The sequence below is a fragment of the Nicotiana attenuata genome, chromosome 7, assembly GCF_001879085.1.
Source record: "Nicotiana attenuata strain UT chromosome 7, NIATTr2, whole genome shotgun sequence".
Classification (NCBI taxonomy): Eukaryota; Viridiplantae; Streptophyta; class Magnoliopsida; order Solanales; family Solanaceae; genus Nicotiana; species Nicotiana attenuata.
Window position 1 is genome coordinate 15,552,279 of NC_031995.1, and position 72,089 is coordinate 15,624,367.

The 72,089-nt window shown below is 38.5% G+C and overlaps 3 protein-coding genes and 2 pseudogenes across 3 annotated transcripts; all 5 read right to left on the reverse strand.

The window, feature by feature from the left end:
• On the reverse strand, positions 9,609–11,627 carry LOC109230415 (annotated as a pseudogene).
• LOC109228742 lies at positions 14,337–16,485 on the reverse strand (annotated as a pseudogene).
• Positions 26,238–27,733, reverse strand: LOC109228743. Its single transcript, XM_019393934.1, has 2 exons — positions 27,549–27,733; positions 26,238–27,118 (listed from the first exon to the last, which is right to left on the reverse strand). Exon 2 carries the CDS (start codon positions 26,990–26,992, stop codon positions 26,402–26,404), a length of 591 nt encoding a protein of 196 aa, XP_019249479.1. The 5' UTR covers positions 26,993–27,118; positions 27,549–27,733; the 3' UTR covers positions 26,238–26,401.
• Positions 39,247–47,686, reverse strand: LOC109228744 (transcription initiation factor IIB-2). Its single transcript, XM_019393935.1, has 7 exons — positions 47,180–47,686; positions 45,066–45,090; positions 44,153–44,282; positions 43,933–44,063; positions 43,703–43,791; positions 40,135–40,211; positions 39,247–39,729 (listed from the first exon to the last, which is right to left on the reverse strand). The coding sequence occupies exons 1-7, from the start codon at positions 47,527–47,529 to the stop codon at positions 39,596–39,598; spliced, it is 936 nt and encodes a 311-aa protein (XP_019249480.1). The 5' UTR covers positions 47,530–47,686; the 3' UTR covers positions 39,247–39,595.
• LOC109229855 (uncharacterized mitochondrial protein AtMg00810-like) lies at positions 58,558–59,145 on the reverse strand. Its single transcript, XM_019395407.1, has one exon. It carries the CDS (start codon positions 59,143–59,145, stop codon positions 58,558–58,560), a length of 588 nt encoding a protein of 195 aa, XP_019250952.1.

The following is a 72,089-nucleotide window of genomic DNA, read 5'->3' on the forward strand; positions in this document are numbered from 1 at the left end:
AAGGTTGAAAGCAGTGACGAGCTGGAACATAGGGCGGTCCAAACACCAATTACCAATAGCAGTTCATAACAGTGTAAGGCAAATAAATAAAGAAATAGCTCAGAGATAAAGTACTCAGCCTTTTCATAGTTTTCCGAAAACAGTTCCACTTTTCAAGTATACCAATGAAAGCCCAAATCCTTTACCGAAGTCGTCAAAAATATGAGTAAGTTTGAAAACTGTAACTTTTTCCCAAAAATCCTTTCAACAGTAAATATGATGTTTCAATTTCTTTCCAGATAGCATGTGTGAAATACCTCTCTATAACCACATATCAATGTGTGTAAAAGTCATGAATGACGTGACACCGTACAGCATGAGGAAAATGCATCTCTAAGCATGTATGTCATGTGCATGTCAATGCGATGCGACTCAGCAAAAAAACAAACTACATACTCTTAGCGTATCAATTCACTCACTCCTCCCAGTCGCTCAGTCCTCACAGTTACTCAGTCCTCACAGTCACTCAGTCTTCACAGTCACTCGATCCTCCCAATTACTCGACACTCGACACTTGCACTCAATAGGTACCTGCGCTCACTGGGGTGTGCAGACTCTAGAGGGGCTCCTTCAGCCCAAGCTCTATAATCTACACGGATAACTCACGTGCTGCACAGACAACTCACGTACTGCGCGAATAACTCATGTGCTATAGTATCAAATTAGAATCCACACGGACAACTTACGTACCATAGTATCGATATCAGAATCTGCACGGACAACTCACGTGCTGCACGGAAAACTCACGTGCTATAGCATGAATATCCTTACAATCAGGCCATCGGCCTTACTCAGTCATCAATCTCTCCAGACTCTCGGGCTCTCAATGTCAAGAAACTAGCCCGACAACACTGATATGATATATCAATAAATAAAAACTGAGACTGAGATATGATATGAATACATGAATATGACTGACTACAAAATATCAATGAAATCAGTGAGATGACAACAAGAAATGACCACTAGGGGTCCTAACAATATCAGCATAAAGCCTAAACACGATATCTAGCATGATGTACAGCTCAATTACTTTATAAGATGGTGAGAACACAAATATCAACAAAGTAGGGCCACTATACAGTGCCATGAAGGCAATGAAGTCACCAATCACAGGGTGCACGCTCACACGCCCGTCACCTAGCAAGTGTGTCACCTCAACAACAATCGCATAGCACATAATTCGGGGTTTCATACCCACAGCACTAAGTTTAGAAGAGTTACTTATCTTAAACAAGCCAATTCCAGACGCCGAGAAAACCAAGCGATGCTCCAAGAATGACATCACGCGTGTAGCGACCTCCTAACGGCTCACAACTAGTCAATAACAACTCAAATACATCAAATGAAGCCCAGGGAAACAATCACAAATGATAAAGATCGAATCCTAGATCAAATCCCAAATCCGGCCAAAAATCACACTCGGACCTGCACCTCGGAACCTGACAGAACTCACAAAATACGAACATAACAAGGACATACTCGAGGCCTCAAAACACACATAACAACATCGAAACGACGAATCACACCTCGATTTAAGAATCAATGAACTTGACTTCAAAATTCCATAACCGATCTTATCAAATAACGTCCGATTGATCTCAATTTTGCACACAAGTCACATTTTACATTATGGACCTTCTCCAACTTCCGAAATCGGAATTCAACCCCGATATCAAAAATTTCACTCCCGGTCAAACTTTCCAAAATTCTAAATTTTCGCCATTTCGAGCCAAACTCTGACAGACCTCCAAATCACAACTCGGACGCACTCGTAAGTCCAAAATCACCCAACGGAGCTAACGGACCCATCAGAAATCAAATCCGAGGTCAAATACTAAAAAGTCAAAACTTGGTCAAATCTTTCAAATTTAGAGCTTCTAGCTGAGGATCATTCTTCCAAATCAATTCCGAATAACCTGAAAACAAAAACAGACGATTCACATAAGTCTTAATACATCATACGGAGCTACTTATGCCCTCAAACAACCGAGCGAAGTGCAAATGCTCAAAACGACCAGTCAGGTCGTTACATCCTCCCCCACTTAAACATATGTTCGTCCTCGAACGTGCCAAGAGTTGTTCCAAAAGCCATCAAATTGCTGATTAACCTTACATTGCACATACCCGGGGGTGATCTCACGTCACCTTATCCCATATACGTCTGGTAACACAACATGACTAAAATTCTTAATCCAACCTAGTCCATAAGTCTTAGAACCAAATTTCCATCATCCAGAATTTTCTATAAGATCAGAATCTCCCATCTACACACTGTATAAGTCTGAACAGTTGTATCAAACCATATCCGTAACCCAAGATGTAATCACATGATATACCTCAAAACTCAAATACTCATAGCGATAATTACTAATCACAGCAGCTGCTCAAAATAACCTAATGCCGGTAATAAACCTCTTATCAAACAAACCTTCGTTCTAACACCTTCATATACTGCCAATGATGAAAGAAACACGCAAAAACTCATTATCATTCATCAAATCGACCAGTCATGGAGCTCCCTCTCCTTCAACAAGAACTATAGCAGATTACTAAGCCAACTTTCGATATTATCCTTCCAACCATGCTATAATCAAATCCAATAGTATCCATTCCAGGTTCAACGACCTTATCTCATCCAACACGACCACTTTAGTGACATGACACATCAATACATTCTAAATCCATAGCATGTGCAATCCGTGTACTAATAAGCAACATTCCAAATGTACTCATGGAAATGACATCAAACAAGAGAACCGCCCCGCAAACTCAACGGGTATCACCACAACGCAATGCACTGTGGTGATGGTACCTAAACCAACCCGCTAGGTAATCCAATTAACAATTATCTATTTCCATTTAACTTAATAAAATAATTAAATAAAGGAATTATCTAAATCTTATACATTTTCCAAGGACTGATAGTACAAATCATGAGCTTCTAAGAGTAGAGATTTCAAAACTGATAGGAAATAAATACATCTTCTATTTGAAAAGTACATAAACAGAGTTATATATTCTTAGGCTACCATGAACAAAAGCCAGCTACAACTGGACGCATGTACATCTTCCAATCCAGCTTTCGTCGAACACAGCAACATAGACATCCGAAATCCGCACGCAATGTGGAGGAAGTATAGTATGAGTACAACCGACTCCATATTCTCAATAACTAACAAACCTAAACTTAGGTTGAAAGTAGTGACGAGCTGGAACATAGGTCGGGTCCAACACCAATAACCAATAGCAGTTCATAATAGTGTAAGGCAAATAAATAAAGAAATAGCTGAGAGATAAAGTGCTTAGTCTTTTCATAGTTTTCCGAAAACAATTCCACTTTTCAAGTATACCAATGAAAGCCCAAATCCTTTACCGAAATCGTCAAAAATATGAGTAAGTTTGAAAACTGTAACTTGTTCCCTAAAATCCTTTCAACAGTAAATATGATGTTTCATTTTCTTTCCAGATAGCATGTGTGAAATACCTCTCTATAACCACATATCAATGTGTATAAAAAGTCATGAATGACGTGAAACCGCACAGCATGAGCAAAATGCATCTCTAGGCATGTATGTCATGTGCATGTCAATGTGATGCAACTCAATAATAAAACCATACGCATACTCTCAGAGTATCAATTCACTCAGTCATCCCAGTCACTCAGTCCTCACAGACACTTAGTCCTCACAGCCGCTCAGTCCTCATAGTCACTCAATCCTCCCAATCACTCGGCACTCACACTCAGTAGGTACCTGCGCTCACTGGGGGTGTGCAGACTCCGGAGGGGCTCCTTTAGCCCAAGCGCTATAATCTGCACGGACAACTCACGTGCTATAGTATCAAATTAGAATCCGCGGACAACTCACATGCCATAATATCGATATCAGAATCTGCACGGACAACTCACCTGCTGCATGGACAACTCACATGCTATAGCATCAATATCCTCACAATCAGGCCATCGGCCTTACTCAGTCATCAATCTCTCCAGACTCTCGGGCGCTCAATGTCATGAAACTAGCCCGACAACAATGATATGATGTATCAATAAATAACAACTGAGATTGAGATATGATATGAATACATGAATATGACTGACTACGAAATATCAATAAAATCAGTGAGATGACAGCAAGAAACGACCACTATGAGTCCTAACAATATCAGCATAAAGCCTAAACACGATATCTAGCATGATATACAGCTCAATTACTTTATAACATGGTAAGAACACAAATATCAACAATGTAGGGCCACTATACGGTGCCATGAGGGCAACGAAGTCACCAATCATAGGGTGCACGTCCACACGCCCGTCACCTAGCATGTGCTTCACCTCAACATCAATCACTAGCACATAATTCAGGGTTTTATACCCTCACCATCAAGTTTAGAAGAGTTACATATCTTAAACAAGCCAATTCCAGACGCCGAGCAAACAAAGCAATGCTCCAAGAATGCCATCACGTGCATAGAGACCTCCGAACGGCTCAAAACTAGTCAATAACAACTCAAATACATCATATGAAGCCCAAGGAAACAATCACAAATGATAAAGATCGAATCCTAGATCAAATCCCAAATCCGGACAAAAATAACACCCGGGCCCGCACCTCGGAACCCGACATAACTCACAAAATCCGATAACCCATTCAATTACGAGTCCAACCATACTAGTTTCACTCAATTACGGTTCTAATTCGTGTTCAAAACTCAAAAATTCATATTTTGAAACTTTAGGCCAAAACCCCCCAATTTCCTCTTCCAATTCATCAACCAATTGCTAAAAATGAAGATGGATTCATGGAATATAATCTAAACTGAGTAGAGAACACTTACCCTAATTCATATGGTGAAAATTGCTTCAAAAATTGCCTCAATCCGAGCTGCATAGTTCCCAAAATGCAAAAATGACTGAAACCCTCGAAATAGAGTACTTTACACTTCTGCCCAGACATCCTCTTTCCCGAACGCGGGATACCCATCGCGTTCGCGATGAACAAAAATATCAGCCACCAAAATGCTCTACGCGTTCGCGGAACGAGATACACACTAGATATGGAACTACAAGAATGCGGCACGAGCCGCGCGAACGGGAAGAAGAAAGCTGCTCCAGCTCCAACCCCCAACTCTCTCTATGCGAACGCGAAGAGTACTAGTCCCAACTCTTCACGAACGCGGACCAATATTCGCGAACGCGATGAATAAATACCACTGCCATCTAAATACACTACGCGTTTGCGACACTTGCCTCGCGAACGCGATGAAGAACTGAGACACCAGATACCAGCAGAATACAGTAGTGCAAAATGAAGGGAAAATAGCCCGAAATCAATCCGAAACAAGCCCGTGCCCCTCGGGACCACGTCCAAACATACCAACAAGTCCCATAACATAACACGGACCTATTCGAGGCCTCAAAACACACATAACAACATTGAAATGAAGAATCACATCTCGATTTAAGAATCAATGAACTTGAAACTTCAAACTTCCACAACTGATGCCGAAACCTATCAAATCACGTATGATTGACCTCAAATTTTTCACACAAGTCACATTTGACATTACGGACCTGCTCCTACTTTCGGAATCGGAATCCGATCCCGATATCAAAAAATTTCACTCCCGATCAAACTTTCCAAAATTGCAACTTTTTGCCATTTCGAGTCAAACTCTACTACGGACCTCCAAATCACAATCCGGACGCGCTCCTAAGTGCAAAATCACCCAATGGAGCTAATGGAACCATCATAAATTCAATCCGAGGTCAAATACTAAAAAGTCAAAACTTGGTCAAACCTTTCAAATTTAGAGCTTCTAGCTGAGAATCATTCTTCCAAATCAATTCTGAATAACCTGAAATCAAAACCGGCGATTCACATAAGTCATAATACATAATACAGAGCTCTCATGCCCTCAAACAACCGAGCAAAGTGTAAATGCTCAAAACGACCGGTCGGGTCGTTACATCCTCCCTCACTTAAACATACGTTCGTCCTCGAACGTGCCAAGAGTTGTTCCAAAAGCCATCAAATCGCCGAAAAACCTTACCATGCACATTCCCGGGGGTGATCCCACGTCACTCTATCCCATATAAGTCTGATAACACAACATGACTGAAATTTCTCGATCCAACCTAGCCCACATGTCTTAGAACCCAATTTCCAACATTCGGAATTTTCTATAAGATCAGAATCTCGCATCTACATACTGTATAAGTCTGAACAAGCTGTATCAATATAAGATTATAATTTTTATTTTTTTTACTATGCTACTTGTAATTATTTCAAATTCAAATTAAACTTTTCTTCTATATTTAAATTCAAATTCAAAAAGAGTAACTAATTATTAATAACAAATAATGCATAATTTTATTTTTTAAAATTTAAATAAAAAAGGGATTAATTATTACCTAACTTAACTAACTTTGTCCTAAAACTGCCAAGTGACTTTTTATTATGTTGTCACTTGGCTTACTATGGTATCTTTACCTCTCATTTTATTACGTATAGATAATATTATATATAATATATAGATATCTCCTTTAATCTAACATATATAATATAGATTTCTCACTTCGTCCAAATTATATATTTTTTATTATTTTGTATAAAATATATCAATATTTTGAATTTTTTCTACATTATATGGGATAAGCAATTAGACTTTTCTTCCATTTTATTTTCAATATAAATATTTTTTTATATATTTTTTACTTCGTCCAAAATATATGTTCTTCATTTATTTTGTATAAAATGTATCAATATTTTTAGAATTTTTTTTTCTTACTTTATATGGAACAAGCAAACTTCTTCTATTTTATTTCCAATATAAGATTTTAATTTTTATATTTTTTACTATGCTGCTTGTAATTATTTCAGATTCAAATTAGACTTTTTTTTTTTTAAATTCAAATTCAAAAAGAGTAACTAATTATTAATAACAAATATAGCACAATTTTAAAAATTAAATTAAAAAAGACTAATTATTACATAACCTAACTGACTTTGTCCTAGAATTGCCAAGCGATTTTTTATTATATTTCCACTTGGCTTACTATGGTGTCTTTGTCTCTTCTTTTATTATATATAGATACGCGTGTGCGCGCGCGTGTATGTGTAATTAATATGTTTTAAATAGTTATTTCTATAGTTTGTTTGGTTTGATTTTTTCAAAACCAGACCAAGTTGATCGATTTTTATAATTCAACACCGAAATTAAATCAAACCAAAAAAACATTGATTATTTTTATCAGTTTAATTCGATTTTGTGTTTGGTTAGATTTTTTTATTTTTCATGAACACCCCCAATTGCAGCTCTGGCTGGCTTGAACTTCAATATATTTCATTTTACTTGCTAGCAAATTTGTCACTTCTAGCAAAATAACTGAGATTTCAACTTCGGGTGCATGTCGCAGAAAAGACGAAGAAATTGGACGAGATTGCAACACTACTTGATCTATTTGGTCACATTATTGAGATATAGATATCCGGCGTTATCCAAAAATTTCCTGCGATTCTTTATAGTACAAAATGAATCGGTCATACAGTGTCATATCTTACTGAACAAACATGAAGACTTGTAATACTATATACAAAATAATCAAATAATTTACTGTCTATCCAAAATAGTAATATCATCTTTTCCTTATTCGTTTATAAGAGGTGCAAAACATGGGAACGAACATTTAACTAATCAAATATTAACTGTAGTAAATTGTTTGTAGTTGTAATAAACCTGCAAAATTCGCACATGTTTTGGTAAAATAGTCTGCTAATTTATTAGCTTCTGTAAAGTAATTTTGGACTTGGGCAATTTTGGCCATGCAAGTATCTGTCTTGTTGATGTCATGTTAAAAGCCCTTAGATAAAAGTAATATTATATATCTGATTTAAGTTATATACAACGCCAATTTTACATAATTATCTGTCTAATTTTCACCTATTATAACACTGTAAGTGTAAATGAATTTTCACATAATTAATGCATTTAAGCATGCTATAAAGCATTTGCCTTTATTTCTAGGTTACTAATTCCCTTTTACAACAGTTAGTTATCTTTAATTACCTTTAAAGTGATTGCTTACTGTAAACAAATATTATCCTGCTTAGTCTGGTAATCTGAGCGCAATGATAATATAAAGGAATACTTCCTTAACTTTGAAAAATTGTTGTTCAGAAAGTATTGTCTGCTAAGAATTTTTCTTCCAGAAACTGAAACACTTAAATGACGTGCGGAATGGTGGCACATTTTTACTTTCACTTGTCAGTCACTTGCCAGTCCGTAACAACGAGGAGCGCGATCACTGAGAATGATAAGCACTCAAGGTGCTTGTCAAAAAGTCTGAAAGAAAAAGCATAAGAAATAGCACTTGTGCTCCTAATTGGAACATGAAGAATGCAGTAGATGGACACGGAAGTGAAAACGGAGCGATGATAAGAAAGAAAAAATTGCGAGATCAATCACAGGGCGAGGTACTCTGTTCTAGACCTAATTTTTAATCATGTTCAAAGTTACTTGTCAATGCATTAAAGAATAAACAATTGAGTTCAATCCTGTACACAACATGTTTTTGGTATATGAGGAAAATGTGGTAGATATTTGAGCATATTGAGGCCAATAGGATTGAAATAGGCGGCTACATTTGATTCCCAGGGGTATTGGCCTAGTCCCTTGCTATGTTTTTGTAGTTTGTTGTTCTGTTAGTGAATTCTTTAAATTTAAACAAAAACACAAGTAAATTATGTGTTCTGTGATTACTAATATTACACATATATTAGTCCGCACTCCACCCTCCACCAGAGAGAAACAGACAGAGTTGTATAAGCTACGATTTTGGTAGAATATAGACAAAAGAAGAAAGGAAAATTTTAATAAAAATAGGCTAGTAATCCTTAAATATGATTCAGTTACCAAATATTTCAGTGATGACTTCATCGTCATTTTGATCGATGAATCGGATGGTAAGTTGAGCATGCAACTTCCCGATATGTTTCGCAAATATGAAGCTTTGTGCATTTGGTAAATGGTGTGCTTTTAAGGAGGCTTCAAACATTTGGTTTGGGTTTTAAAGAGGCTAGAACCAAATAAGTAACTGGAGTAATATCTTGAACTTTCAGCCTTTTGGTGGAAGACAATCACTTTATCAAAGAGATAGCTTTCACTGCCTTCCTTTGGGACCTGAAATATGACAGAACTTTTTGAAAAAGATTTTGGTGTCTATCATGTTTGGCTGTAGTCTTGAATATGACAGATCTTTGAAAGATTGCTTCATGTGAGTTGTACTTAGTGATACATGCTGCAAATTTCTCTTAGATCATACCATATCATTACCTCTTGCTAGAACTTTTTGAAAAATTTCCGATGAATTTTGAAAATCTGAAGTCTAGCTTAGCTGATAATGAAAAATGATTTGAGATACATAAAAAAGGTAAATATATATATGGCCTATAATGGCATAGTGGTCGTGTCGACAGTTTCAAATAATGACTAATAGATAGGGAGAAAAACATAATGAAGTTAATTCAGAAGAAGAAAAAGGTCAATTTCACATGTATGGTCATGAAACTAAATCTTTATTTCTGGAAAGTTGCAACACTATATTCTGTAACAAAAAATTAATACCTCATCTGTCTCTATAATCGCATAAAATGGAAATCATTGGAAGATAAAAAGATTGGCACCAGAATGTCAGTAGAAAATTTTCCAAATAAGCTCTGCCACGTCATCAACTCATAAATTATTTTCCACATCATAGCACATGTGGAAGAGCGTACAAACACAAACCAATAGAACATAATTAACCCTTTTCCTCCCTTTTGAGAAATCAGCATCCATGCATATCGAGAAATGGTTTTAGTAGGATTCCGCATGGCATGTTGTGAGGTGGAAATTTATGTGCCATTGGTGACTTGACAAATATTGTTTATCTGGCATCTGAGTTGTTATTTCCGGCACTATTTTTTGAATTCTGATGATTCTTTCGTTTTGTGCAAAATATATGGATACTTTAGCTACTTTTTGTTACAAAAAATTTAGTGTTATGACCACCGAGCTATTAATGCTTAGTTCGATGACCATGTGAAATTCATCCAAGATGGAAAACTTATCGATTAATGTGAGCTATAACAGAATCCATCTCCACAGGGTTAACTCCCCCATCTAGCACTGATTGCTTGACGGCATCACTTTGTTCTGTTGCTCGCTTCCTCATCTCATCTCCCCCAACTGAATCCATCAAAGTTCTCACCGCATTTTCAACTACTTCTGATGTAACTAATTCATCTCAACAATGCCTCAGTTAGGCCAATTTTCAGAAACTTAGTTACTAGCTGAGAATTCCTTGGCTGGTCTGAATGCATTGGCCAGGCTGCTATAGGAACTCCCATGGAAATACTTCCCATGCACGAATTCCATCCGCAGTAACTCATAAAACCACCTGCGGAAGGATGTCCCTGAATTTCCAACTGAGGTACCCAATCTCTTACAATAATTCCTCTTCCTTTTATTCTTTCTTCATAACCTTCAGGCGGTTAAGCTCTTCTGTCTTCACCTGCAAAAATATCACCTTTTGTCAGCATCTCTAAGAACCCAAATGAAATTTTGCATGCTTTTCTCTAACCCAAGGGCGAGTTATTCGATTTCTTCATTCGGCAACGAATAGATGATCCAAAAGATACATATATCACTGAGTCTGGTTCTTGTTTGTCAAGCCAATCCAAGGTTTGGTGATGTTTATTTGAGTCTCTGCTCTGCTCTGCTCTGCTCAGTCAGTAAGAATGGATTGAATGGACCTATTGCCCATAGGTTTAAGCCATCAATTTATTTGGCTACTAAATCAAGGTATAAACCTTCTATTACTCTGGATGAATTGTAAAGTTCTCCAGAGCTAATTTTCCCCATAAGGGATTCTTGTTTCCTCCACAATTACAATAACTCTGGAGTACCGCAGTTTTCAGAGTGATGGAATGTCCTCGTATAGTTCTGTTCCTTCTAGCAAAGGCTTTCCTTTGGCCTCCCAGAAAGTGGAGAACATTTGAAAATCTGAGATAGTATTAAAACAATATCACTCAGCATTTGGGATTGCTGGCACATCCTCTACTACCCAAGTCATCATAGAACCATAAATAACAATCACTCACAATGGTTCGCGGAGATGGATTGTTGCATAAAATGAAGGGATTAATTGGTTACGAAATTTATTAGAAGCATTCGGATTTGGAGGGGAAGTTTCGAAAGATGGTATAGGGAATTCATGAAATTGTAGGTTTTTAGCTGTGAGAGGATCAAAACCATGGACACAAAACTTAGCCTGGCTAATATGACTGATCGTACTCGTTCCAACATAGTGTGCTGGGATATGAGGAAATAAGCCTAGAGAGCTGGAGAAACTGGTTGAGATGGCCATGTGCTGAAAGTGGTACCATAATCACAGCCACTTGTGCATCTTGAACACTTTTTTGGCCATGGATTTTTATGGGGTAGTTCTCAGCCATTGAGAAGGTTTTGAAATTTTGCTATTTGATGAATATATTCAGCTTCTGTACTCTGAAAGTGCGAAGTGCCTTTAATATAGGTGAAATATATGCACTTATGAGGATTTTAATTAGATCTAATGCATGAATCCGACGACAACAAGTGGTTATTGGCGCATGCACAACATGTACTGTAGCTAAAAAAGATTATTAAAAAGCTTAACATCTCTTATAAGACAAGTACTGCAAAGTATACTACTACTATTACTTAAAGCAGTCACAATCACTTTCCTTTGTTCTTTTCTCAGTAAAATCAAAAAGTGGTTGAGTTTTACATCCTCTTCGTCATCATTGTAAAAAAAACAAAAACTATATTTTTTACAGGTGTAAGTTACACATTGACTAGCATGTGCATCGAAGCAGTATTATTATTATTATTATTATTATTATTATTATTATTATTATTATTATTATTATTATTATTATTATTATTATCATATTTAGTACCATTATCTTTAGAAAATTCTATCCTAGGAAAAAAAAATTACCAAGTACTATTATTTTATGGGAGCAAATTCTAGTCCACAAGCAGACATAAAAAAACTGCATATTCAGAGTACTGTGCTTGTTCTTGCTCCATTATTTGATAAGACATTTGTGCCTCATGTAGCTGTTGTCACCAATTTGCTTTTTGATCTTTGAAACACTAACTTAGTTTTACCGAATTATTTCAAGATATATAATAAGTGATAATGCTCTAATTCACGACAAAAAAGAACATAAAGCATTGGAACGGTATATTGTATAACTCGTCCTTTTCCTCTAAATGTTTCCTCCGCAGTACTTACAATCGTTTTTCAACGACATGAATTTGATTGAAGATAACGATTGGTGAGAAGAGATCCACAAAATCTCTTTCCTAATCACAGATCACTGGGTATCATTATTGAAAAATCGCTGTACTAATTCTTCCATTTTCATGGCTCTCTCTGTCTCTTCCTTTCTCTTTTCGTTTTGTTTGACAATCCATCTAGAATTAGTAATTGAATTCGTTTTCNTATATATATATATATATATGTTAGTTAGTGGTGGCGATGGCTCACAGTGGTGCTTGTGAATGCCTCCTAGAGGCGGTGGTTGGTGGTGGTTCTGGGTAGTAGCTAGTGGTGATTGGTAGTGATATAGATTATGGTTGAGGATAGTAGTGGTGGGTGGTAATAATTAATAATGGTGGGTGATTGTGGTGGTTGTGGTTGTGATTGTGATTGAGGAAGGTGGTGGTAGTTTATAATGGTGGGCAGTGCGGCTATGGTTGTTGATGGTGATGGGGTGGTTAGTTGTGGTAGTTGAGGTGGATGAGTTTGTGGTTGTAGTTGAGAATGATGGTGGTAGGGGTAGTGGGGATAATGGGTGGTTGTTGTCGATAATGGTGACGGCTATGATTGAGTATGGTTGTGGTGGTGGTGGTGGGTGGTATGGTATACTACTACTATTACTTAAAGCAGTCACAATCACTTTCCTTTGTTCTTTTCTCAGTAAAATCAAAAAGTGGTTGAGTTTTAAACAAAAACTATAATTTTTACAGGTGTAAGTTACACATTGACTAGCCTGTGCTTTGAAGCAGTATTATTATTATTTTTATCGTACTTAGTACCTTTATCTTTAGAAGATTCTATCCTGGGAAAAAATACTAAGTATTATCTTATGGGAGCAAATTCTAGTCCACGAGCAGATATAAAAAAAAACTGCATATTCAGAGTATTGTGTGTGTTCTTGCTCCATGTTTTGATAAGACATCTGTGCCTCATTTAGCTGTTGTCACCAATTATTTGCTTTTTGATCTTCGAAACACTAACTTAGTTTTACTGAATTATCTCAAGATATATAACAAGTGATAATGCTCTAATTTACCACAAAAAAGAACATAAAGCATTGGAACGGTATATTGTATAACTCGTCCTTTTCCTCTAAATGTTTCCTCTGCAGTACTTAAAATCATTTTTCAACAACATGAATTCGATTGAAGATAACGATTGGTGGGAGGAGATCCACAAAATATCTTTACTAATCACAAACCACCGGGAATCATTATGGAAAAATCCCTGTACTAATTCTTCCATTTTTTGGCTCTCTGTCTCTTCCTTTCTCTCTTGTTTTGGTTGTTTTTTATTAACTCAACTAATATAATTCTGAGTTATAAACCACTTAAGTGGTGAAGTCATGTTGTAACTTGATTTTTTACTCACCCGTAAGTATATATCTTCTGAGACGCATGTTTATCCCTTAAACCGTTGCTAGTGTGTGTGTGTGTGTATACACATACAATGGTGTAAATAAATATTTTTCTGGCTAAGTTTTTGTTGCTTTTTGGGAATATTGCTAGCTTATTTGATTATTTAGCCTTTAAACAGGAATTTGCTGGGGTTTTTTTCCAGTTTAACCATCAAGAACCTATCCGGTACCTATTGGCCCGACTGATCTGGATTCGCGCCTCGTAGGTATATTGAAGGGGGCACGGTGCCACGTAGGTCTATTTCTCCATTTTCAGGGATCAAAAGCGAGACCTCTGATTAATAATGGAGAGATAACATACATTCCGCCACATTCCTTCTTTTAAAACAATAAACCTCACCATGAAATCTCCAGCATGTATATTTCCCAATTCCACTGATTGACCCATCTCCAGCTCTAGTTGTTTCTCTATGTTGCCGGCCAGTTTGCTTCTTTATAGCTCCAGTCGCAACAGAGCAAATTTCTAATTCAAATCCAGAGTCTCATGAAAGTTTATTTATGGTTTAAAAGAAAAACTACCCAGAGTACTTGAGCTCTTCCTTATTTGTCTATTTGCAAAAATTGCTAAGTACACTTAAAAAAATTGTCTATACCTACCAACATGAGAAGTCTAGCAAAATATCAAATACAAGGTTACAGAATCAAAGATAAGCTCCAAAATTCCTCGAAGAACATACTATACCATCCAGGTACTAGCAAAAAGTTCTTGAAAGAGTTCACAGACAGCTTCCAATATTTTTGTATCTCTGGTCAAACAAACTAGTTGCTAGTGAAGGAGGACCTCCACTTCTATATTAGCAAATACAAAGAACACATAAAGGAAAAGTTCTTCTCCTTCAACATACATATCATATCATGGTGTGCATAGAGGGTGGACACTAAATCCACTCAGATGGTGATAGCGCACCGATGCATGGTTGTACCACTTATGCTAACTAGATGGCATGGTTCAACCAATTCAATACAAAAGAGAAAAAGTTATCGAGTAATGTGAGCTATAAAAGAATCCATCTCCACGCGGTTAACTCCACCATCTATCACTGATTGCTTGACAGCCTCACTTAGTTCTGATGCTCTCTTCCTCATCTCATCTCCCTCAGGTGAATCCATCAAATTTCTCACAGCATTTTCAACTATTTCTGATGTAACCAATTCATCTCGACGTGTCCAGTGCCTCACAGTTAGGCCAATTTTCAGAAACTTAGTTACTAGCTGAGAATTCCTTGGCTGGTCTGAATGCATTGGCCAGGCTGCTATAGGAACTCCCATGGAAATGCTTTCCATGCACGAATTCCACCCGCAATGACTCATAAAACCACCCGTGGACGGATGTGCCAAAATTTCCAACTGTGGTGCCCAATCTCTTACAAGAATTCCTCTTCCTTTTATTCTCTCTTCATAACCTTCAGGCATCTGAGCTCTCCTTTCTTCACCTGCAAAAACATCTCCTTTGTCGGCATCTCTGATAACCCAAATGAACTTTTGCAGGCTTTTCTCTAACCCAATGGCGAGTTGTTCGATTTCTTCATTCGACAATGAAGTAGATGTTCCAAAAGACACATATATCACTGAGTCTGGTTCTTGTTTGTCAAGCCAATCCAAGGTTTGGTGGCGTTTATCTGAGTCTTTCTTCTGCTCAGTTAGTAACAATGGATTGAATGGACCAATAGCCCATAGGTTTAAGCCATCCTTTTCTTTGGCTACTAAATCAAGGTATAAACCTTCTATTACTCTGGATGAATTGTAAAGTTCTCCAGAGCTGATTTTCCCCATAAGGGATTCTTGTTTCCTCCACAATTCCCATAACTCTGGAGTAGCGCCGCCGTTTTCGACAGATGGAATGTCTTCGTATACTTCAGTTCCAGCTAGCAAAGGCTTTCCTTTGATTTCCCAGAACAATGAAAACGTATGAAAAGCTGAGATACTATTAAACTAGTAGCACTCAGCATTTGGAATTGCTGGCACATCCTCTACTACCCAAGTCATCATAGAATCATAAATAAAAATCACTCTCCGATGATTTGCACCTAAGAGTTGGCGTGCAAGAGAGCACACTGGCTCCCGGAGATGTATTGCTGCATAAAATGAAGGGATTAATTGATTAGGAAACTTATGAGAAGCATTAGGATTTGGTGGGGGATTTTCAAAAGGTGGTGTAGGGAATTCATGAAAATATAGGTTTTTAGCTGTGAGAGGGTCAAAACCATGGGGACACGAAACTTAGCCTGGCGAATATGAGTGGTTGCTCCAACATAGTGTACTGGGATATTATACGAGGAGATAAGTCTAGAGAGGTGGAGAAGCTGGTTGAGATGACCTTGTGCTGAAAGTGGCACCATAATCACAGCCACTTGTGCATCTTGAACACCATTTTGGTCATGGCTTTTTGTGTCGTAGCTCTCAGCCATTGGGAAGGTACAGAGTTTTGAAGTTTTATGAGTATCTGCAGCTACTGAAGAGTGTCTTGAATAATATGTTGGTGAAAACGTAGATACTCTTATAAGGATCATGTCTAATACATGAATCCAATGACTAGTACTTGCTGGTGGACTGCTAAATTATGTCCACATAGTTTCACTTCTATTTGACAAGTTGATGCAAGGTCTACTACTTAATAAATGCAGTCACAATCAGTTTCCTTTGTTTTTTTTACCTTAATAAAACCACCAATAAGTGGTTAATCTCAATTCTCTACGCTATGAATTTGTGTAGAAAAAAAGTGTTGTATGTTCAGAATTCAAATGTCATATATATTAAGCCAGCTTCTTAATTTTCTGTTTGAGAACCCTTTTGCTAAAGGAGACTGAATTGATTACAAACTTTTTTCACATGTTGGGCAGGCTCTTCACAATTGGTATCATTAAGAACATAAATATGTTATTTACAACTACTCCTATGTTGTAGAGTCAAATTTTTCCTATTAATCATTGTAAAAAACAAATATATTATTTACAAGACTGAGCATTAAAGCAGTATCATTAGTATTATTTTGTGGTCCTCAGGACCACTATCTTCTATCATAGGACAAAATACTATTCCATTATGTATGGGAGCAAAATCTAGTCAAGGAGCAGACATAGTAGACTGCATTTTCATAGTTTTGTGCATTTTGAACGGTTGCAGTAGCTTGCTCCATTATTTGATAAGATAACGTGCCTCGTCTACTTGTTCTCACCAATTATTTGTTTTTTATTAATCTTTGAGACACCAACTTAATAATATAAAATTATCTCAGGTTAAAGCAAGATTAATGCTCTAATGTACCCATAAATAGAAAAGCATAAAACATTGGAGTGGGATATTGCTTAATGCTTAGCTCGTCCTTTTCCTCTGCAGTACATATTACTCCCTTTGTTTCAATTTAGATGAGTTGGTTTGACTCAGCACGGAGTTTAAGAGAAAAGAGGGAGACTTTTGAAACTTGTGGTCTTAAAAATTTAAGGGGTAAAAGCTTTGTGGGGTTATGGCATTCGTATGCTTATAAAAGCATCTCATTAAGGGTAAAATGGGTAAAATGAAAAGTTTAAAGTTGAATTATTTCTAATTATAGAAATGTATCGTCCTTTTTTAAACGAACTAATAAAAAAAAGTGTGTCATCTAAATTGAAACGGAGGGAGGAAGTATCTGTTTTCAACGACATGATTCGTTCTGAATATAAAGTTTGGACTTTGGTGGGAGGAGATCCACAAAATTTCTTTACTAATCGCAAACCAATGGGGTTCATTATTGAGAAATCTATTTACTAATTCTTCCATATTTTTTTTGGCTCTCTCTGTCTCTTCTCTCTTTTGTTTTGGTTGTTTTTCATTCACTCACCTAATATTATTCTTTGAATTATAAACTGCTTAAGAATGGTTGAATATTATGCTAGTAATTAGCATGGCCCTGTAAGGAGCCACGCACAAATGAAAAATAAAAAGTAAATATTCTTTGAGACTCATGTGTTTGTCCCCTAAACTATTAGTGGTGTATGTGTATATACATATGGAATGGCATAGATTAATATTTTTCTGGCCAAGTCTTTGCTGCTATGTGGAAATATTGCTAGCTTCTGTCATTATTTAGCCTTAAATCAGGAATTTGATCCCCTTTTTATTTTTATTTTTATTTTTTTGCTTTAACCATTCGGAGTCCATTACTCAAATGGTCACTCAACTATCCCAAATTATCTCTTAAAGTCACTTTTTCTTTCGTTTGTAACAACAAAGTCACTGAACTATGCTTATTGCACTCAGAAGGTCACCCAACTAGATTTTCCAAATTTTAGATTGCCAAATACCTATTTTACCCTCTAAATTATAAACATTTATCTTCTTTTTATTTTCTTAAACTTTTTAATTTATATTATGGATTTGCCTATAGAATAAATAAATATTATTTATAAATTAAAAAAATAAAAAGTATTTAAGCATATATAATGCTGGAAGAAAAAAATACTGAGCATACTAAAAAATTAATTAGAATAATTTGTTCATAATAGTATTTAAATAAAAAAGGTATTTTTATAATATACATTATATATTCTTAAAAATTATGCTCAATTATATTATTATGTTTCTACCAAATTTCCGACCACAAAGTTATGTCACTGGAAAGCAGGTGGACTATCTGTATAGGGTAAAATATGTTAAGTCGTGCATGGGATATATATAATATAATTGAGCATAATTTTCAAGAATATATAATGTATATTATAAAAATACCTTTATTTAAATAATTATTCTTATATTATGTGCATTGTCACACTTCCTTTTTACACACCTACCCCGAAGGATATATGTATAAGGGAGTTTTTCCATTTAAAGTGACATTATTCGAAATGGGATTATTTATTTACTTTTAGAGTCGCCACTTGGGAAAGGGTTGGCTTTTGGTGTCCCAAGTCACCGGTTTAACTTAAATCCCAAATCGAGGAAAATTTCGACTTCCCAATTGGAGTCTGCGAATCAGAAATTCTGAATAAGGAATTCTGTTGACCAGAGGGAAGGTGTTAGGCACCCCCGGATCCCGTGGTTCTACCACGGTCGCTTAAATTATTATAATTGGCTAAAAATCTAATTTTTGCATGTCCCAACCTATAGTGCAATTTTAAGATTATTTGTCGCTTTTAATTGATTTTTAGGAAAGTGAACGCCGTTTAAGAACGTGTTTTTGGATCACGTCACATGAAATGCACCCGGATCCTCGACATATTCTTATTCAACGTTTTGGGATTTGGATTTGGGTTGCATGAAATGCACACCTGAATTTAAGAAGGTAAAATTATTAAAACGCGCCTAAAGCGACTAACGAGTTATTATCTTTGCGGGAGGCCATGAAAATTCGCTAATGGCACGTCCCGAGTTCTAAATATTTTTATATAAGCATTTAATGAGAGCCCCGCAATTTATGCATTTTGTTCGGCGAGGCTCATCTCATTTATTTTAAGGATAGCCTAAAGCAAACTATGATTTTCTATTGAATTTGTCTCTAAAAGGGCCTAGTTAATTTACATTTATAAATTCGGGCCTCGAATTCAAGTCCGAATTCAAACAAAAGGGAGGACCCTCTTAATTTGAACCCTCCACCTAACCCGAAAACCCAAATTTATATTTGCAAATTAATCCCCATGTTCCTGGTACGATTTTAATGACCTTTAGCATTTGTTTTGGGCCTTGAAACTTTGGCCCAGGCCTGTACATGAATCCGAATAAAACAGATCATATTTAACCACTTCAACAAATTGACCCTGTACACAAAATGAACCAATTTTGCAATCAACTTGGAGGTAATGGAGTTCGCACAAGTCAATGATATTATCTCCATAATCGCTTTCATTTTTCCAATGTATTAAGCTAATAATGGAAAGACCAAGGATTAAACATTTGCTTCAAATCAGCAAAAACCAATTTCTCACAGTAAACTTATGGAATCAAAGCAGCATATTGTTTCAGTTGTGTAAATGACTAAAGGAAATGGTGGTTAATTATACACATTACTAACCAAATATGGATAACGAGATTTTGGCTAATCTGGAACTCAAATGACTACCAACGGGAGACATTAGACTAATTCAAACCAAAAATCTAACTGGATAGCAAAACATTAGGCTCAATAAAAATTCTAATCGCAATTCTAGTTGAAAACATGGCTCCTATTTATACCTACATCAGTTGCAACACTTACATTAACAAATTCTCAAGTTCCGATCTAAACCAAGCACCAAACTATATTGAATATGATTCTAATCTATGTTGAAAATTTATACAAACAGAATGTACATGTTTAACAGTCCAATACAAGTAATCACAACGTATTGATGAGATAAAGGCTAACATGAAACTATAGCTTCATAATTCTAATAATCCTTAGCCTAGCACATATAGAGAAATAATAACACTGCTGGATCAAGCTAAATACAGTACGAAGCTACATTAAAGGAGCAAATTGCCAATTGTTTCACTTCATTTCCAATGCTTGAAGGTTACAAGAGATGTACCTGGATTTCGAATAAAGTGAAAAGGAAAATTGGGTCAGCTATGCAACAGCAGTGTACAGCAGCACAATCAGCAGTAAATAGCTCACACAGGGCTACTTTTAACTCAAATCAAGCCACAACACCCAAGGATGGAAGGTAGAAGAGTACAGCAACAAAGATGACACAAAAAACAAAACCACTGGTTTTCACTTGAATTTAGTTGAAGTTGAGCCAGAAATACTCAGATTACTTCGGCAATCTAACAGTAAGCTAGACCATATAACTCAACAAACTAAAATTGAAATTAACCTAAGGTTTTAATGGGACAGTATTTTTTGGGGATTTTCTGAGAGTTTTGTTGTTTTTTTGGTTTTTTCTGCAGAATTTTAAGATCTAAGGGAAGTTTTTTAGAACTGTAAAACTTCAGATTTGGCCCTCTTCGAATTTTGAAATTCAAGCTTGAAATTCAAACTTGAAGGAAGGATTTTGAGGGGGAATTAGGGCTGGATAGTTTTCTGGAATTTTCAGGCTTCTAAAACTTGTAAAAGAAGGCATTAGAGGTGCCTTTTATAGGCAAGGAGTGGGGCAGAATGTTCTGGAAGCATTTTTCCTATTTTCCCCCTTTTTATTTCAGAAATTGGCTATTAGACCCTGATTTTATGACTTGTTACCCAAGTTACTGCATTAAAATGCAGAAAACTTACACTTAGGCCCCCTTCTAGAAGGCCCTAGGGTATTCCTTTAGCTATGAAAAACCTAAACTACCCTTGCTTGAGTTCTAAAATTACTATGTCTTAACAAAACAGCCCTTTCCCATGCCCAAATTACCCCTGACTACTCCCTGAAATTACTGACCAACCCAAACCCCTTTTGCTTTAGTTAAAATTCAACCAAGGTTAATTGAAGGCTAAGTTATTCAGCTATATCCAAACTAATTTTAAAATTCTAAGACTGAATCCAATTAATGCTAATTGAGACTGAAAATTGATCCTAAATCCCACTACTATCCAATTATCAACTAACAAAGACTAAATACACTTAAGCACTAAAAATGAATCATCATAGAATCAGAACTAACACTTGAATTAACTGATCAGAATCCATGAAACAAGATTAACTCAGAACTGAACTAAAAATCAGGAAACTAACAATCAACAGATACTAATCAATGACCTATTTACGAATTAAGACTGACCTACTACGAGTTAAACTAGCCTAATATGAGCAAACCTAAATCGTGACTAAATTAACCGAAACATGGATGAATGGATCAACAAAGGTTCAAACTAATTTTGGAGATTAACGAAATTAAACTACCCTAAAGAAAAACAATGGCAAGCATACTGAAATTACAACATGAACCTAAGAGAATAAAATCATGAAGCTATGAACATGGGAATAAAATGAAATACCTCAAGCTTCAAATCCGACGGCCTTTGTTGACAAAATCAGACTATAACCATCCTTAATTAGGTGTTTCCCATGAGAAAACACCTAATTAAGGGCTATTATAGCCCGGAAACCGTTTTATCCCCAATTTGTAAAGTTAGGGTTCTGAGGTCAAATTTCGATTTAAGATTTGACACGAACGAGGATGATTCGGAGATTGAGGGTCATGAGTTTGGGATGAGGGGTATAAGGAGAGTGTATGGTGTTAATTTGGTTGGGGTTGGGTGAATTGAGGTTTTGGCCAGATTTTGGATCTGAAATTCAAGAAAACGGACTGAGATTTGGAAGAAATGGGCCACGGATATGTAAAGAGGAGATGAAGTAGTATCTGTGGTGTAAATTTGGGGTTGATTGGGGCTTCGCCGCATGCGGAGGCGATTTCCGGCCGGTGGCGGACGGCGGAGGCACGGCGGAGAAGGGTGGTGTTATGCCGGCGTTACAGGGAGGGGAAATGGTACAAGGAAGGTGAAGAGTGTCTTAGGGTTTGGCATATTTTCGGACACTTTTATTTTAATTCAAGATTCAATCCGGGCCGTTAGATTTGAGGGTATGGACGGTCATGATCCATTGACGCCAAAACGACGTCGTTTTGGGCGTCTCTGGACCGGATCAGGGATTGGGTTGGGCCATTTTGGCCGGATCTGGTTGGGTTCATTGGGCTCGAATTGGCCCAAGACTTGTGGCCTGGTCCTTTTCATTTCCATTTCATTTGGTTTATTTTCTTCTCTTTTCTTCTTTATTATTTGAATTTGGATTTTATTAAATGCAAAATTTAAAAAACCTAATTTAATTCTAAAATGAGACTAATTAAATTTTCTAGAATTAACTAGATCATAATTTTAAAAGGAGAATTAAACGAAAGTGAAATTAAAGGAACAAAAGATATAAAAGGATTATTTTTTTGTTATTTTCTCTTTTATTTTCAATGATGTTTAATTAATATAAAAAAAATCTAGAATTAGGTCCTAAATGTAAGTATGCTATTTTTTGTAATTTTCATTTTTTATAACCCCTAAAAATGCACACAAAATGCAAATAAACACGAAATCATGCAATTAGATTCTAAAAATCAAATAATAAAGAAAAATCATAATTCTAAGGAATTTTGTATGAGTAATTTAAGCGTGGCAAAAATCACGTGCTCACATGCATGACATATATATTTTACAACCTTTATTATCTTTCATTCTGAATTGTGGAAAGAAATTTTTAAATTTTTGTTGTTAAAACTAAAATTATTATTACGAACAAATTATTCCAATTAATTTTTTTACTATGCTCATTATTTTGTTATTCTAGCATTATAGATGCTTAAATACTTTTTATTTTTTTAATTATAAGTAATATTTATTTATTCTATAGGCAAATCCATAATATAAATTAAAAAGTATAAGAAAATAAAAAGAAGACAAATGTTTATAATTTAGAGGGTAAAATAGGTATTTGGCAATCCAAAATTTTGAAAATCTAGTTGAGTGACCTTCTGAGTGCAATATGCATAGTTCAGTGATTTTGTTACTACAAACGAAAGAAAAGTGACTTTAAGAGATAATTTGAGATGGTTGAATGACCATTTGAGTAATTGACTCATTCGGTACCTGCTAGCCTAACTAATGCCGCAAAGGATCTATTAAAAGAAAAATATTCCGTACCAAAAAGTTTTTCATTCCTAGAAATTAAAAGCGTGATCTTTAATCAAGGGAAGAATCTCATCCATTCCCCCACATTTCTTTAACGGTGAATTTGATCATAGACTATAATGATTACTCAATAGTCCATTTGTACAATAATACTTTAACGATTACTAGTCTTTTGCTTTCATATGATAGTATATGTCTTCCCCTTAAAAACGAATAATGTCATTCACGGGTAGGCCACCGCCTATTAATTATTGCAGACACCATCTTTTATATGTTTTGTCACATATTGAGTCAACAACTGACTTAGCAATTTTTTGCCAGTTGTTTACGTTGGAATCTTCAATGATATACTGCCACTTATGCTGATGAAAGTATATAATATTGTTTGCGAAAAGAACCATTAAGATGAAGAAAAGGGACAAGTGACAGAGCACGAGGGCTGTACCAAAAGAAAAATAATGCACGGGTTGGCCTCCTGTATGTAACTCAAAAAGTTGTTTTATTAGCTATATATAGTGATTAAAATAAGATAATGATGATTTGTGGAAACAAATATATGATTTGTTTGTGTGCATCTTATGGTTGTTGTTGTTATAGTATGAGCAATAATATTGAAAGAAAATACATCTTTTTTTACATATTTCAAATATTCACTTGAAAAACATTGTAAAAGAGATTCAAGAAATATATGACCAAATTTCAAAAGTGGTTAAATTGTGCGTACATGCATACACGTTCCGTATTTCATGTCATGAATTTGCTCCAAATGCATAGATGACAATATGTTAGAGATAACAAGTTTCATATTTCATGTCACGAATTTGCACGTGAAGTGGCAATATTTGAAAGAGGTTATAACATAAATTGATTTACTGCCTTCTTGTGATTGATGAAAAATTACAGAGTTACATCACGACTAGATATTTTCTATTTCATTCTTTGAAGTGAATCTAATAACTTCCTAATAAATGCTGTAGTTACACATCCATTCCCCTTAATTAAATGTGACGATATTTACTAAAATTCAAAAAGAGATCAGTGGTGGAATAAAAAAGAGACCATTTCGTTGCTCAAGTCAATAGATAAGTTCTACTAGGCTCTAGTTACCAAAAAAAATCTAGTTTAACATCTGTAGACAATATCAAGAAAATATTCGAGATCGAAAAATTAAATATTACAACAATCGTAGTATTTTATTCCTAATATTTGAGTGTTACAATCTCTATGATTCCTCTGATTCTACTTTTTCAATATAAATCCAAGGGCCTTTGAGCTTGATCTTGAACCTATGTTCGTTGTCACGAATGATGATCTTGAATTCAACTAGCACGAACTTTGATTTGAACTCGTACTCCTTGAATCTTGATTTGTTCTTTGTTTTTGAGCTTGAACTTGATTTCTTGAACTTGAACTTGCTTGCCTGAAGCTTGAAACTTGTAGAGAAATTTGCGGCGTTTGACCCACGAGCTCTCTCTTGCTTCTTGTTATAACTTCTGGTGTATTTTTTGAGTTATGAAGATCCCTATTTATAGTTGTGGGAGGGAAGAGTTATGATAAAAACAAACTCTTTCCGACCAATCAGATTGAAGTGTGACAAGGCCGCATTTGATTGACCAGAACATGTCGCTTGCATATATGGCGCGATTTTTTTGGCTTTTTAATTTAGCTTGGCATGCCTTGTCATTTAGACACGTCGCACGATCCTATTGGCTCTTCTGTTTGATTTGGTGTGCCACGTTATTTGATACGTGGCACCAAATTGGGCCTCTAGGAAGATGACATATTGGGCTTAATGTAGTGGGATCATCACTTTGGCCCGATTAAATGGGCTAGCCCAATGGATTAAGACTTATTTATTTAATCCATGTATATTGAATTATATAATTAATTCCATTATATTAGTCCAATAAGTTTATTTGAACTAATATATCTTGAATTTAAAATATAGTCCAAATTATTTTACGGATTTAATTCCAATAAAATTTATATGCCTGCAAATGCCCCCTACTTCAAGGCTTGTCAAGGTCCTTAAACTTTTTGAGGACTAGACTTGAAGTATTAACTTGATAATAATATGTAAATTTTATTTGCCAAAACAGATAGTGGATCAATGTATAATTGATTACATGTCCGTTGATAGCCTGTTAGTAGTTTGGTCCACACTTAAATATCAAAGTGACTCCAACCATTATAATTACCAAGAGAGATGATAATGGGGAGAAAATTAAAAATAACCAGATTTACAACTGGTCGTTCAAAAATAGCCCAATTTCAAAAGTAATTGAAATTTAGCCACTTTTTATGTAAAGATAAATCTAAGCGAAAACACTGTTCAAAACCCGGAAAATACTTCAGTATATTATGCTGGAGTTCCAGCATAAGTATACTTGAACTCCAGCATATTATACTGGAATTCCAAGATAGTATGCTGGAACTCCAGCATAATATGATGGAGTTCCAGCATAAGTACTCTAGAACTCCAGCATAATATACTGGAGTTCCAGCAAGTATATTGGTCCAGTATAATATACTGGAGTTTGGAGCACCAGTGCTCCAGTCTCCAGAATATTATACTGGAGCCGTCAAAGTATACCGGTCCAGCATAATATGCTGGAGTTCATACACAAGTGCACCGAACTCCAGTATATTATGCTGGACCGGTCTCTATTGCAGCAAAACGGTGGCTATTTTTCATTGACTTGATAAACGCTGGCTATTTTTGATTGACCAGTACGAAAATTGGTTATACCGTGCTATTTTTACATGATAATGACTACTATTATCAGTATAGTGGAGATGCCATTTTCTTTCCAATGTTTTTGACCATCCGTTAAGAGCTGACAGAATCCATATGAATTTGGCAATTCTTTTTTTTTTTTTAAAACGAGTCACAAATTTATTGCCACTTGTAAAGAGAGTACATTTGAGAAGGAAGGTATATCCATTCCTTCATTACAGGATGTGAGAAATATATCTGAAGTTTGCGACAAATTCAGGTAACATTACTTCTCTAAATCAAAACAACAAAGAGAGATATGTTACTTCAAGGAGGCTCATATATTAGCCCGCTTGGTTTTCTCCTCTTGACTCGAAAGGTAGGCATGTGCCATCTATCAGCATTGAGAAGACCTTTAACTTGACGCGGTAGAGAGTTAAAGTTAGTGTATATACACGCCTCTTCATTTATATGGCATAGAGCAGCCAGTTTATCCGCAACTTTGTTTGCTTCTCTGAAGCAATGGTGGGTGACAATATCATGGCTATCCTCCAGCATTTTGAGTTCATTAATCTTGTCGGAAATTCTCCACAGTGTAGCCCAAGTTCCGGAGATGCAACTATGAATGAGGATGGAGTATGTCTCGCCAATGATAAGGGGTGTTCCCTTCTGTATGAACCAATTGATGCCAAAAAGCATGGCACATGCTTCTGCCCAATTGCTAGTGCCCTGCCCCAGTGGAATTGCACAGGCTATAATGAATTTTCCATTGTTGTCTCTAACCACTCCTCCAGCTCCACATTTTCCTCTAATACATGAGCTATCACTATTGAGCTTAACAAAGAGGGCGGATGATCTGATCCATTTAACGATGCTGAAAAAGGTTTCATTGAGTGATATGTTGCAAAGGTTACACATATCAATCCAATGTTCCCCAACTTTGATGTTCTTGAAGTTAGATTTAACCTTCTGTATAAGTTGAAGGAAATGAATTTGATAGATCTTGCAAAATAAGGCATCTCCATCCCATACTTTGAGCTACACCTGGATCTCCATAATTCCCACAAAATGAAGCAAGGAAGGATTTTTAGCATATAATTAGTAGCTGAGTTCCTAGTCTTCTTGTTCCAGCAATTAAGAAGAAGACTTCTCATGGTCACATTGTTATACTTAATCCCAATAGGACCAATAAAATATTTCCATATTTTCTGGGCATACTGGCCATCGCAAAAGAGATGTTCAGTTGTTTCACTTCTGTTGCTTAGGGTAGGGCCTATGCAACATGAGCAATTAGAAGGAAGATTGATACCAAACATGGAGATTTTATCATCAGTAGAGAGTCTGTCGTGCACAGCTCTCCATGTTAAGAAAGACACTTTGAAAGGAATGTCCCTATGCCAAATTCTTGAGTAAAATTGATTAACCTGTCTTTTACGTCTGAGTAGGTTCCAAGTTGTAGAGATAGAGAATTTACCTGAATTGGAGCATATCCAGTGAGGGGTGTCATCAGTTCCATCATCTAAAATTATGGTAATTGGGATACGAAGCTTTATCTGATCAGGAGGTTGAACTTGGAAATAAGACCAGTTCCACTGACCATCATTATATATCTCCTTGATCATGATGTTTTGTTGAATTAAGTCATCCTCAATCATCTTGTAGGGGGGGGGGGGGCAATGGGTGACTAGTTATCAAACCAAAAATTGATATTCCCTTTACCAACATTCCACAAAATATTCTGATCCACTTTGCGTTTAAAGTTACACATTGATTTCCAACTATCCCACATCGGTGGGGCTTTTACATTTATACCCGGTTTTAGGGTCACAATTGAACCTATACCCACTTTGCAAAAAGTTTGCAAGTGTACCAATTTTACAATCAACTTCAGATTTATCGGGTCTGAAGTTAAAAAAAAAATTAGTCTGGCGTGAAAAAATTACACTTCAAATGCACTTAAGGCCAAATAGGTATGAAGTGCAACCAATGGTCTCATGCACTTAAGGCTAATAAGTTTGAAGTGAAACATTGCACTTCAGATGCACTTAAGGCCAATAAGTTTGAAGTGAAAAATTGCACTTCATATGCACTTAAGGCCAAAAAGTATGAAGTGCAACAAACGTTTTCATTCGCTTAAGGCCAATAAGTCTGAAGTAAAAAATTGCACTTCAGATGCACTTAAGGCCAAAAAGTCTGAAGTGCAACAAACGTTTTCATTCACTTAAGGCCAATAAGTCTGAAGTGAAAATTTGCACTTCAGATGCACTTAAGACCAAAAAGTCTGAAGTGCAACAAACGTTTTCATTCACTTAAGGCCAATAAGCCTGAAGTGAAAATTTACACTTCAGATGCACTTAAGACCAAAAGGGTCTGAAGCATTCAACAAACGTTTTGCTACACTTAAGGCCAATAAGTCTGAAGTGAAATTTGCACTTCAGATTCACTTAAGGCCAAAAGGTATGAAGTGCAACAAACGTTTTGCTACACTTAAGGCCAATAAATCTGAAGTGAAAAATTGCACTTCAGATGCACTTAAGGCCAAAAGATCTGAATTGCAACCAATGTTTTTATGCACTTAAGGCCAAATAGGCATGAAGTGCAAATAGCCCAGGAACAGAAAATTGTTCTTCGAATTATAATAATCAAATATATGATTTAATACCTAAATCTAGTCCAAATGAGCTCAAATTTGAAACATAACCTCCAAATATGATCAGGAACAAACCTCAATGATCAATTTGTCAAAACAACAATAAATCTAATGAACCTATTTTGCAAATAAGAAGAAGAAGAAGAAACCTTAAGCAATAGTAAACAATAAAGCGTCATAACAGCTCGCCATTGTAAAACATCATAAACTGCATTAAAATATGTTCAGATTCACCATACAAGGTGACCCGACTATCGAAGAGATTACTCTCAATGTGGCCCGACTATCAGAGAGATTATGACCCGACTATCGGAGATATTACTCTCAAGGTGGCCCGACTATCAGAGAGATTACTCTCAAGGTGACCCGACTATCGGAGAGATTACTCTCAAGGTGACCCGACTATCAGAGAGATTACTCTCAATATGGACCGAGTATCCGAGAAATTACTCTCAAGGTGGCCCGACTATTGGAGAGATTACTCTCAGGGTGTGAAGGGATGGATACTCATCACCGCCCAAAAAAACCGTAGGCCATTTCAGGACGCAAAGGGTTCATACGGCATATCGAAGTACAAGTTCATGGCAACAAATAGATGGAGAAATCCATAAACATCATATGGGAGGACAAATCCATGGCAGCATATAGAAGGAAAAATTCATAAAGAGACCAACTTAAGGTGCAAAGAGACTTACATGTCCACCTTAAGATTAGAAAGTTATAGTTCCTTTTAAGGATAAACCCACCAAGAGGCAAATTTAAGGTGCAAAGGGACTTAAATATCCACCTTAAGATTGGAAAATTAGAAAGTTTCAACTCGAAGACTTGGTGAACTTGACGACATCGACTTGAACACTTGGCAAACATTGAAGATTTGGCGGACTTTGGAGACTTTAACTTGAAGAGTGGTGGACTTTTAAACTTCAACTTGAAAATTTAGAAGGCTTGAAGACTTCAACTTGATGATTTGGAGGACTTAAATAATTCAACTTGAAGACCGGCGAATTTGATGACTTCGACTTGAAGACCGACGGACTTGAAGAATTCAACTTGGAGACTCGGATGGCTTAAATATTTCAACTTGAAGAGAGGCGAACTTGAAGACTTCAACTTGAAGACTTCACCTTGGAGACTTGGAGGGATTAAATATTCCAACTTGAAGAGCGGCGAACTTGACGACTTCAACTTGAAGTCCGATGGACTCGAAGACTTCAACTTGGAGACTTGGATGGCTTAAATATTTCAACATGAAGACCGGCGAACTTGAGGACATCAACTTGAAGACCGATGGACTCGAAGACTTCAACTTGGAGACTTAGAGGACTTAAATATTTCTACTTGAAGAGTGGCGAACTTGAAGACCGGAGGACTTAAAGATTTAGTGAATATGAAGACATAGTAACTCTCCGGGCTTCAATGCAAATACTTAGTAGCCTCCTAAAAGATTAAAATCATTCCATTGAAGATACCAATTTACCACAGAGGCTTGCCCCCTTTAAGTCATATGAGATCCAAAATTCAACAGAAGAATGATATTTCAGCCCGACTTTCAAGTGCTGCTTGAATGAATTACTTCCAGCATACTTCATTTGGACAACGATTGGGGCAATATGTATCTTTTGAACTTATGCGACTGAACTCAGAATGAAACTCTAAGCTGCCTACGTACCTCGATGAAAAGGATCAAGTCATACTGTAGTTCAGAATGGGTGATTTTTTTATTTTTTATTTTTTTTTATGTCCTAACGTTTGCCTAGGCCGCCTCTTTCGAGTTTTTCAACCTAGTGAACTTTTTTTAATATCCTAACTTTTGCCTGGGCTTCCTCTTTCGAGGTTTTCAACCTAGCGAACACTTTTTTTAGTGGGTCGTACACAACTTAGACTCATGCAGGCCAGGGCCCAGGAGTGTAGGAACATGCAGTTTAGGCTCGTGTGTCAAGGAGTGTTGCAACTTCAAGGATAATACTTCTTTAAAACTTGCCATTGATAGGGTCGATTCTCATGCCATCTGCATCAACCAACTTGTAAGCCCCACTTGCCCATCCCATTTTGAAGTGAACTTCCCTACAGATTTATGGGAAGTAATAATAGGTCTTCGTATGGCAAAGACTTGATCTCCTACTTGAAAGGATCTTGGTCAAACTCTTTTATTGAAGGCGCGAGACAATCGAGCCTGATAACATTCAAGACTATGTTGAGCTTACAACCTCTTCTCATCAAGAGCCTCCAACTCTTCTAATCGAAGTCGAGCATTTTATTCATCAGTGATCCCTTCTTGAATAGCTAATCATAATGAAGGTATTTGACGCTCAAGTGGCAAAATGCTTCGACTCCATAGACAAGTGAATTAGGGGTCGCTTGTATTGGTGTGTGGTGAGTTGTCATGTATGCCCACAAAGCCTCTTCCATATGGTCATGCCAATCTCGTTTGGATTTAGAGACGACTTTCTTTAACAAGTTTCATAGAGTCTTGTTGAATGCCTCAGCTAGACCATTGGCGGGAGCATTGTACATAGAAGAGTTACGTTGCTTGAAACCAAAGAGATCACAAATCTTGTTTATCAACCTATTGTCGAATGGATTGCCATTATCCTTCATTATGTAACGAGGAATGCCAAAGGGATAGATTATGTTTACTCGGATGAAACTTGCAACATTTTACTACATTACTTCCTTAAGAGCAACAACTTCGGCCCATTCTGAGAAGTAGTCAGTTGCAGCCAAGATGTATAGGTGCCCACCAGAGGACTTTGATAGTGGTCCAACAACATCCAATCCCTAAGCATTAAACGACCAGGATGCAACAGTCGGGTGCAACACTTCGGGAGGCTGATGAATAAAATTTGCATGGAATTGGCAAGCCTTGCATCTTCGAGCATAGTCCAAGCAATCTTTTACCACCGTTGGCCAATAATATCCCATCCTTTTTATATAGAAGTGGAGCTTTGGTCTAGACTGGTGTGACCCACATACTCAGAATGTGCCTCTTGCAAAGCTTGGAGTGTTTCTTCCCCTAAGCATCGCAAGAGTACTCCCTCGAATGGCCTTCTGTATATAGTATCTTTGTAGTAAAGGAAGCGAGGTACACGACGACGAATTTCAGTCCTTCTCCTTGGATTTTCTGGAAGTATCCCATATCTTAAGTAGTCGATAATGGTTTGTCGTAATTCTTCTTTCTCAGCTTCAAAAACAACGACAAGATGCTTGAGTTCATTTTCTTCACCTTCAACCTCATTTGGCGGCGGTACTACCCATTTTTGGCAGACAGTAACTTGTGCTTGATCAGGTAGGGTTAATGATGAAGCTAGGGCAGCTAAAGCATCATCCTTCTTGTTTTCTTTCCTTGGCATATGTTGAATAGTCACGTCACCGACCCACCATATTAATTTTTTAGCATAATCATGGTATGGGCGTAGTTCAGGTTTCTTGACCTCGTAACTGCCTAAAAGTTGGTTGATCACCAACTGAGAGTCACCAAAGGCTTGCAATTTCAACCGCTTCATTTCGACAGCCATTTCAAGCCCAAGTATTAGTGCTTGATACTCAGCAACGTTGTTAGAGCAGAGTTGCGTCAACATTAAAGAGTAGGGCAGAACTTCACCTTGAGAAGTGACAAATACTACACCAGCACCAGCTCCTCCGCAATGTGCAGTACCATCAAAGTACATCTTTCATGGAGGTTGAACTTTAATGACCATTGCGTTCTCATCAGGTGGTTCGTCAGTTAGCTCCCAATCATCAGGTATAGGGTAATCTGCCAAGAAGTCCGCTAAAATTTGTCTTTTTATAGCCTTTTGAGGGATTTACACAATTTCAAATTGTTGAAACTGGAGGTACCACCTTGCTAGACGATCACTAAGGACGGGTTTTGACATCACGAACTTGATGGGATTTGCTCTAGAAACCAAACGAACGACATGAGCTTGAAAGTAGTGCTTCAACTTTTGGATTGAGAAGACTAACGCCAAACATAACTTTTCGATTGGCGAATAATTCAGCTTATTTGGTGTCATCATCCTGCTCAAGTAGTAAAGGGAGTTTTCTTTCCCTTCATTATTTTCTTGGGCCAACAGCGCTCCAACAGACCTTTCTTATGCTGAAATATATAGTATCGGCGGGTTTCCAAGTATAGGGGCTGCCAAAACTGGAGGTTCATCAATTAAGTTTTGATACTTTCAAAGGCATTGCTACAAGCTTGGTCCCACTTGAAAGGAATGCCTTTCTTCATTAGGCGACTGAATGGTTGGCACCTCCTAGCTAGGTTTAAGATAAATCTTCTAAGGTATGCTAGCTTTCCTTACAGACTTTTTAATTCATGAATATTCCGAGGATCAGGCATTTTCAAAATGGCATCCACTTTGGCTTGATCAATTTTGATTCCTCGATGTCGGACAATGAAACCAAGGAAATTTCCAGAAGTAACTCCAATGGCACATTTCAATGAATTCATCCTAAGTTGGTACCTCCAAGGCAACTCAAACACCATTCTCAAGTCTTTCAAGTGGCCGCTCTTCTCTCTTGATTTTACCACCAAGTCGTTAACATAGCATTCGACATTCTTGTGGAAAAGTTCATCAAAAATATTCTGCATAGCCCTTTGGTAAGTAGCACCAGTGTTCTTCAAACCAAAAGGCATTACCTTGTAGCAATAAATACCCTTGGGGGTACGGAATGCAGTAAGCTCTTCATCTTTTGGCGCTATGCGAATTCGGTTATAGCCCGATGAACCATCCATAGATGACATTGCCTCGTACCCAGTAGTAGCATCGATCATCAGCTCTGGAATAGGAAGCAGGAATTCATCTTTTGGACACGCATTATTGAGATCCATGAAGTCAACGCACACTCGAATCTGGCCATTTTTCTTCCTTACAAGGACAATACTTAAAACCCATGTTGGGTATTTAACTTTACGAATAAAGCCAACTTCGATGAGTTTGTTAACTTCGATTTCAATCAAGGGAACCAAGTCCGGCCTAAAGAGCCTTTGATCTTGTTTAATTGGATGAGCACCATCATTGACTGTAAGGTGATGGACGGCTACTTTCGGGTCCAATTCAGGCATCTCTTTGTAACTCCAAGAAAATACATCCCTGAACTCCTTGAGTAACTCAATATAAGTGTTTTCTTCGTCGACTGCTAGTAAAGCACTTAGATAAGTGGGCCTCAGTTCTTCGTCGGTGCCAAGGTTTTTTTTCTCAAAGCGCCAATTGTTGCCTTTACCCCTTCTTTAAGTTCAGGCGGAGCATCCTTTGCATCTTCATCTTCTTGAGGGTCCCCATCGTTGAAGGATATGTGATAACATGGTGAAACATCCTCCAATTTCTCGCCATCCTCCATTAGAGATAAAACACTGTGCTCGCCTTGTGCAGTAACATGATACGAAGAACCCACACTTTCTTCTCCTTCATCACGTTCTTTAGTGTAGACCACAGTGTATGGCTTCACCTTTAGTACCTCATCCCACGAAACCATGACTTTTGTTTGTCACCTCATTCTAGAAGGAACCATGACTTGTATTTCGGTAATTTCTCTGGAACTTGTTCCCCTTCTTTAATGGACCCAATCTCTAAAATACGGAAGTCCTCGCAGTTGGTTTTCCACAGTGATATAATTGTTGCTCGGCCTTCTTATGGAGATGCGCACTGGTGACGGTTGCTTGTATCCCAAACCTTCACGTGGTTGCCTCGTAGCAGCTTCTGATGGGAGCTTCCCTAACTTTGACGGCTCATTGGGATTATATCTAGCCTTTACAAATAACTTGTAAGCAATGGGATCAAAACATCCATCTGTACGCTTTGTAGGGAGCACCACATTCTGAAAATGATTTTGGGCCACAAACCTTGCAAGAGGCGTTGAGGACAACATTACTGCCTCAATTCGTTTGGCCGGAAGAGTTAACCCCTTTAGCATGTTAGTTTGGATATTAGATGATTCATATTCATCTTTCTTCTTTATAGGGACATATTGGAACGCAGGAGTTACTTTCTTGTCGTAAGACATAATATCCCCTCTATAAAATTTATTCACGTTAGGTTGTACCTCTTTAGTAATAGCTTTGGCTTTACCAGTAGTCACCACAGCTCTTTTAGTTGTGGGCTCGTCATTCTTGCTTTTCATGACATCATCAATTTTTAGCTCCTTCATAATGAAGTTCTTCAAGTAGAACTTTGCATCGGCGAAGTCTGACTCAGCCTCGGTGAATGACTCGTCATCACCAACTATCTTCTTCTCGACTTTATCCTCGTAGTATTTCAAACATTGATGGTAGGTAGATGGAACCACTTTATTCTCTTGTATCCAAGGCCTTCCAAGAAAGACGTTGTATGAAGTCTTTGCATCGATCACATGCATCCATGCACTTGATTGCATATCTACAATGGTGATCCCCAACTTGATCGCACCTATGGCTCTTTCCCCCTTTGGTTGAATCCTTGGATCATCACACGACTTTCCGAGAGTTCGTTCGTGGGAATACCAAGTTCTTTCGTAGTGCGAATCGGAAAGATGTTCACTGAGGATCCTCCATCAACCAAAATTCGATTTATCCTTTCATCAAGCATATATCCAACCAGGTACAATGGGCGGTTATGAAGAGTGACACCTAGTATAAAATCGTCATCTGTGAACGTAACTTTTTTCTCGCACGCGTTAAGTTCTTTAGGATAGACTCGATGAGCTTTTCTGAAGATGGTGCCAACGGTTATCACTCTTTTCTTCCCCTTTATCAGCATTGCAACAAGAGGCCTCAATACCATCACGGAAAATCTTCATGCGGAACCAACATGGCAAGAAATCCTCCGAGGTCACTGGATGTCGTGGCTTTTGAGGATAGTGCACCTCCACTTTTGCTTTCTTGAAACGCCTAACTGGATTCTATTTCATTGGTCTATTTACCATCATTTTCCTTGTTGGTTGTTCTATCGATTCTTTTCATGGGCTCCTTTTATGGCGCCAACGACGAGTCACCAACGTCTAACCTTCATCATCATCAGGTTGATCGACTTCAACTTTGTTGTTCTCCAATAATTTGTCATATTACTTTCTTTAAAACCACATGCCAAAGGTGATAGAGACTTGGTTTGCGCTTGCTTTTTCATCTTCTTTTCACGATCCAAGTCTATAACTTTGTCCTTGAAGACAAAGCACTTCTTTAGAGGGTGGCTCACAAGTCGATGGTATTTGCAATAATTTGGGTCATTCGTTTTACCAGCTTCATCTGGCCGCTTCATCTCCGGAAGCTCAATGAGATTTAACTTGAGGAGTTCTTCAAAAATTGCTGGCACATCAGAATCTAGAAATGGGTACTCCTTCTCTTGCATTTCTTTTAGAGTCAACTTCCCACTTTTTTTATCTTGAAAAGAAGTGGATTTCGTACTCTGCTTCTTGCTCCCCTTCGTTGTGAACTTCACAGGTGATGTGTTGACATTCATAGCTTCTTTGTTTTCAGAATTGGGTACAAACTTGCTCCATTTCCTGACTTCTTAGTTGTTGTTCCCTTTGCGAGGCTCATAGATAGGCATCCTTTTATTTCCAAGGGAGGCCATGTTTAACTCCATGTCGTGGGCACGAGTCGAATGTTCTTCAAATGTGCTAGGCTTGATACCTTGCAAGATGTAGCGGTGTCCCAATGCATGCCTTGGATGCACATCTCTATGCCAGAAGCTTCACTAAGCCTCTCTTTGCAGTTGAGGCTTGTATTCCTTCAACGATTGATAAAGTCGATAACTGGTTCACCCTTTCGTTGACGAATATTTGTAAGTTCTATCATACTCATAGTATGTCTCGTGCTATAAAAGCGATTGAGGAACTCTTGCTCTAGTTGATTCCAGCTATCAATAGATCCAGCCTCGAGGTCTGTGTACCAGTCAAAAGCATTTCCTTTTAGCGAGCGGACAAACTGCTTGACGAGGTAATCTCCATAAGTCCCAGCATTGTTGCACGTCTCAACGAAGTGCGCCACATGTTGCTTTGGATTACCTTTACCGTCACACTGTTGAAACTTTGGAGGTTGATAGCCAGCAGACATCTTCAACATATCGACCCTTGCAGTGTACGGCTTTGTATATGTAAGGGAGGACTTGCAACAACTTCATACTTGTTCTTAGTGATTACTTCAATGAACTCCTTCAGTTGAGCGATTGGAATCATCCTTTCAGATGAGACAAGGATAGCCTTAGCGGATGTTACTTGTCTTGGGGGAGAATCACTCTCTGGAACTTCTGGGAGCTTGCCAGGTGCGTGGGTGGATTCTTCTTCTATCAAGATTCCCATCATATCTGTTAGCTTGTCGATTCTAGCATCTTGATTTTGCATGCACTCGGTCAAGTCAACGATTGCTTCCGTCAAGTTTGCCAACTACTCCTCCATAGATGAAGTGTTTGTCACCATGGGTTGCATGATTGTCGTGGACGATGGAGAGTAGCATGGATTGTCACACAGATTGATCCTCGATTGGCTCACGCTATGTGCTGTAAGTGGGGAGGATCCATCACTTAAAGCATCATCATCTTCCTTTATATTAGAGTGCTTGGATCCGGAGAGGTCAAGCAGAGCAAGAGTTTTCTTGATCCTTTTAGCAACATCGCTTCCTCCTTCGGGTGCGTTTATGGAAGATCTTGCTCATTTTGAGGATGAAGATCTGAAACCAGGGGTTGATGCGGACGGCACTTGGGGTGCTTGTTGTCCTACAAAGCTTGCTTTGCTCCTCGTAACTGATCCAAAGCTTCCAAAGGTAACATCGAGGATGCTTTCCACATTAGCATAGAACCTAGAATTAGTAGCCTTGGTGGAAGTTGAACTGGAGTTGATTTTTTTTTAAGCCATTTCAATGTTCTTGAACTTTGGTGATTGAAAAGTTGAGATGAGAGGTAGAGATTGTCCCACCGGGCATGCCATAATTTGTAGACAATAAATTTGCATCAAGAATATATTCGAGATCGAAAAATATTGCAACAATCGTAGTATTTTATTTCAAATATTTGAGTGTTACAATCTCTATGGTTCCTCTAAACTACTTTTCAAATATAAATTCAAGGGCCTTTGAGCTTGATCTTGAACCTATATTCGTTGTCACGGACGATGATCTTGAATTCACTAGAACGAACTTTGATTTGAACTCGTACTCCTTGAATCTTGATTTGTTCTTCGTTCTTGAGCTTGAACTTGATACTTGTAGAGAAATTTGCGGCGTTTTATCTATGAGCTCTCTCTTGCTTCTTGTTATAACTTCTGGTATCTTTTCTGAGTTATATACCCCTATTTATAGTTGTGGGAGAGAAGAGTTATGATAAGAACAAACTCTTTCCGACCAATCATATTGAAGTGTAACAAGACCGCATTTGATTGGTCAGAACATGCCACTTGCATACGTGGCGCGATTTCATTGGCTTTTTAATTTAGCTTGATATGCATTGTCATTTAGACACGTGGCACGATCCTATTGGCTCTTTTGTTTGACTTGGTGTGCCACGTCATTTAACACGTGGCACCAAACTGGGCCTCTAGGAAGATGACATCTTGGGCTTAATGTAGTGGGCTCATTACTTTAGCCCGATTAAATGGGCAAGCCCAATGGATTAAGACTTATTTATTTAATCCATATATATTAAATTATATAATTAATTCAATTATATTAGTCCAATAAGTTTATTTGAACTAATATATCTTGAATTTAAAATAAAGTCTAAATTATTTTACGGATTTAATTCCAGTAAAATTTATATGCCTACAACTAGGGGTGTTCATAAAAACCCGAAAAACAGAACCAAATCGAAAACCAAATCAAACCGGCCAAAAAAACCGATACTTTTTGGTTTGGTTTGGTTTTGGTTTTGAATTTTAAAAACCGATCAAATTTGGTTTGGTTTTAGTTTTAATCAGGAAAAAGAAAACCGAAAAAAAATCGAACCAAACCGACTATAGGAGTAGCTATTTCAAATTTATTATTACACCTATATATATGTATATTTTTATACAAAGTTTCAAAAATTTAATGGTAAATGTTAATAGTTTGCTCTTTTAGTATAGTTCTTTACCTTTACATTCTAGTTTGATTGGTAGTCTTCTTTTGTTAAGCGTAAGAATCCATTTCGTGTTAAAAATAATATATTTTTAATTGAGTCCTTAAATTATTCATCACTATTTGATTCAATTATCATCAATATATCTTGGTAAATAATAGATTTCTCAAAGGGCATTTGATTTGATAGTGTTACGTTGAAAATATGATCTCTGGAATATGTGTTTGGTAGTGTATGTCTTATATTTAAGGAAAAACCGAAAAATAACCGGAAAAAACGAAAACCCGACAAAACCCGACATAAACGGAATCGAGATAAAACCGACTTAATTGGTTTGGTTTGGTTCTAATATTTGAAAAACCGACTTACTTGGTTTGGTTTCTTTTTAAGGAAAAACAGGTCCAAAACCGAACCATGAACACCCCCACCTACAACATCAATTGAATATTTGCCATTCAAATGGCTCTAATAAATTAGAAGTAGAAAGAGACAGATTATGATTTTACAAATTTTCAACTTGTACCTGATAAAAGAAAAAATTCCAACAAATATAAAATCCTCTTAGTTGCTTTAAAAAAGATGATGCACATCAAATCTCAGTGTCAGAGATAGACGTCTATGGAGAAAGAGTCACTTTAAGAAAAGCATTTACAACTTGCAGTTTAAAGTTGAACATCTAGCCTAACACTTCTCTGTTGAATGAAAGATAAATAAATTCATGTGTATTAGCCCCCATCTTGGGATAAAAGAAACTTCCATCCAGTTACTTTCCTCAATGTATCATCCCACAAACAACATTTGGTATGGTTCACAAAGTTTGTCACTTCTTGCCATGATTCGCTTAATCAATCAAGGGCTGCTGATGTTTTTAAGGTCTTGACCCTGGGCATACCAATTTGGTATAATCTTTGCGAGATGCGGGTATAAATCCTTGAACGAATTACGGATCGTGCCTTCAGCAACTCCAGTTGCAAGTGAGACATCTACATCCATGCAGTTTTATGAATGAGATATCGGATATTCAATATGCATATACTTCATCCAGAAATTGAATAGTAACGCGAGTGGCGTTTAACCATCATTTTAAGTTAATTTATTTAACTACCCCCCCACCCCCCTCCACCCCCCGACCGGCCGAGACAAAGACGATCAATTTAGATCATCATAGAGCATCAGATAATCTAAAGTCTCTGGGCTAATGTAACAACATAAAGATGTATAGGATTTGAGGATGACATTCACTAGATATAAGAAGGAAAACTCGTTCCACTTAGGTTTTCCTGAATATATCTTAGCTATTTTTATGCAATTCCGATCAAATAGGGAATTGGTTTCTTAGTATACATGTCAGGACAAAAAGGAGGAGAATAATGGTGATTTCTTGTTACCTTTAACTGGCTTCTTTTCATCCGAAAGCTGAGTGACTATGTAGATAACTGCTGCAGCAATAGAAATGGGACTTCTCCTGCATTAATGAATTCAATAGAGTAAACAAATTTGATCTATCCTGTTGGGTATCAAATGTTTGTTCAAGCATTTTAGAAATTGGAACAAGTACCAAGACCAGCTCTTAGAGAGATGCCGAGCAGCATTAAGTGATAATTGCATCTCAAGAAGGGTGACAGACGTATAAAAGTCCTCACTCTTGTGTAAGAAAATCAAAAATCAATAAATTGTAAGAAGCTACATAGCAACAACAATTATGCCTTAGTCCTTGTGATTGAGGTCAGCTATATGAATCCTTACTAACCATAGGATCTCAAAAAACAGTATTCAGGTGGAAGAATCACTCTCTAAGCCTGTGACTTCTTAATACAAGTGACACCAGCACTTCTTTACCTAACTAATACTTTAAGATCCAACGCCATGCTTCAGGAAACAGTCAATCTCAACTTGTCTCAACTACAAGCCTGGGAATTCATACTTTAGCAACAAGGCATTCGCTTCAGGAAAGAAAGCAGGTGTTTCTCTCTCAAACCTGTAGATGTCTACTCAGGGAACTACACGACAGAATTTGACCCAAAAACTCGAAGATAAAGAATTAACATCTGCATGGTTTAGTAAAACCACAGAAACTACTATGAAGCACCTCCAGTTTTCCCTTCTCAATTAAAGATCAGTATTTGCAGTTATACTCTAGATGCCATGGATCACAAATATTTGTGGGTGACATTGGTCACTTGTGAAATCGAATTTATTCTAAGTCCACAATCTGAATATTCCAATACAAGAATGATATAACAATCAAAATAAGCGAACCTAGGCTTGCTTCTACACAATGGTTAAAAAAGGTCCAATATTGAAATTAAAAAAAACAGGGATTATGTCTCATTTAGGACTTTACAGTATATCTTTCACTAAGCTTTCCTCTAAAGAGAAGCTCTTTTGACTTGCAACTTTTACAAAGATTATACGTCTCCTTTTGCATCATCAAATGAAAATCTTTAATGAAAGGGAAAAAAGCAGGAAGAAAAAGGGACATCTAGCAAGGCCCCAAAATTAAAAATATCATTGCATGCTGTAAATTGTATTTCAGAAGGATATCAGTAACATATATATAATGGAAACAAACCAACTATATCTATGAATCTAGCAAGCCCTTAAATATAAAGATTCCCCCAATTAATACAAATAAAAAAATGTGGCAAGAGCCTCTAAATTCTAGAGCACAGTCATATTGATAATATGCAGTCATGTATTTCTAACCTTTCTTTTTTCATTCACAGAATTCAGTATTAACGCGAGAATTTCATATAAACACCTACTCCTCCCCCTCCTTCCCCCTCCCCCAAAGGAAAAATAATGCATGACTTAGTTTAACAAAATCAAATCACTTATAAAGTAGACCTTAGGTTGCTGGTATTTCTTTTCCGATAATCAGTCTCATAATTTTAACATTTTTAGCCAACTAAACATTGTCATAATAGTGAACTTGGACAATGACTCAGTCAAGAATATACCAATAACGTTTCCCTCTTTTATATTGTAAAGGGGATATCAAACAGTTAACAGAGTATTTGAACAAATATATAGGGTAAGACATATGCCTTCAGATTACTAATATAACTTCTTGTAGGCAAGAGATCAAAGGGTAAAAAGTGAAAAGACCCTTTAACAGATGCCTCAAGTTATATCTTTATTCCCAGCTTCTATTTTGTCTTTGACGTACTCAATCATAGCATTTGTTTTTAGATGGTCCTTCTATTCATCATAGACCAAGTTGGGTTCAATATATGGCAGCAGGTAAGCAACGTGTGACAGATTGAAGAGCGATTTTGAAAGTAAAAAAAGCTATCTAAAAGTAAAGAAAAGAAAACCAAAGGAGAAGGTAGAGAAAACAAAAAAAAAGGAGGAAAGCGAGTCATAGAGTCAGAAAGGGACCCATCTAAGTTCTTCAGCAACAGGCTTCCACCAGTCCCCCTGCTGGAAAGTTCAGCACAATCCTCCTTCAGCATTCCCGTTAACCCTCACCCATCAGCCCACAAATTCAAATGCTAGTCACCCTTCACCTCCAACTTCGTAACTGCCACCTTTGCCATCCCTAACTGCCTATCCATTGCACCCCACCCCGACACATACTTTTTCCCCCTTCACCCTGCAATGTACCCTGTCCCTTGCAGCTCCCTTCTTCCCACCTTCCCAGTACTTCACTAGTCTCTTCTCAATATCAGACCAGCATCCTGTTGGCATCTCCTTTCCTTAGTCTTCTTCCGCCCTTCTCTTAACCCTCTATAACCACCCCTTTTCCCATACTTCAGGTCCGTCACTGCTGCCCCACGGTAACCTCCCTAGAATCAACTTGAATGCTAATGAAGTGTGGATGTGACTGTATGGAAGCAAGGTAGGATGTGGTCTATACCTTCATGAATGTCTTTCCTCCCATTTTAAATTTTAATTCCGGGTGAATCTCAAAAACATCTCATAAGGCAATAGAAACAGAACTCTGTTGTAGAATGAGAGAAGGACCACTTAAACACATAGGAAGTTGGGAATAATTTATAAAGGGAAGCCCGGTGCACTAAGCTCCCGCTATGCGCGGGGTCCGGGGAAGGGCCGGACCACAAGGATCTATCGTGCGCAGCCTTACCCTGCATTTCTGCAAGAGGCTGTTTCGACGGCTCGAACCCGTGACCTCCTGGTCACATGGCAGCAACTTTACCAGTTACGCCAAGGCTCCCCTTCTAAAGGACAGCTCAGTGCACTAAGCTCCCGCTATGCGCGGGGTCCGGGGAAGGGCCGGACCACAAGGGTCTATTGGGAATAATTTATATTCAGCATTTTACTTGGAGATCAGAGATAGATTAGTCACATCAGAGATTGATTAGTCACAAGAGCAATTTCCCTTCTATTCGTTTTTTGGTACTCCTGTACATGCAGTCATTTAAAATGGATAATTTGAGCTTAATTACCAATATTAGAAGGTTCATTTCCAAACAATCAAAAAGTAGAACAATCTAACAAAAAATCTGGGATTTTTACCCCAGAAATTTAATATTCCCACGACTAAAGTCATCCTATAGCCTAACCATACAAGGTAGCAGATAAAATGAAGACTAGGTTCATCTTCTGAACATGACGTGAAAACATAATTCACACACACTTTCATTTCTGCTGCTAAGGGTCATGATTCTGCTATATAGTTTAGTTATATATAATCTTTTGATACCAAAAACAAACACTATTATCATGATGTAAATACCAATTAACAGTACCATGTCTATGGTTTTGTCTTCTCCTGGAATATACTAGCATGTAAGGCACAAAAAATTTAGAACTGATTAACGATCTTACATAGTCATAGAATTGAAGACTTCCCTCATTCACCCGCTTATTTCAAAATATATGCTCCACTATTTGGAACAAATGAGATTAATTATAGTAAAAACAGCATTTAATTGAACACTTAATAAATTTGAATAAGCATCTGCAGATCAGCGTAGATACAAGCAGAGCTACCTTATGTCAAACTCTTCAGATTTTTTGACTGCTTCTTGGGCAGCTTTAACTGTTTGATTTGTCATCCCAAGATTTGAACAAAAGCGCCGCTAAAGATTAAAAGTATGTGTCAGTAACCAAGTTAAGAGAAACAGAAAAGGTTCTGATTTTAAAGGAAATCCAATTCAGAAAATACTGGTTAAAAGGAGAATGATGTCTTTTTTCCTTTCTTCTAAAAAATTAAACCTCACCATGAAATCCCCAGCATGTATAGTTCCCATTTCCACGGATTGACCCATCTCGAGCTCTAGTTGTTTCACTATGTATTCCTTTGCTCGGCCAATTTCCTTCTTTGTAGCTCCATTCGCAACAGAGCAAATTTCTATTTCCAATCCAGAGTTTCAAGAAAGCTCATTCACATTGAAAGTTAAATCAGGAAGCACCAAAATGACAAAAGATCTTAGCCTGTACCCTTCACAGTTCGAGGCTTGTCTTCTTGTCGACAAGCAATATACAGGCAAGCAGCTAATATAGCATCCTGGTTCCTTCCTCTACTAGATTTTTGATCTTCTACCTTCTTGTAAATCTCATTAGCTCGGTCCTTTGAACAGAATGTAAATCATTATAACAAAATACTGAACAATAATGATCTATGGTTTTTGGTGTCAACTTACTTTAAATGAAGTATAACAACAATTTCAAATTCATCTTACAAAAGGAAAATAACATAGAGTAGAGCAGTTCCTTATTTTTTGTACATGTTTAATAAAAAAAATTCCTATTAATGTTGAGAAAACAATACTGTGAAGTACATTAAAAAATCTGCCAATTCCTATCAAAATGAGAAGTCTTGCAGAATATCAAATATAAGGTCACAGAACCAAAGACAACTTCCAACCCCTGGAAGAACATACTATACTATTTAGGTCACAAGCAAAAAAGTTTTCGAAAGAATACACAAACATCTCCGGTATTTATATATATGGTCAAATCAATCAGTTGCTACTTGCTAGTAAAACGATAACCTCCAGTTAATGTATTGGCAAATACAAAGAGCTCATCAAGGAAAGGTTCATCTCTTCATGCAATGATGCAAATGGAGGAGGGGAGTGGGGGGTGGACAGTAAACCCATTAACATTGTCGAGTATTGGACAGCTTATCCAACTCTGTGATAAAAAGAGCAAATGAATCAGGCAGCCTTTATTTAATGACCATAGCAAAAGAGATAGCATGACTCTTCATACATAATGAATGAAATTGGAAAGAAAAGAAAATTGGCCGCTTCTTAACACATTTACATATATCTGCACATACTTGATACTTCCTGACATCTCAATGTCATTCGATGAAAATGAGTATCAGGACTTCAGGAGTAGAACATACCTTTATGGTTGCAACCAGGCCCAACCTGAAAAAGATATAATTGCATCAGCCATCTCTAGGAATTCCACGTTAAAAGTTCAGTTAAAGTAAATAGCCTGACCAAACACATACTGAGAACGAATATTACAGGTTTCACATTACAAGTTCATTTTGTTCAAATAGGATAACATAACAGAAAGAGACGGGGTAACAAACACATACATAGAAAGAATACCACAGTGAAGGGCGTTGTGTGAACAATAAGTTGAAATTTCTGACCTACTCAATAACTTGAGAGCAAAAAGTGAATGTTGCAATTCATTTATCGCCTAAAGTAGTTGCCTTGAAGAATAGTAAACTAGAAAAACAGAATCACAACCATATCATGCTCTCTATGGCCTGGGAATTATTCTTGGTGCAACGAGACAACTTTTCAGGTGAAAAGACACATGACGCTTCCAGCCACTTAAGGCAATGCAACAATACATAAAGGCATGGATAGGAATTTCCCAAATAGTATAAGGGTAGGAGACACTGCATGTCTCAGCCACGAGAGCTCTTGGCAATTTCAAACCAAGCAAAGGCCTTCAATCTTTTAATCACAAAATTGTTGTAGCTAGACAAGTATTTTCTTTTCGTAGTCTGCATGATACACATGCATCTTCCATTATTGGATGCCATCTAAACTAATTTCTCCTTCGCATATAAAACTTTTAATTTTTGTGTAAAAGAGATGAAATCTAAAACATAGCCTTTTTCTGATTTAATAGACCATAACACTATTTTTTAAGGCAATGCAATGACTTTGGACTAAACATTCCTGATTCCTACACAACACGGAAGCATCAAAAACAGAAAACATGAGCATTTTAAACCAAGGAACATACTACCAGACAAGCATAAAGACCCAAGTTAGTACAAAATGGCAAGGTCTAAAGCTAACCCTTCACATTCCACTTTCAACTAAAGTCCAATATCTGCTTCTTCTATCAACAATATTTTGGAATCAAAAATGATGTGCCCTTTATATACAGCATTCATTTAGTCTCATCTGACTGTCAATATCTTGTCTATTGTTTCGCTTTGTAAAATGCACAACAATGGTCCAGCCTTCTAACTAATGCAAATTTTTGCAATCCTTCATGTTTTTGATAACTCACCATGGTAATCCTAGCTAACAACCGTTGCCAACCTTAAGGATTTTTCAAGCAATCAAGAGTAAAAACTGCACACACCGCTATGAGCATTCACCTCGTCAAGAAAATCAATAAATACAAAATTTGCGCATATGCTCCTGCTGCTTAGACCAATAAAGAAGCAACAAGTACTTCAGCCTAAAATATTCACACTGTACTACAACATAGGCCGCTTGTAGCAAAAGACAATAGGTTGAGCAACTAGAAAAGATGCAAACCTTTCGCACACCAACTATGGGTCATTTTTTAACAGTAATGAATCCAGAAATACAATTTTTACCACGATGGTCAACAATTCAATTCAGTTGGCTCCAAGTTGAGCGCTAGAGTACCCAGGCGCATACTCAAACCAGGACAAAGAATGGAGAGGGTAAAAGAGTACAACTCAGTAATTAATTCTACTCCAACACAGGTAATCAAATAAACCAAATGTGTAAATCTCCACTCACCTAGCTCACCTGCACCAATCACACAAGGGGATTTAAAAACACAACAGGTGTCACGCCAAGGATTTTAACCTGTTATCTAAACTAGTTCTCTTATGCAAGGGAATTCAACAGTTGATATATAAACAAAACAAATGGTTTTTGCGTTATATGCACTGTATAATTTTCCAGCGAAGGGGATTCAATTAATACATCTACGGGTAAGTTTTTCCTTCACCCCATATCCCACAATCCAACAAAAAATTAGTGAAAAACCCATATCAAAAATATCCAACCTTTTGTATCAAAAAGCAAATAACAAAACTAAAACTAAAAGCCAGAAAAATAAAGGAAAAGATTATAATGCACCTATCAGACATAACACCAATGGCTAGAGCAAAAATCAGAGTAACCCCATATAAAAAAATCCAACCTTTACACCAAAAAAAAAAAAAAAATATATATATATATATTAAAACCCAGAAAAATAAAGTGAATCCAGATTGTAAAATACCTATCAGACATAACACCAATGGCTTTAAAAGCCAAGATAAGGGATCGATCGGAATTAGAGCCACGATTCTGCCAACGGCCCAAAGAGGAAGTCAAGAAATCACTGGTAGTTCCATTGGGTTTAGAGATCACAGTGGATAAACCACCATCAGAAAGCAACGGGTTACTGGGCCCACCAACTCGATTCGGGTCATTATCCCCTGACTCATTAGCAAAAGTTCTCCACTCAGATGTTTCATCGATTGAATGAGATTCCAAAACTAGCCCACATTCTGAACACACCATATCACCTGCTGAATGATCAAACACAACTTCTGTACTCTTCTTACAGTCTGAACAGTACGCATCCATTGATATACACTACTAGTAAAAATAATTGGTGAATTTTTTTTAATAGTTCTGTTTTTGGGTGTAAAGAAGAAATGACACAGTTGTTTTTGTTGTGATATATATAGTTGGAGGCGAGGAAGTGGCGGGGGAAAGGGTGAGAGTAGGAAAGTCATGCGGGACTTGTGGGGTTGGTTCAGTTTTGAATTTGTGACAAAATAAGGGAAAAAGTAAGAAATTGTGACATTTTTTTATTGTGTCCTTTGTTTGCTTCTCTTTGGAAACAAGTGTGACCAGCTTCTCTTTCTTTTTCTTCTTTGTCCAAGAATATAATGGGATTTTTTCACTTTTAAAGGGTGTTTGGCTAAGCTTATAAGCACTTTTCGGCTTACCTACGCGTTTGGTAAAGTTAAAAGTGCTTATAAGTCAAAAATAAACCAAAAGACATAAGCTGGTCATCACAGCTTATGAATTTCTAGCTTATAAGCATTTTAAGTTTGACCAAGATTTTTACTATTTTATCCTTAAAATATTCTTTTTTAGAACAAAACTTCTACATCGATATTTACTACCTCAAGTATTCAACGTTAACCTACCCCCCCCCCAACCTATTCAGGTCTGCAATTCTCATTGACTATTTAAGATAAGCAAATTCTCTATTCCTTTCCATACTTATATCTATGTGATTGTGTATTAATCTTTGAATTGTATGTAATAAATAAGGACATATCAAATTTTTGGTGTATCGCTTTCTAAGTGTTGTGGTGATGAAAACAATATTTGTTTCTCTTCAAATAATTTGTCATATTTAGGTTTATTTTTTACTGAGAAACTTTTGTCATATGATTATATGCTTATCATAAAATAAATTATATTTATCATAAAAATTATCTTATCTAAGCACAATAGTATTTAAAATAAAATGACAAATAGAATATTTTGTATTTGAATCGATCTGGAATCTAAAATTTTGAAGAAATTACGCCATTATAAGTGTAAACAGTTCTAAGGTTATTTAAGTCATTTTAAAAAAAGAGCTTATCAGCATTTTTTTATCAAATACTGCAGCAACTTATTATCAATTTCAGTACTTGTACCCATACACGTAACTGCTTATTTATTAAATCAGTTTCAGCACTTAAAAGTATTTTTCAGCACCTAATGCTTATCAGCTATTTTAAATCAGCTAATCCAAACGGGCTCTCCATCCGATGTTTCGGTTTTAAGTAATAAAAATTAAAAAAAAAAAATTAGTGATAGGAAAGTTTCCTCTACGTAGAGCACCAATTCGAATTAATGAGACATTTGTTCTCGGATGGTTTAACAAAAATATTTTACAATCTCAACTAATTTGTAGTTAAGGTTTATTAATTTTAAGTACTCTACTAATAAAATTAGACGCATATATATNATCTAGTTATTACTAATATATATAAGAGCGAGAGAAGCAGCTGAAGGTCGTCATGTGTGCTTGGTGCTAAAGGGTATTTAAGTATTTTCACATACCTTCTATTTTCCCAAACGCTTACACGTGCGCTGAACTTTGCTGGGTAAGCTGCATATGAGATGAGAATGCATCTACAGATACATGTCGATGTTTTCCACGAAATTTCATCGAATTTTACTCCCAGCATCTCTCTTCCTCTGTATCTTCTATGGAATTTTCTCCGTGAGCTTTTGCTGGATTTCTCAGTAACAACACGAGAATTTCTCCGCCGTTCTTCTTTACTCACTGGTATTTGATTAAAATTGGTAGGTGTTTAAATTAGGGATTTCTGTTCCATCTCACAGACTGAAACACTTCTGAAATCTTCGATTTTCTGTCTCTGTCAGTGTAATTTCCTTACCAAAGAACTCAGCTTTTCCGATCTTTAATAACAACTTATTTTGCATATCCATAAGTGCAATTTCTTTATTTTTTTGCTGATCGTGCTATTGCTTAATGCATACAAGTTTGATGGCAGTTGACAAAATTTTGTTCAATATAAATGATCTTAAGATATATATTGAAACTTTTATAATATTAATATTTCACGAAGAAATTATATTACGATTCAAAGCTGTAGATTGCCTGATGAGCAACTTTGTCGTTGCGCTAACCTTGTGGATGAAAATATTGATAATATTTTGTTTTAAGTCTTTATGGTACTATAATGTGTTGGACTTTAAGCCATTGAGCTTTAAAGTAGAAGAAGTGTGAATTGGAAATGGAGGGAAATAAAATGGAGGAAAAAATAAAAATTTGAAGAAGTGAACTTTTGTCTTGCACTTTGTCCCTCATTGGTGAGGGACAATCACATTTGTGTGCTTATATATAGAATCACTTCTTAAAGCTCTTAAAAGGAGTTGAAGAGAATGAACCCTCGCGTCGTCGTCGCTCGGCTCGGCTTCGGCTTCGGATTTGTCAAATGATCGATAAGATTATTTTTGGACAAAATTTATTTAATTATTTAATAATTAATTAAATGCCAAATCACTGCTGAAAATACGCCAGAACCCTGCTGAAGATTCTTCTGAAAAGGCACCTTTTCCAGACACCTCTTCTGATAATTGCCTATAAATTCTGAGGCAAGGCTCCATTTTCTACACACGAAAAACGCTCCAGAACTTCTTTCTTTCTGAATATACTGCATTCTAATTCGCAGTCTCTCTCTCTCAAATTCGTAAGTGTGATCTTGCTCTGTTCTTTGAGTTCGTTGGGATCTTGCAGTTTGTATTGCCACTGTTGCAGGAAGGTTTATTCCGTTTTATCCTGGGAGGATTTAATCCATTACCTTGGCAACTTGTGAGGGGGTTAAAATTCCTTAAGGACACACAAGAAACTTGTGGACTCGGAATATTTCTGATTCTCTACTATTTTCCAGATTTCTTTAATTCTTCTAACAGTTTTTTTTTCTGATTTTGTGTTTTAACACAGTAACGCTCACAAGCTTAAGGAATTTTACTACTAACGTTTCTGTGTTGAAATATATATTAAACTGTTATTCTTATTTTGTATACTGTTTTGGAGACTAAAGCCTTCGTGCTTTCTACTCCAATAATTGTTCTGTCCGGTTTAAAGTATATAAAAACTTTACCGGAATAATAAAACGTACGGGCTGTCCGGTTTAAAGTATATAAAAACTTTACCGGAATAATAAACGTACGGGTTTGAAGTATATAAAAACTTCACCATTGTTACGTGTTGTATGTTTGGTTTGGTATTCAGTTTGAAGATATCAAAACTTCACTGATTTAACAAAGTTCTGTTGTGTTTCCAACTCTACAGAAAAGATGACGAACGAAAACCAAACTAATGGAAATGTTGTGGGAACGGGAGCTACTGTTACGAGTGTTGCTGCCTCGTCAAGCCGTTCTACTCCTGCTCATGCTATGGCACCAGCAGAAAAACCCGGAAAGTTTTCCGGTATTGACTTCAAACGTTGGCAAATGAAGATGCTCTTCTATCTTACTACGTTGAGTTTGCAACGTTTCATCAAGGAGGATCCTCCGGTCTTGGCAGAAAGTACTTCGGATGATGAACGACTTGTTGTAACTGAAGCATGGAAACATTCTGATTTCTTGTGCAAAAACTACATTTTGAGTTGTTTGGAAGATGGCTTGTACAATGTCTATAGCGTCATGGAAACTTCAAAAGCATTATGGAATGCGCTTGAGAAGAAGTGCAAGACTGAGCATGTCGGACTTAAGAAGTTCGTGGCTGCTAGATTTTTGGATTTCAAGATGATTGACACTAGGTCAGTCATAACTCAAGTCCAAGAATTACAAGTCATTGTGCATGACCTCCTTGCTGAAGGTATGACCCGAATCAATAAGTTTATTAATAAGATTTATCTTATTATTAATTTTGAATCTATTGCTGAAGGTATGGTCATAAATGAGACCTTTCAAGTCGCCGCTTTCATTGAGAAATTACCTCCGTTGTGGAAAGATTTTAAGAACTATCTAAAACACAAGCGGAAGGAGATGACACTTGAAGACTTGATTGTGCGTTTGAGGATAGAAGAAGACAACAAAAATGCTGAAAAGAAGTCACGTGGGAACTCGACAATAATGGGGGCTAACATTGTTGAGGAGGCGCCACAAACCAAGAAGAGAAAGAAGGCTTCTGGACCAAAGAACTACCCAAGCAAGAAGAAGTTCAAGGGTAATTGCCACAACTGTGGAAAATCTGGGCATAAGGCCGTGGATTGTCGTGCACCAAAGAATGATAAGAAGAAGAAGAATCAAGCTAACATGGTTGAAAAAGCTGAAGAAATGGAGGACTTGTGTGCCATGTTGTCTGAATGCAACTTGGTAGGAAATCCTAAAGAATGGTGGATAGATTCTGGAGCCACCCGCCATGTTTGTGCTAACAAGGAGTTATTTTCTTCTTATGCCCCCGCAGGACCCGACGAGACAATTTTCATGGGAAATTCGTCTACAGCCAAAATTGAAGGAGTTTGTAAGATTGCGTTGAAGATGACGTCGGGAAAAATAGTGACTCTAAACCAAGTTCTCCATGTTCCAGAAATTCGCAAGAATGTTGTGTCGACTTCACTTCTTGTCAAGAATGGATTCAAATGTATTTTTGTTTCCAATAGTGTTGTACTAAGTAAGAATGATTTGTATGTAGGAAAAGGTTACCTGAATGAGGGCCTTTTTAAGCTAAATGTAATAGCAGTTCCTATCAATAAAGTGAATGCTTCTTCTTACTTACTTGAGTCAAACACTTTATGACATTCGCGTTTAGGACACGTCAACTTCAAAACATTGCGAAAGATGATAAATTTAGAAGTATTGCCAAAATTTGATTGCATTAATTCCAAATGTCAAATATGTGTGGAATCAAAGTATGCTAAGCATCCTTATAAGTCCGTTGAAAGGAATTCAAGTCCTTTAGACTTAATTCACACAGATATTTGTGACATGAAGTCAACACCCTCTCGCGGTAGGAAAAAGTATTTTATTACTTTTATTGACGATAGCACGAGATATTGCTATGTTTATTTACTTAATAGTAAAGATGAGGCAATTGATGCTTTCAAGCAGTACAAGAGTGAAGTTGAAACACAACTAAACAAAAAGATCAAAATGATAAGAAGTGATAGGGGTGGCGAATATGAATCTCCTTTTGAAGAAATATGTTTGAAAAATGGCATTATTCACCAAACAACTGCTCCTTACTCTCCACAATCTAACGGAATTGCGGAGAGAAAGAATCGAACATTGAAGGAGATGATGAATGCTTTGCTGATAAGTTCTGGCTTACCACAAAACTTGTGGGGGGAAGTTATACTTACAGCTAACCGAATAATCGACCGTGTACCTCATAGTAAAACACAGTCCATTCCTTATGAAAAGTGGAAAGGAAGGAAGACTAGCTTGAAATACTTCAAAGTGTGGGGGTGTCTAGCTAAGGTATAAGTTCCTAAACCTAAAAAGGTTAAGATAGGTCCAAAAACGGTTGATTGTGTATTTATTGGATATGTAACCAATAGCAAGGCATATCGTTTTCTGGTTCATAAGTCAGAAAATCCGGAGATTCACGTTAATACGATAATAGAATCAGATAATGCTGAATTCTTTGAAACTATTTATCCGTATAAAAAGGAAAGTGAAGTGACATACCAAAAGTCAAAACGACCTCGGGAGAAAATAACAGATGGTATGCCTAATGAGGAAAATTCGAGATGAAGTAAACGTCAACGGACATCTACTTCATTCGGTCCAGATTTTCTGACTTTTCTGTTAGAAAATGAACCTCGTACCTTCAAGGAAGCAATGTCTTCATCAGAAGCACAATATTGGAAAGAAGCGGTCAATAGTGAAATAGAATCCATATTGAGCAACCATACATGGGAATTGGTTGACCTTCCTCCAGGTAATAAAACATTGGGTTCTAAATGGATTTTCAAGAAGAAAATGAAAGACGATGGTACTATTGACAAATACAAGGCAAGACTTGTTGTCAAAGGATTTAGACAGCGAGAAGGTCTTGACTATTTTGACACATACTCGCCGGTAACAAGAATTACATCCATTCGGATGCTAATAGCGTTAGCCGCCTTTTATGATCTTCAAATCCATCAAATGGATGTAAAAACAGCCTTCTTAAATGGTGATTTAGAGGAAGAAATCTACATGGACCAACCTGAAGGGTTTGTGGTTCCGAGAAAAGAAAAGAAGGTGTGTCGTCTTGTTAAGTCTCTTTATGGACTAAAACAAGAACCCAAGCAATGGCATGCGAAATTTGACCAAACAATGTTGTCAAATGGCTTTAAGATTAATGAATGTGATAAATGTGTTTACATTAAGAACGTTCCAAATCATATAGTCATTGTTTGCTTATATGTTGATGATATGCTAATAATGAGCAAACGACATTCAAGCTACTAAGCGCATGCTTGCTAGTAAGTTTGATATGAAAGACTTAGGAGTTGCCGATGTAATTCTAGGAATTAAAATCAAGAGGACTCCTCAGGGTCTAGCTTTGTCTCAATCACATTACGTGAAAATGGTACTTGAAAAATTCAAACATTTGGAATTTAGAAGTGCAAGAACTCCAATTGACTTAAATCATCATCTTATAAAGAATAAATGTGAAACTACGTCTCAATTGGAGTATGCTCGTGTGTTGGGAAGNTGTAACTCCCCATAGCATGTTTCCCCCTCCATGATGGTAATTGCTTTGTATTCGATTTCCGCTGTATATTTATGACTGCACAGGTTTATGTGGTGTCCAGTCTAGCCTCGTCACTACTTCGCCGGGGTTAGGCTAGACACTTACCAGCACATGGGGTCGGTTGTGCTGATGCTACACTTCTGTGCATTTTTGCACAGGTCCAGGTTTTGAGGAACAGCAGCAGCAGTAGTTCGGAAGCAGGCGATTCATATTCACGAGACTGAGGTAGCCTTGTAGGCGTCCGCAGGCCCGGCGTCTCTTCTTTATGTTTTTCCTTTTGACTGTTGCCTCATTGTTTCGAGACAGACAACTGTTATATTTCTTTCAGACCTTTGTATTTAGTTTATTCTTAGTGGTTCGTGAGTAATGTGACACCAAATCTTGGGTAGAGGTTGTTTTGACTATTCCGCGTTTTAAATTTATCATTTTAAGACAGACTTCCGCTATTGTTCTTATTAGACTTATGTTCTATATTGATGTTATAAACTGTTAAAGATAATTGCTAGTGATGGAAAGGTAATTAAGTTGGCTTGCCTAGCTACCACGAGTAGGCGCCATCACGACTCTGATGGTGGGAAATCCGGGTCGTGACAGAAACCTACTTATCCAGATGCAACTAATCCTTACTTGCAAATCACACAGCTTTCATCTATGATCTTTCTTGATACAGCCATTCCCATTCATGTGGGGGATTGTTGGACTTTAAGCCATTGGGCTTTAAAGTAGAAGAAGTGTGAATTGGAAATGGAGGGAAATAAAATGGAGGGAAAAATGAAAATTTGAAGAAGTGAACTTTTGTCTTGCACTTTGTCCTTCATTGGTGAGGGACAATCACATTTGTGTGCTTATATATAGAATCACTTCTTAAAGCTCTTAAAAAGAGTTGAAGAGAATGAACCCTCGCGCCGTTGTCGTCGCTCGCTCGGCTCGGCTTCGGCTTCGGTTGAATTTGGATTTAGATTTGTCAAATGATCGATTGATAAGATTATTTTTGGACAATATTTATTTAATTAATTAATTGCCAAATCACTGCTGAAAATACGCCAGAACCCTGCTGAAGATTCAGAGGGACTCTCTGGCCGCGATTCTGCCGTAACCGCGGTAGAACCGCGGCAGGCAAATTCAGAGAGCCTCTCTGACCGCGGTTCTGCCGTAACCGCGGTAGAACCGCGGCAGGCAGCGTATTCTTCTGAAAAGGCACCTTTTCCAGACACCTCTTCTGATAATTGCCTATAAATTCTGAGGCAGGGCTCCATTTTCTACACACGAAAAACACTCCAGAACTTCTTTCTTTTTGAATATACTGCATCCTAATTCGCAGTCTCTCTCTCCAATTCGTAAGTGTGATTTTGCACCGTTCTTTGAGTTCGTTGGGATCCTGCAGTTTGTATTGCCACTGTTGCAGGAAGGTTTATTCCGTTTTATCCTGGGAGGATTTAATCCATTACCTTGGCAACTTGTGAGGGGGTTAAAATTCCTTAAGGACACACAAGAAACTTGTGGACTCGGAATATTTCTGATTCTCTACTATTTTCCAGATTTCTTTAATTCTTCTAAAAGTTTTTTTTTTCTGATTTTGTGTTTTAACACAGTAATGCTCACAAGCTTAAGGAATTTTAAACTAACGTTTCTGTGTTGAAACATATATTAAACTGTTATTCATATTTTGTATATTGTTTTGGAGACTAAAACCTTCGTGCTTTCTACTCCAATAATTGTTCTGTCCGGTTTAAAGTATATAAAAACTTTATCGGAATAATAAACGTACGGGTTTGAAGTATATAAAAACTTCACCATTGTTACGTGTTGTATGTTTGGTTTGGTATTCAGTTTGAAGATATCAAAACTTCACTGATTTAACAAAGTTCTGTTGTGTTTCCAACTCTACAGAAAAGATGACGAACGAAAATCAAACTAATGGAAATGTTATGGGAACGGGAGCTACTGTTACGAGTGCTGCTGCCTCGTCAAGCCGTTCTACTCCTGCTCATGCTATGGCACTAGCAGAAAAACCCAGAAAGTTTTCCGATATCGACTTCAAACGTTGGCAAATGAAGATGCTCTTCTATCTTACTACGTTGAGTTTGCAGCGATTCATCAAGGAGGATCCTCCGGTGCTGGCTGAAAACACTCCAGATGACGAACGACTTGTTGTAACTGAAGCATGGAAACATTCTGATTTCTTGTGAAAAAACTACATTTTGAGTTGTTTGGAAGATGGCTTGTACAATGTCTATAGCGTCATGGAAACTTCAAAAGCATTATGGAATGCGCTTGAGAAGAAGTACAAGACTGAGGATGCCGGACTTAAGAAGTTCGTGGTTGCTAGATTTTTGGATTTCAAGATGATTGACACTAGGTCGGTCATAACTCAAGTCCAAGAATTACAAGTCATTGTGCATGACCTACTTGCTGAAGGTATGGTCATAAATGAGGCCTTTCAAGTTGCCGCTTTCATTGAGAAATTACCTCCGTTGTGGAAAGATTTTAAGAACTATCTAAAACACAAGCGGAAGGAGATGACACTTGAAGACTTGATTGTGCGTTTGAGGATAGAAGAAGATAACAAAAATGCTGAAAAGAAGTCACGTGGGAACTCGACAATAATGGGGACTAACATTGTTGAGGAGGCGCCACAAACCAAGAAGAGAAAGAAGGCTTCTGGACCAAAGAACTACCCAAGCAAGAAGAAGTTCAAGGGTAATTGCCACAACTGTGGAAAATCTGGGCATAAGGCCGTGGATTGTCGTGCACCAAAGAATGATAAGAAGAAGAAGAATCAAGCTAACATGGTTGAAAAAGCTGAAGAAATGGAGGACTTGTGTGCCATATTGTCTGAATGCAACTTGGTAGGAAATCCTAAGAATGGTGGATAGATTCTGGAGCCACCCGCCATGTTTGTGATAACAAGGAGTTATTTTCTTCTTATGCCCCCGTAGGACCCGACGAGACAATTTTCATGGGAAATTCGTCTACAGCCAAAATTGAAGGAGTTTGTAAGATTGCGTTGAAGATGACGTCTGAAAAAATAGTGACTCTAAACCAAGTTCTCCATGTTCCAGAAATTCGCAAGAATGTTGTGTCGACTTCACTTCTTGTCAAGAATGGATTCAAATGTATTTTTGTTTCCAATAGTGTTGTACTAAGTAAGAATGATTTGTATGTAGGAAAAGGTTACCTGATGAGGGCCTTTTTAAGCTAAATGTAATAGCAGTNATATATATATATATATATATATATCATTGTAAAAATTGGGGTAATTTAGTCAAGGTATGCTAAAAATTGCACTTCAACTTTACAGCATGGAAGAAATCCTGTGGCATTCTCATGTAGAAGGAAGTCCCTCTAAATCGTTCAAATTAGAGGAGGTGCAAGTAATATTACTTTTCTGTTTGTATGGCTAATAAACCAAGATTGAGAGTTAAAATAATTATTATTTTCCCCCAATTCACAGATGGAGAAGGAAATGGCGTCTGATTAATCCGTAGGGGTATATGAAAACATTGTGATTTGAGTGAGAAATGGGAAATTTTGTTTTAGGGTTTTAGAGAGAGAAATCGGCTATCTTCATTATCTGTACATCAACAAATAAACTCACCGACCTACAGGATCTGTTCTCCCAGTATTTATATCTGAGCCTTTAGCTATTTACAAAATTAGCCTAACTACTAAAATGGCCCAAATAGCCAACTTGACAAATTAAATAAAAGACACAATATAAAATGGCTAATACAAACTAATACAATGCAAATGGCTAACTATTTATGCTTAGGCTTATTAGCCAAATATTCCATTAGCTCAACACCCCCCTCAAGTTGGAGGGGGAGACCACTTTCAACTTGAACAAGAGATCATGATGAACTGCACCTGGAAGGGGTTTAGTGAGAACATCAGCCAACTGGTCAGAAGAAGCCACATGGGAGAGTTGAATCAAACCATCATGGAGCTTAGTCCGTATGAAATGACAATCAACCTCAATATGCTTCTTCGTTCGTGAAAAACAGGATTTCTAGCAATGTGCAAAGCAGCCTGATTGTCACAAAAAACAGAAATGGGAAGGGAAACAGACAATCCAAAGTTAGACATCAGTTTAGAAAACCAAGTAAGTTCAGCCACCACCTTACTCAAAGCCCTGTATTCTACCTCAGCAGAAGATAGAGACACAACTGGTTATTTTTTAGATTTCCAGGTAAGGAGACAACCACCCAGTATAACACAAAAACCTGTGATAGATCGACGAGTGTCAGGGCAAGCGGCCCAATCACTATCTGAATAAGCATGGATAGAGAAATCAGGAGAAGCAGAATAGAAGAGACCCAAATCAACAGTTCCTTTGAGATATCGCAACATATGGAGAGCAGCAGTCATGTGGGGGACCCTGGGACTCTTCAAAACTGACTCAAATGTTGTACAGCAAAGCATATGTCAGGCCGAGTGTGAGTTAGGAAAAGAAGCTTGCCTACAAGACTCCTATATTGATCAGGGAAAGGTAAGAGATCACCAACATCTGCATGTAGCTTACAATTGAGCTCTAACGGACAGACAACAGGTGAAACATCAATACAATCAAACTGCTGAAGTAAATCAGAGACAAACTTTTTCTGGTTGAGAAGAACCCCACCAGGAACAATAGAAACCTCAATACCCAAAAAATAATGCAAAGAACCCAAGTCCTTGATCTTAAACTGAGCATCCAGGAAATGCTTTAAGGCAAAAATTTCAGCAGTATCATCCCCAGTAATGATGATGTCATCTACATAAACTGCTAAAAGAACCAAATTGCCAGGAGTACCCTTGATGAACAAAGAATAGTCATTGAGAGAATGAGTATAACCCCTGGAATATAGGGCTTGAGAGAGCTTGGCATACCACTGTCTGGATGCTTGTCTAAGGCCATAGAGGGACTTCCTCAATTTGCAAACAAGAGGGGCAGAATTGGAAGGGACAGAAATAGACAAACCCTGGGGTAACTTCATGTAGACTTCCTCATCGAGTCTCCATGAAGAAAAGTATTATTGACATCCAACTGAGAAAGAGACCAATTATGTTCGATAGCTACAGCTATGAGACATTTAACAGTGGACATTTTGACCACAGGAGAAAAGGTTTCTGTGAAGTCAACACCTTCAACCTGAGTGTCCCCCCTAATAACAAGTCTAGCTTTATATCTCTCCACACTCCCATCAGCTTTGTACTTAATCTTGTAGACCCACTTACAACCTATAAGTTTTTTACCAGAAGGTAAAGGCACAATGTCCCAAGTGTGGTTTGCATCCAAAGCATCAAATTCCTTTCTCATGGCATCTTGCCATGCTGGAATTGAAGAAGCTTGAGAATAACTGAAAGGTTCAGTTTCTACATGAGGCAAAGAAGAAGAACCAGAAAAGGAAGGAAGTTGGCAAACATAATCCTTCAAATAAGAAGGAGTAGTGTGTTGCCTGGAAGACTTTCTAAGTACTATAGGAGGAGGAGAGGACTGACCATGCACATCTTGATGAGAAGAATGTATAGGAGAATGGATAGGAGAAGGAGCATCGGTGCAGGTGTAGAAACAGTAGAGTTAGGAGAGACAGGATGAGAAGAAGGAGCAGAAGAGGAAGGAGGTATAGGATCCTGATAAATGGTAGAAGAAGGAGGAGAAGAAATTATAGGGGAAGGAACAGAAGAAAAAGAAGTAGCAAAAGGGAAGCATGTTTCATGGAAAATCACATCCCTAGAGATGAAGCATTTCTTAGTGGTGAGATTGTACAATTTGTAACCCTTTTTAGCAAAAGGATAACCCAGAAAGACACATGGAATAGCCCTAGGTTGTAGTTTTTCTCTTTGAGGAATAGGAACAGTGGAATAAGCCAAACATCCAAAGGTTCTTAAGTGAGAATAAGTAGGAGGTTTGCCATATAAGACCTCATAGGGTGACTTGTTTTTAAGAATTCTGGATGGTAAGTATGTGGCAGTCAAAAGATAATCTCCTCAAAAGGTGATAGGCAGTTTGGATTGAAACAATAAGGCTCTACAGGCTTCAAGAAGTGGTCTGTGTTTCCTTTCCACAACCCCATTTTTCTGTGCGGTATGTGGACAGGTAGTTTGGTGAATGATACCAAGCTGACTGAAAAAGAAAGAGCCAGCAGCGCTGGAGCCTAGTTCTAATGCACTGTCACTTCTAATGGTCTAGACATGTGTATGGAATTGAGTTTGGACCATGGCTATAAAAGCCTTGATCATAGAGAAAGCATTGCTTTTTGATCCCAATAGATGAGTCCAGGTGGCTCTTGAAAAATCATCAACAATGGTAAGGAAATACCTTGAACCAGATGAAGTAGGTGTGTGATATGGTCCCCATGTATCAACATGAATCAATTGAAAAGGTCTAGTAGAACTAATTGAACTATCAGGGAAAGGAAGTCTAGTTTGTCTAGCCATAGGGCAAACAGAATAAGGAAAAAACTGTCTAGAAGAAAGAGAAGAAGACAGAACATGAATACGTTTTATATTTGCAAAAGAAATATGTGCCAATATTTGATGCCAAATCAAATTCATATCATTCATAGCAGCATTATTACACAAGGAAGAACTAAGACTAGAGACATTTGTAGGACTGGAAAGAGAAACAGATTTGCAAGAGTCTATTACAGGACATAAAGAAATAGTACTGCATGAATTTGAAGTAGAAAGAATGGAAGAATCTGATGGTTGCACCCAAGTGAACTTGTACAGGCCATCCTCCTCTTTACCAAGATCCAGAGGCATCTTCAGAGAAGGGGCCTGTAACATGTGCAACAAACAAGAAATGGCAGTAAATAACACTATGCAATGTAGTTGTTTGATTAACTTGTGAACAGAGACTAGGTTGTGTTGAAATGAAGGAACAAATAACACATTATGAATGATGATGGATGGAGTTAAAGCAAAAGAACCAGTGGAGGTTACTTTCACTTTGTATCCATTAGGAAGAGTTACAGGGTAGGGAATAGATAAGGGTGTAATGTCAAAAAGTAATTCTTTATTAGAAGTCATGTGATCAGAAGCACCTGAATCTATTATCCAGGTAACAGAATGAATTTCAGTAAGCAAGCAAAGCTTAGAATTAGGAACTAGGCTTTCAGTTAATAAAGTACCAGCAAAATTAGCAGAGCACATGAGATTGGCTTGAGGCTTGGAAGCATCCCCCATATGAGACTGTTGTAAAAGGTTGATCAATTGATCATATTGTTGCTTGCTCAGACCTGGGATTATGGATCCCTGACCATCAACATTGGAAGCAGCAGTAGCAGGATTATCTCCCTCATCCAAAGACCCAACAGATTCAAGGACATTACCCTCAGAGTTAGTGTGAACTGCAGTAGACACATGAGCTGCAGTCTTCTTACCCTTATTAAACTTTGGACTTTGGGGGTACCCATGTAGTTTATAACACTTGTTAATGAGATGACCAGATTTCTTGCAGTACTTACAGAACAAAGAGCTTTATTCTGATCAAAATTAACTCTTGGTGCATATGATTTGAGAGGAGTAGGATTGGGAGTATTACTGGGATTGAAACCAAAACCAAAAGTAGGCCTACTTGTGTACTACATTGAATGACATGGAGTCAGGGTTGAAATTGAGAGTTGATTGAACTTGCCTCTGTTTTTCATCATTAAGAAGAATATTATAAGCATTGTCAAGCTAGGAGGAGGTTGCATCATAAGAAGATTACTCCTCACCTCCATATATGTCTCATTCAACCCCATGAGGAACTGAAATAGCTTATTCTCCTCATCTTCTTGCAAAATACCAGGCTTTGCAGCACAAACACACCTTTGACCATGGTTAGAGCATATCACTCCCACTTCATCCCATAACCTCTTCAATTTATTGAAATATGAGGCTATATCTAAAGCACCTTGGAAAGTGTAGGCAAGTTCTCTTTTTAACTCAAATATTTTGGTCCTATTTGCAGTCTCATACCTAGTTTGTAATTGAACCCAAATACTCTGAGCAGTTTCAGAATATTGAACACTCTCAGCTATCTCAGGGGATAAGGAGGCTGTCAACCATGAAATTACCATGTTGTTGCACATATCCCATAATTTTCGTTCAGCCCCATCAGTAACAGGTCGAGAACATGTACCATCAACAAAAGCTATTTTGTTTTTTGCAGACAAAGCGACTATTATTTTTCTCCTCCAACCCCCAAAACCAGTACCCGAAAAAGGAACAGGAACTAATGAAATTCCAGGAATGTCAGATGGTTGCAACCAACATCCTCCCTCGCACGCCAGGCAGCCCCTGAACCAGCCAAAACGAGCCTAGCCCGCACAAGACAAAAGCACAAAAAAGGAAGGGAAAGAGAGCTGAATATGGTTACCAAATTCAGAAAACACCACCCCCATCAACCATCGAAACGCCAAGCAAAGCGAGTAACGCCACAGATCCACCTTCATTCACCAACTCATCGGATCAGGATAAGGAGAATATCATCCTGGCCCACCTCCTGATGTTTTCCCAAACAGGAACGCAAGCGCCGCGCGGGCGAGCGAGAAAAGAAACATCCCAACCGGAGAAGGGGAAATTACTATGAAATACCGAAATATCGTCCACCAGGCAATCCCAACTCCTGGAAAATGATGCCCCTTAAGTGATACCCCCTTTCCCTCACCAAGAATGTGTCCCAAGAAAGCCTTCCCGGGGACTTAAAGACCGGGCCGACGAGGGGGAACTCCCCGAGGTCAAAGTGTAATTCATCGTCCCACCCCCCAATGACATCTCCAGACCGGAAAGCGAAAAGGTTAGACAAGGAAACTCCAATACGTGCGTGAAACGAGGGTGAGCAAAGCAGCAGCATTTTTTGTCCTCCGACATCACACTCCCCGATGCAAATAAAATCAGGCGAATTGGGACTCCCCCAGAAGATACCCAACTCTCCGAAAAACCGGGACTAACATTGGGTTAGTATTTCGATGAAAGTTCGAAATAACGCCCTTAAGGCCAATGGCCTTCGCCGAAAGAAAGGAGTTCGACCTCGATCGAACAATGACGGGTTAATATTTCGACGAAAGTTCGAAATAACGCCCTTAAGGCCAAGGGCCTTCACCGAAAGAAAGGAGTTCAACCTCGATCGAACAATGACGGGTTAATATTTTGACGAAAGTTAGAAATAACGCCCTTAAGGCCAAGGGCCTTCGCCAAAAGAGAAGAGTTCGACCTCGATCGAAAAATGACGGATTAATATTTCGACGAAAGTTCGAAATAACGCCCTTAAGGCCAAGGGCCTTCGCCGAACGAAAGGAGTTCGACCTCGATCAAACAATGACGGGTTAATATTTCGAGGAAAGTTCGAAATAACGCCCTCAAGGCCAAGGGCCTTCGCCAAAAGAAACGAGTTCGACCTCAATCGAACATGACGGGTTAATATTTTGACGAAAGTTCGAAATAACGCCCTTAAGGCTAAGGGCCTTCGCCGAAAGAGAAGATTTCGACCTCGATCGAACAATAACGGGTTAATATTTCGATGAAAGTTCGAAATAACACCCTCAAGGCTAAGGGCCTTCGCCGAAAAGAAGAGTTCGACCTCGATCGAACAATGACGGGTTAATATTTTGACAAAAGTTCGAAATAACGCCCTTAAGGCCAAGGGCCTTCGCCGAAAGAAAGGAGTTCGACCTCGATCGAACAATGACGGGTTAATATTTCGACGAAAGTTCGAAATAACGCCCTTAAGGCCAAGGGCCTTCGCCGAAAGAGAAGAGTTCGACCTCGATCGAACAATGACGGGTTAATATTTTGATGAAAGTTCGAAATAACATCCTCAAGGCTAAGGGCATTCGCCGAAGAGAAGAGTTTGACCTCGATTGAACAACGACGGGCTAATATTTCGATGAAAGTTCGAAATAACACCCTCGAAGCTAAGGGCCTTCGCCAAAAAGAGGAGTTCGACCTCGATCGAACAACGACGGATTAACCTTTCGACGAAAGTTCGAAATAACACCCTTAAGGCCAAGGGACACCGCCGAAGAAAAGAGTTCGGCCTTGATCGAACGACGACGGTGTAATATCTCGTCTAAAGTTCGAAACATCCCCGAGGCCAAGGGCCATTTTTAAGTGAAAAAGTTATGAAAAATAAAACTGGGACTCGCGGGGATAAATATTTTGATATAAACTCCAAAGTAACATCCCTATGGCTAAGGCCGGTATTAGGAAAAGCGTTCGACGCCTTCCGAACTGCGATGGGATGAGAGTTCGACACAAATTCGGAAGTATTGCCCCGACAGCTAAGGCCGCCATCAAAACCTAACTCAATCCCTGTGACGATAAATTCTCTAAGAATCGGGAAATCGCCACGCAATGATCTACCTCTTTGCACAAGAGTTATGAAAAATAAAACAGGGAAAGAAATACAGGAGGCGTGCATCATTGAAAAATTCCTCATTATACAAAACTACTGTGCAAACAGCCACAGATTGCACACGGTTAAACCAATAGAGTCCAAGAAGCAACAATAAAGAACCAATAAAAAAGAGAAAAAACGAACAAGACAGCAATTCTTTTCACTCAGTGTCATCACCGCCACCCTCATCACCACCAACTTCGGGAAGTCCTCCTTCATCATCATCACCCTCATCGGCCTCCGGCGTCGCAGGATCATATCCACAGTTAACACGAGCTTCTCGTGCCTTCGTCTGTGCTCCTTCATATGCAGCCTCGGGAACACTGCCCGCCTCCCACAAACTCTTGTAGGTATCCCGCTGGGCTTCAGCATAAACCTAAAGCTCATGCAAATGAAGGGGAACAGCAACAGATGAAGATCCGACTTGAGCCAACAGTTGCTCCTTTTCAGCCTCAAGGGCAGCGACCCGGTCCCCTAGGGTCGACGCCTCCCGGTCGATCTCACCAATACGTTCCTCAAGCCTCGCTTCCATTAGCGTGGCCGTCGCCCTCTCCGATTCCTGCTCGGATTGGAGGACGCGGATGGTGTTCTCTAGAGCCGCCGCCCTCGCTAAAGTCGATGATCATGCAGTCTTGATACTTTCTAACCCGACAACCTTTCTCTCCAACTCGGTCAACTTTCCCATCCACTCCGCGCTCATCTCCTCGACCCTGATAAGATTCTGATCCATCTCAAATTGCATAGACCTCAACTTCTCCTGAAGGTATTCGCACTCTGCAGCAACCCCTTTGCCCAACTCAAGCTCTTCTTCCTTTGTACGAAGTTGCTCCTCGAGTACACTACTTCTGCGAATAGCCTCCATCAGTTGCTGGTCCTTCTTCTCCAATTCCTCGCGGAGGGATCGAGCATCAGGGTTCGCCTTCAGCCGCTCGTGCATCTCACGGCACCTATCGTGATAGCGCTGATATTTCCCCAGCATCGTCAGGAAAATCTTGGCCCGAGTATCAGCCCTACGAGCACTTTCAATCTCCACCATATATGTCTGAAAAATGAAAAGACAGGCTAAGGCAAAATCGCCAAGAAAATGAAAGGAACATGAAAGAAAAGTGAAACATACCCTCAAGCTCATAGGGGCCACTTCATGCATCAAATCAATATCAGGAACATTCCGAAGAGCCTCGCTCTCGGCGGCGGAGCACAAGAGGTCAAACTGCGGCACCAGGTCCTCCATATCTCCCAGAAGGTTGATATCCGATGAGATCTCATGAAAACGGGACGGCCCTCCCGCATGAACCATCGAACGGGTAAGACCCTCCTCAAACATTCTAACATCATCAGGATCAAGATCAGACTGAGATTCGTAGTCGTCGACCACGACACCCTTTCCCCTTTCCACGATCGAGGAAGAAGCACGACCAGGCACCAAGGATGAAGGTCCGTCCAAAGCAGTAGCAGCGGCCTCAGAAGTCTGACCTCCCGTCGCGGCAGGTTGCTGATCAATCATAACGGCGGGGATCTCCGTCGATAGGGCAGACACAACAGCTGGCGCCGTCTTTATAGGCGGAATGGCATCAACTCCCGCCTCAGATCCCGTCAAGGGAAGGTCTTCCTCTAAATGTATCACGGCTGAAGGAGCCGTTTCGAACCCCACTCGACGCCTCTTTGATGGAACCTCCCCTTCTTCGGCACGGGAAGACTCCCCCACTGGGGAAGTGAAAGGGGTTGGGATCTCAGGTCGATGGGTAACCTCCGCGCGTACGGCCGTAGCCGTAGATTCAACTCAAGCGGCCCTCGACGAAGATCGTGCAGTAGACACTGAGGCAGGACGAGAGAACGAGGCAGGTTGACAAAAAGCTAGTGGAGGAGCCCGCTCACCGCACTTTCCCTGGCATAGACAAACATCACATAAGAACCAAGTGAAAAGGGAATAAGGAAGAATAGCGAACAAAAACGATATTACTCACCAGTAAGGGGCTTGCGTCCATATTTCTTATAGAAGGACGACCATGTACGGACACCCGCCGTATGAGGAAGGATGGCGCTCACCCACTCGCGGATACCATCAATAGGTGCAGGGGTAGTTTCGCGGCTGTAAAAACACAGTTTAGCACTACCCAAAGGAAAGCAGTCGAACATCACTCCGACAAAAAACATAGAAACTTACGTGTGAAGTTCCATTTATCAGGGAACCCCGTAGGATCGGTCACAAGGTGCTCGATCCGCACATAAAAGTAATTCTCGTAGAAGCAACGGTTGGCTCTATCGTCCATCTTCACCACCAGACTCTTAGACCCTCGGTGGCGCATGTGAATCATCATGCCACGAATGAGTTGAGGGGCGAAAATATTGAGCATATGCCCCAAAGTGATCTCACGACTGGCAAGCTCCGCAATCTTGAGCAGCATGAGGAACAATTTATACAGGTACGGCAAAAGTTGAGCTGGGCATACCTCGTAAAAGCGGCAAAAATCTACCACCAAGAGAGGGAGAGGAAGCGTGTATCCAACAATAAAGGGGTAGGCGTAGAACGCACAATACCCTGGGCGGTCAAAATGGACTATGTCATCCCCCACCGACAGTATTTCAACGTAGCGAGGGATTCCCCACCTAGCCTTCAATTCTACGATCCCCTCCTCAGTTACGACAGAGGAAGCAGATTCCGGCTCCTCCCCGGCAGGACTATGGAAATCGCTCCACGCTTTCCCAGGGTGAGGCAAGATCTCAGCCACCGACGGGACCTCCTCATCTTCTACCACTTCTGCTCCTCCAGTGGCCAGAACATCGCTTTCCGGTGCCGAAGCTGTGGCAGAGAGGTCAGCACGAGAAGAATCACCAGCCATTTGTATCAATTTGATAAAGCAAAGGGATAAAGAAAAGGAAAGACGAAAGTTCCTGGACTGGAGAAAATCAAAAATCCGAAGTATCAGGAGAAAAGAAGATTCGCAAAGTTCTCTTAAGTAAAGGCAAAAAATGTGTCAATCGAATGGTGCAGTCCTATTTATAAGAGATATAAATTCCCCAAGCATGAAACCCAAGAGTCGCCAATTGAAGTTGATAGGGAATGAAACGGTTCAATCCCCTGGGAACGTGTGTCATAATGGCAGACAACCATGAACAACGTTTCAAGATAAACGATGCTCCGGTTCCGAAACGGCCGCAATGGTTCAAGGATATCGAAAAGATGTCGTTATGTTACTTGAATCTAAAGACCATACCCAAGGGGTAGGTAGTCAGATTTCTCTTAAATATGTAACAATCTTAATCCGTCTACCATGCCCGACAAGAGACGACCCCGGCAGACGGAGGGACTAACTGTATTGGTCAAAATCTGACCGTCGTGGTCCACCCAACCGAGATCCCGTCCAAGCGGCAGGACAGTGGAAGACGACATGGTTTGCTCCAAACCCCGTACTCACAATACCCGCCAAGTCAAAGAACGATACTCAGGGAACGACGAAAGCGGACGTGGTATGAAAGTGTATTGACTCAAGAACATAGTGAGGATTCCATAACTATATATAGGCAGGGAACCTTCCTAGAAGGGGGGCCTTTTTTCTCTCTCTTCTCTCTCCTCTGTAATCTTCTTAGCAAAAAGAAGACAAAGCAATCTTCGATGGAGGATGTAAAACAGTCATCTCCATCGATTAACAAAAGAAGAAATGAGAAACATCAATAAGATTGATCGCCCCTATTTCATCTTATGCATTATTTTCTGATTTGTTTATGGGTCTGGAGGTTATTATATTTGACTAAGATTTACCTCTTCAGCTTTGTTAATTGATTTAATCAAAAAGGTTTCGATATCTTTTGGATCAAACAAGTAGTACTTCCTCTAAGCAACTTTAAGATGGTACTCCTCCGGAATTTTATCTGCCATTTTAGTTATAAAAAAAAAGGAATATTTGTTACTCCTACTTTAAAGAACTAATGACGTTTCAATCATTTTTTTTTGCTAGTTCTACTCTTCTATTCCAAAAAGAGGCATATCACCAATACATATTTAATGAAATAACAGGAATTATATCAATTTATGTCTTACTTTCCTATTTTATTTATATCAATTTATGCTCTTATTTTCCTATTTAGTCTGTTTTTATCGTATTTAGCCTGTAAATATTAAATAGGGGACTTACAGGTTTTTCTTTAGCGAAAGCAGGTCTATGTCAAGTGTCAACGATGGCTTATGTTATCGGTCGTCGACAATCCTTACGAAGCGGATGCATTCCCTTTGTCCATAACCTAGTACCCTCTCTAAATGCATAGGATCTAGCCATCATTTGTTTCACTTAAGAAACATTAGGATAAAACCTGCTTCCTTTACACCCACAATAGTGTATATATAAGTATATGGTTCAGGAGGAGTATTTATTAATGAGCTTATGGGTCATCTAGCACTCCTTGTGAATGGACCTGACCCGATAATATTTTTCAACAATTTAAAAAAGAATGCCTTTTTCTATAATTAAAAACTTTTAACTCTAACTTTTCACATAAAGTATTAATTAGGATCATAAGATTTAAGGATATTTTTGGTATACTACTATATTTATAGTTTAAGATCACAAAATTTAAAAGACTTTCTTACTTTCTTAAGTTTCTTTGTGCAATCGAACTAAGACATATCAAACGGAAAGAATACTAGTACTTTTTATGCTATGACTTTCTTAATGAATGTGGCATAACTCGTAATCAGCAGCGGAACCTGTATGGGTCAGAATCCGACCCCACGATAATTAACGAAGGCCACGGCCCGTCCGTCATCATGAAGGCGAAACCCCAACGTGGTCACGGCCACTTATTGCCAGCTCACGAAGCTCACAGCTATAAATACCAAGAGATGAACCCCTTCATAGGGGGGGCTTCTTCCTGACTATTGAGGGGAGAAAGAGAGATATAACGACACATATTATGGGAAAGAAAAACATCATTGTAAGGCGCTGAACCCCTTCATGGAGGGGCAGACTAAATCAACATGATCAGTAAAGGCTTTTAATGTTTCTCCTCTTAACTCTGAGTATTTATTTTCGTTTCCTTCCTTTGGTCCAATGGATTATTACGGTTTGCTATGATTTTCCCGTGATTTATTTATATTGTTTTATACTCATGAGGTATGTGATAACTTTTGAACAAACAATTTGGCGCCGTCTGTGGGGATTTCCTAGCAAAATCGCGTAGTTCTTCCCTGGACCAAAAGGAAAGAACCGCCAAACTCGTGGAGGAACTCGAAGATCTCAAATCAAGATCTAAGCCCTCTCTCTCTCTCTCTGATCTCAGATAGTGCTAACAAAAAGAAGAAGCCCCCCCCCCCTTCCTAAGGGAAGATCTCTGTAAGGCATCTCCCGCATCCCTGATACGAGCTCCGGCCAGAAACCGGCACGGAGATATCTCGAGCCGAGAGTCGCCTCAAGACAGCCTATATACCCTGGTTGGGAAGACAACGGATAAGCCGCTCAAGGTCTCGAATCCAAACCGAGCTTCAGCACTCAATACCCGCAATATGGGACTCAGTCCATGCGCCTTCGCCAACAAAGTTGACAAAGTTCAACAACAGTTGAACTGGGACTCAGGCTATGCGCCCTCGCCACTAAATCAAGGTTATGCGCCTTTGCCAGTAAGTTCAACTACAGTTGAACCAAGATTCAGGCTACGCGCCTTCACCATAAAAATCGACTAAGTTCAACAATAGTTGAACTGGGACTCAGGCTATGCGCCTTGGCCATCAAAATCGATAAAGTTCAACAACAGTTGAACTGGGACTCAGGCTATGAGCCTTCGCCATTAAATCAAGGTTATGCGTCTTTGCCAGTAAGTTCAACTACGATTGAACCAAGATTCAAGTTATGCGCCTTCACCATCAAAATCGACTAAGTTCAACAATAGTTGAACTGGGACTCAGGCTATGCGCCTTCGTCATCAAAATCGATAAAGTTCAACAACAGTTGAACTTGGACTCAGGCTATGAGCCTTCGCCATTAAATCAAGGTTATGCGCATTTGCCAGTAAGTTCAACTATGCGCCTTCACCATCAAAATCGACTGAGTTCAACAATAGTTGAACTGGGACTCAGGCTATGCGCCTTCGCCATCAAAATCGACTAAGTTCAACAACAGTTGAACTGGGACTCAGGCCATGCGCCTTCGCCATAAAATCAGGTCATGCGCCTTCGCCATTAAATCAAGGCCATGAGCCTTCACCACCAAGTTTAACAACAGTTGAACTGGGACTCAGGCTATGCGCCTTCGCCATCAAAATTGACTAAGTTCAACAACAGTTGAACTGGGACTCAGGCCATGCGCCTTCGCCATCAAAATTGACTAAGTTCAACAACAGTTGAACTGGGACTCAGGCCATGAGCCTTCACCATCAAAATTGACAAAGTTCAACAACAGTTGAACTGGGACTCAGGCCATGAGCCTTCTCCATCAAAATTGACTAATTTCAACAACAGTTGAACTGGGACTCAGGCCATGAGCCTTCGCCATCAAAATCGACTAAGTTCAACAACAGTTGAACTGGGACTCAGGCCATGAGCCTTCGCCATCAAAATCGACTAAGTTCGACAACAGTTGAACTGGGACTCAGGCCATGAGCCTTCGCCGTCAAAATCGACTAAGTACAACAACAGTTGAACTGGGACTCAGGCTATGCGCCATCGCCATTAAATCAAGGTCATGCGCCTTTGCCAGTAAGTTCGATTACGGTTGAACCAAGGCTCAGGCTATGCGCCTTAGTCATTAAATCAAGGCTATGCGCCTTCGCCAAGAAGTTCAACTACGGTTGAACCATGACTCAGGCTATGCGCCTTCGCCATCAAAATCGACTAAGTTCAACAACAGTTGAACTGGGACTTAGGCTATGCGCCTTCGCCAAGAAGTTCAAATACAGTTGAACCATGACTCAGGCCGTGAGCCTTCGCCATCAAAATCGACTAAGTTCAACAACAGTTGAACTGGGACTCAGGCCATGCGCCTTCGCCATAAAATCAAGCCATGCGCCTTCGCCAGTAAGTTTAGCTACGGTCGAACTAAGACTCAGGCTACGCGCCCTCGCCATCAAATCTAACGAGTTCGACCTCGCTTGAACCATAAGGCTAGACGCCTTCGTCCTCAAATCGACCAAGTTCAACCACAGTTGAACCAGGACTCGGACCACGCGCCTTCATCATTGAACTCAGCGAAACCCAACCTCCAACGAATCGAGGCGCAGGTTAGGCACCCTTGCCCTTCAAGTAAGTACTCCCAACTCAAACTAAGATTGGGGACACGTAAAGTCCGGCCCCGGTCAAACTACAAGGCCGCGTTTCTGTCATCACGGCCGACAGTTCGACCGCGCCCGAATTGGGACTAAGGCTAAGTGCCGCTATCGCCAAGCAACGGCTCCGACTCGCTCACCCCGAGTCGAAGAAGAAGAGTCGTCAACAATTAAAAACTAACATGCCTACCAGAGTCGAACTCGATGGCAAATCACCCCTTCGAGCGCATGCAAAGAAAAATCTAAGAGGGAAAAAGAGGAGGTACAAAACAGATACAAGGCAAATAACGGAACGGAGATCTC

Coding starts and splice junctions, on each gene's coding strand:
- LOC109228743 (XM_019393934.1), bottom strand. CDS start 26,992: ATGTGTAACCTTTGCAACATATCACTCAATGAAACCTTTTTCAGCATC.
- LOC109228744 (XM_019393935.1), bottom strand. CDS start 47,529: ATGGATGCGTACTGTTCAGACTGTAAGAAGAGTACAGAAGTTGTGTTT. Junction 45,091..47,179: donor ATTGGTGTTATGTCTGATAG/GTATTTTACAAT, acceptor TATCTTTTTCAG/GTTGGGCCTGGTTGCAACCA. Junction 40,212..43,702: donor TCTGAAGAGTTTGACATAAG/GTAGCTCTGCTT, acceptor TCATTAATGCAG/GAGAAGTCCCATTTCTATTG.
- LOC109229855 (XM_019395407.1), bottom strand. CDS start 59,145: ATGAAGTTACCCCAGGGTTTGTCTATTTCTGTCCCTTCCAATTCTGCC.